Source organism: Petromyzon marinus, chromosome 41 (genome assembly GCF_048934315.1).
Source record: "Petromyzon marinus isolate PM22_M1 ecotype Great Lakes invasive population chromosome 41, UKy_Petmar_22M1.pri1.0, whole genome shotgun sequence".
Lineage (NCBI taxonomy): Eukaryota > Metazoa > Chordata > Hyperoartia > Petromyzontiformes > Petromyzontidae > Petromyzon > Petromyzon marinus.
The window spans coordinates 75837-137675 of NC_133707.1; the positions used below are offsets into that span (position 1 = coordinate 75837).

Here is a 61839-nt window from a genome sequence, read left to right on the forward strand (position 1 = left end):
GCTATTATATAATGCGCCTTTCATATTGAAGTATCTCAAAGCGATGTACGTAAAACTACACTCACAAGAATAGATAAAATGTAAGTGAAATAGAAAGCTGACGATATAATAATATAATTAGCTACACTCGAAACTGCAATAAAATTAAGACATGATAAAAGCGAATAATAATAATAATTACAGAGTAATCTAATCAGACAATACAATTGCACGCGACTGGCACATGTTCTCACGAGCAAAAGGCTCCAAGAATGTAACTGATTAAATGTATATTCTTTTTTTTAACACCTGATGATGAGTGCTTGTGTTGCAATCGAAACGTCGTGAGAATTGTATTGTTTTATTTTTATTATTTTATTATTTCCCTTCTACGTGACTTTACCGAAAGAACTAAGAATATGAATCCCTGCAGTCACGAAATCTGTAAATTTATTAAATGTATCAATACATAAATGAATGCATAAAAAACGTGCCATTTATTAAAATGTACAAAATTAAACGTATTAAAGTCACTAAGGTCCGGCCAAATAAAGATGTGCTAACGGTGCATGATACACTGCGCTATGAGCCCGGTGGCCTGAATATGATTCCTAGCCCCAGTCAACGTTCTTGGCGAGTGAAGCGGTTTCTGAACCGGTTTCTTGGCTCCCACTTAACCAACGCCGTACTGAGCAGCGTTAGTGAAGTAAAGTCAAACAATTCCCCCCCCCCCCACCATGACTGACACAAGGCACATGGGGCCCTTCATCCAGCAGTGGATAAACAAAGATCTGTAAATGCTTGTTTAAGTTGTCTTTTTATTATTGCAAACATTAAAGCTAAATGCAATCCACAAATGCATTCCGTAGTTTTTATCTTGTACTTAACGTACCGAGGCTGTGTCCCGGGGTGTTCAAAACAAATGAGAAGTTTTACTCACGACAAAAGGACCTCAAAGTGTGCCATTATAGCACTCTGGTGACATCACTGTCACATCACTCCCATGCTTTTTACTCGGTCAGTGCAATGATGTCACTGGAGCGCATGGAAGGAGTTCCTGACCCTGAGTCAGAAACTCATTAACAACGTTCCAAGATTATCGCGTTCAGCCCATGGCTGGCACAGGCCTAACACTTGCCTACAAAGCTGTTCTGTTTTTGGGTCATAGCGGCCTTTTTAAAGAGGGGCACTCAAAAACCAGAGGGGACGAGGAGGAGCGGGTCAGCAAGTTAGCAGCAGCTGGATGATGAACAGAATAGCCTCTTGGATGGGGAGGTCAGGGGCAGACTGCGCAGAGGTGGAGAGGGCTGATTGTCAAGGCATCACGAGCGGCTCCACAACGCGTACAGTCAAGAGGCTGATGGCGACACTGACGATGATGACAAAGAATCGAGCTAATGGACTGCACGACAGTGAAGAACGTAGGCAGATGAATGACATCGTTCAAACTGTTAAAAAAAAAAACGTGGGCTTGGGCAGACACATCTCTGGAAGCGACGATGTAACCTGTGGTCAAGGCTAATGACGGAGTGGTAGCCAAGAAACGGAATGCACGGAAAAGCCGTCCGCTGGAGAGATGGAGTGATGAAATCAGCTCGTGTGCAGGTGCTGGGTAGATTTGTACACCTGTAGTGACGCCGACACACGTTCTTGCCTCGGTCATTACACATCGTAGGATTGTGGGAGGTGGCGGCGGTTTAAGAAGGTCTAATCCAGCGGTGATTGACCATGGTTGATGAAAGCCGGGCGGTGGTGGCTATGCACACCTGTAAACCAGCACTGTGGAGGTAGGAAGGTTTGATGGATCACACACAAGTTGTGAAACTCCTTTACCGTGTGCGTTGAGGTGCCATACCCTGGCTCGTCAGGTGAAGGCAGTACAGCAAGTGGACTCAGCGCCATCTGATTCCGTATGTACGTGGATTGAGTGATGCCCCCTCGTGCGCGTTGGTTTTCTCCGGTGCTCCACTTTCCTCTCACTTGTATAATAAACACTAAATTAAACTCAACCATGCTTTTATTTATTTTACCAGGTAAGGCCCACTGAGCCTATATTGCTGCAACCTGGCCACAAATGATAGCTCAAGAAAGTGGCGTATTATGTGGAAATGTACAGCAGCCAAATACTCAAAATGCATGTTGATTGTGAATGTGGAGGGATAAACCGGAGGACCAGGGTAAAAATACAGACGACCACGGGGAGAGATAACATGAAAACTGTAGATATACAACAGGCTTCAGGGTCGGGATCAAACCCACGACCTCTTGCATACCAGGCGAGATAGTTAATATCTCATTTTGGCTGATATCTTAGAAATAAAAACGTGGCAGAACTCATTGCGGCAAAACAAAGCGAGAAAAAAAACGAGCAATGACGCTCACCATGACTCAGATGCGAGCTGACGGATTTGCGCTCGCGTAAGAGGAGGCAGCCCGCACTGCTGCTCCGTCGGCTTCTTGTGAATCACAAGAAATGTACAGCAGCCAAATACTCAAAATGCATGTTGATTGTGAATGTGGAGGGATACACCGGAGGACCAGGGTAAAAATACAGACGACCACGGGGAGAGATAACATGAAAACTGTAGATAATACAACAGGCTTGTGAATCACAAGAAGCCGCCGGAGCAGAACGGGCTACGGAGCCAGCGGAGATCATTAACCGGGCGCTTTCCCCTCTCCGCGCGCCCGCCAGCGCCAGCCGGTCGCCAGCTGCGGGGGGATCGCCCGGGGGATTAGGCCGGGAGAGCAGAATGTCGGCGGCGGCGGTGGTGGCAGGGCACGGGAGGCAGAGCAAAAGGAATTCCAACATTTTTAATCAGATAAGGGGGGGGGGGGGGGGTCTCTCGCTCCGGGGTTACTCCGCCAGTTTGATATATTTCCGAGAAAAACAAATGCGCGCAGTGTTGCGGCCGGCCGGGGGGAACCCGTCAGCGAATGTGAGACGCGCGTCAGTCGTCACCCGTCAGAATCGGCCATCGGTGCAGGGGTTGGTGGATCGCGCAGGATAGGAACGTTTGTCACGGTAGCCTATTGCAGCAAGGGGACTGTGAATGTATGATGAACTTTTTGTTGTTGTTGCACCACCCGTACATCGTCAACCGCGTGCTCATCGAAGGCACTTGGGAATGTGGCAGGCGGTGGGGGAGTGCTTCACAGGTCCTCCGTTGTGCTCCAAAAGTCGACACGCAGTGTGACCGTAAATTCCTTAAATGTGCAATGATCAGTTTAACACGTAGGCTTTCGCGACCAATATAATCCATAATAGAGTTTTGTTTATATCGCGTAAATATAAAAAAAATGTGTCGTTAAACCCGCCACCACCCGACACAACCAACTAGTAAGGGTTGTTACGTAAACAGAACATGCCAATTCGTCAGCACTAGTGTATAGTTAGTGTAGTGTATAGTAGTGTTAAGTGTAGTGTATAGGGTAGTAGTGTATAGTGTAGTATACAAGTACAGGAGAGCCAAGCTGCAACATTTACAATTTGAGTAGATTTGGTTGTCGCCTGATGTAGCTCGTTGTAATTACTGGTGAAACGTCGTACTCAGATTGTAAATGTTGTGGCTTGGCTCTCCAACACACCGGTGTGCTGTACTAGTGACGAATTGGCATGTTTTGCTTACGTGATAACCCTTACTAGTTGGCTGTGTCGTGTTGTATATATGCCTTTTTCAAAAATGTATATTAAGAGTGATATTGCCTGTTTTTAATGTTATAGATTTTCTTATATATGGATTCAGCGAGTTCCAAAAAAAAGTGCAGTGACGCATACCTGTAAACTCCTTCCTCTATGCAACAAAAGCCCCCCCCCCCTGCCTCGCCCACACAAGACATCTGCAGGTTAATTGCTGCGGAAAGTTGTAAAACTGAAATAACGACCCTTAGGGGCAATTGAAAGCATCTGTTTCCACAGGCCATGAGATGGTTGGAGGAAGGGGACAGGAGCCATAGCCTTGCTGTCACTTAGGAAATTACTTCAATAAATTAGAACAGACAGACACACACGTACACCGGACAAACGGTCACAATCACAGGCCTAGGAGCGAAATCAAAGGAATTCCGGTCTTTTGTGATAAGACGAGCCAAAGGTGGGAGATTTTCGGATAAAACGAAGAAGCCGAACCACGCAAATCAGTCTTGCAACGGCAATCTCCGGGGTATGGTCCTCAAAATCAACCATGGATGTCGAGTCTTGCAGAGGAGAGGGTCGATGTGTTGCCGAGTGTTGAATTCGGCGCTGACAGACGAACTATCGCTGAAGGTTTTATAAATTGAGTGACCCAGCCAGCGGACAAGCAGCCCACAGCAGGAGCCCTCCTGGAGGAAGGGCGGGGCAGACGCCCAGGGTGCCCACGCGAAGCAGGCAGCTGCTGACAAGGACCTGAGCGTGTCCACTGAGAGAGCGTGGAGCAGTGAGACAACGGCCGGAGGACTCTCTTGAAGAGGGGGGAGACGACAGGCGCTGTCTCTCCAAGCCGTTCCACAGTCGACAAGGATTAACAGTGTCTAGTGCCAAGCACGGTGAAGCGCTGCAGCCAGCGGACGAGTTGCGAGCGCTATCTGGCGACGGGATCTTTGCGCACATCGACGCAGATGGAGCCGGACCCATCATCCCTGCCAGCACGGGCACCGCCGACAGCGTGAGCATCGTGCCGACTCAACAACCGCCCAGCGGTGGAGAGAGAATGTCGGCGCAGGCGAGAGCGCCGTGTGTTCGACACATACCCACGCCGACCCAGCGGCCTGCTGGGGACCTGAGGTATTTTCGGTACAAGGAACGCTGCACCGCGGAAGTCGCTAACTCAACAGTTGGCAAGAAGACAACACACACACATAACGCGCATATCGGTACTAATAAAATTGTTACAAAAAGTTATCTTTGTGTTTAAAAAAGGGTTGCCATCTCAAGATGGTGCGTTAACTATTATCTGACCGTGAAAAGCATTGTTCTGTCCCTTGAGTTACATGAATACGGTCGTTTAGAAGTATTTTAGTCATCCGTTTTTGTTAATTGCATAATCTTACCAATGAACTCATTGATGACACATTAAACATTTATAAGCATCTATGTTGCGAATCTACACACTCACAGGAATACTGTTGTGTTGAGATGTTTCTTTTAATCACAGAATCTTGCCCGCTAATTCATTGACGTCCCATTTGCCAATTGATAAGCATCTTCTTGGTTCTTTCGGTAAAGTCACGTAGAATGAGAATAAAATAATAAAAATAAAACATAAAAAATAATAAAATTCTCACGACGTTTCGGCCACAACACAAGTAGCCTTCTTCAGGTGAAGAGACAGGACTGTCTAGAAGACAGCGCTCGAGTGAACACTTTAAAGCTGTGTGGGAGGAATTAACATATTAATTAGCATGTTAAAATGAGAGCGCGACGGAGGAGGGGGTGGGTGACATAAAGCAACGCTGCGTTGCTCTGTCCTATGCTATAAGCTGGACTACTATACAATACAATATACCTTCCAATCTAAACTACATAATATCATATCTATGGATAAATTCCACCTTTGAATTATACAATGCGTTACTGTACACTACCCTATACTTTAGACTATAAAATATTAGACTTGTAATATTACACTATGTCTTATTCTATCAACCCTACTGTATACCACACTGCTGTATATTCACTACATATTAACATGCTAATTCATGTTAATTCCTCCCACACAGCCTTGCTTGGCAGTGTTCACTCGAGCGCTGTCTTCTAGATAGTCCTGTCTCTTCACCTGAAGAAGGCCACTTGTGTTGTGGCCGAAACGTCGTGAGATTTTTTTAAATGTTTTTCTTCTTTGGTTCTTTCGGTAAAGTCACGTAGAATGAGAATAAAGTAATAAAATAAAACAATAAAATTCTCACGACGTTTCGGCCACAACACAAGTGGCCTTCTTCAGGTGAAAAGAACAACCTGTCGGGACGACAGAGCTACACGTTCCGACAGGTTGTTCCTTTCACCTGAAGAAGGCCACTTGTGTTGTGGCCGAAACGTCGTGAGAATGTTATTGTTTTATTTTATTATTTTATTCTCATTCTACGTGACTTTACCGAAAGAACCAAAGAAGATGAATCCTTGCAGTCACGAAAGCTTTAAATCGAAATTTTTATGTTTTATTTTTATTTTTTTATTATTTTATTCTCATTCTACGTGACTTTACCGAAAGAACCAAGAAGATTAATCCCTGGAGTCACGAAAGCTTTAAATCGAAAAATGATAAGCATCTGTTAGCCAAACAACAACAACCACCATTCGCCACTAAGTGGCGGTGACGTCACCACGACGCTTGTGCCAGGCTATGTGCACCTTGAGGCCACATGAAGTGTCGAACGCCCGCTGGTAGGAGGTCAAGGGGCAGACCCAGGTGCCACGGGTTGACTGACTGAGACGACTGGCTGATGCACCTCCTGTGCCCTCTACGGTGCCAACTTGCTGTGCTTTAGCTACCCGGCGCTCCGCTTGTTGTTGTGAGCGTCGCTCCTTCACCCTCCGTTGTTGTTGGAAGGCGACTGCCTCCAACTGCCCAGTAGTGTCCTTCACGAGCCTCCTCCACAGAGGCCGATCTTGACACCGCTGGTACCAGTCATCGGCAAGTCCACTCAGCTCCACGTCCTCCTGTACCACATCACTCCATCTCTTCTCTAGCCTGTGCCATGCGCCCGTTTAGCCCCCTCGATCCGGCCGAACAAAAGATGTTTAGGCATGCGGTGGCTGGACATGCGGGCTACATGACCCAGCCAACGCAGCCTTGCCTGCTGGAGGAGCTCACCGATGGGACTTTGTCCACATCTTTCAGACATTTGTGAGCTCCTCACACAATCCAGCCTGGTTAAACCCAGGATGGATCATAGGCAGGCCAGCCTAAATGTTTCTAACCGGCAAAGATGTTTTATTACAGGGGTCCACGTTTTGCAAGCGTAGAGAAGGGAGGGAATGACCATGGCCGAGAAGACCTGAAGTTTCATGCGGAGTGATAGACCAGGTAGCTTCCACACAGCATTACGCAACCGCTGAAAAGATAATGCTGCTCGACTGATTTGGAGTGAGACCTCTGCTGCTAAACCGGAGCTGGTCATGGGCACACTGCCAAGGTATGGGAAACTCTCCACTTTCTCCACAACTGCCCTATCACCAATTGGGAGTTGTGGGGGTGGAGTGTCCGATGGTACAAAATACCCAGGCAGATGCTTAGTTTTGGTGGGGCTGATGGTAAGGCCCCACATCTTGGTGGCAAGCTCCAGTTTCAGCAGCAGCGCTTCCATCTCCTCCTCTGAGTGAGCAGCAATTACCAGACAATCGGCATACATTATGTGGTTGAGCAATAGAGAGCCATCCTTTGACCGCACCCGGGCATTGATCAGCCTCCCATTATATCTGTACCAAATGGAAATTCCTCCGGTACAGCTATTGAAGGCTTCATGAACAACGTGGTCAAAATAGATGTTAAATGATGTGGGAGCCAGAGGACATCCCTGTTGCACCCCAAGGTGTACAGGGAATGGCTCTGACTCCCTGCCACGTATTTTTACCTGGGCCTGCTTCGTTAATTGCATAATCTTACCAATGAATTCATTGATGTCTACTTTTGCCATTGGGCACATGTTTCTTTAGCACGGTTCCGTATGAATATTGTAATATTTTTTAAGGCCTTTTCCTATCGCCGTGTGTGGTCGCGTTCCTCTGAGGAGATTGTTCTATTGTTCAACTTTAACAACGTAACCATTGAGAGTTAATTGTATGGATCGATGAGTAGAACCTCTACAGGAGTACTGTGGTGGCAATTCTGATCATAAGAGTGTTCGCATTTTAGAGTGTTTTTAGATATTAAAGTTGCTTAACACAGAAGAGTCTCAGTGGTTCCTTCCTAAGTTCATGCAAATAATCTTAATTATAAGAACTGTATCCTGCAGTGAGATCTGAATTCTGAGACTGGACATAATTACACTAAAACATAATCAGTAAAACTTCAAGCGAGACTCATTGTATTATCACGATTGGTAATACAACCCTAGACAACGAAGGCGATGATAAATTTGCATAATTTCACAAATTAGCGTAATTCAATAAATGTACACATTTTACATTTTTCATTTAATTTATATATATTTTTATTATTTTTCAAGACACAATATATACAACAGTCGGGTGGTGGCAGGTTTAACAACACATTTATATATTTACACGATCTAGCAATGATCTCTGCACGTGGGATGACATTGCGAGTGAGTTGCACGTGTCATCGCAGCCCTCTCGGTCACGTGTCCATTCACTCGTTGGCGTTAACAATTCGAATGATAATGTTGCGCATATTTGCAGTCATAAATTCACGTTTATCCATAATCTTTGGGTTTTTCGGTAAAAACCCACGTAGATAGGACGAGGTGTGGAGGGCGAGGTCCCAGGCTTCTTGTCTCCGGCTCTTGTCCTCTTCGTTCCTTCAGCTCCAACCAACTCAACTCAACTCTGTGTTCTCTGCACACCCCTTTAAATCCCCCTCCTTATTAAGGGTCCTCAGTTGCCCCCTATTAAGCCGGCGCTTCGGCGGCGCCTCCTGCACGTGCTTTCTCTCCCTTATCATCTCCATCTCCCGTCTCTTCGACGCCTACTCCGTGTTTGCATGCTTGCACCTGCCTGTCCCCAAATGCAGCCACCTCATTACTGCTTCTCCCCTTAACTGCTCTTCTTTGGCGGCTGTTCCATGTCCGAAAGCTTGCACCTGCTCGCCCTGAAATGCACCCACTGTTTGCAAACACCGCACGTGAATGCATCCGCTGTTTTCAACCCTGCGTGCGTTACGCCACTACAGTAGTATAGACTGACTGTAGCAGTATGTATTAACCGTAGTGGTATCTATTGACTGTAGCAGTATCTACCGACTCTATAATAGTAACTACTGACTCTATACTCTTTGGTTCTTTCTGTAAAGTCACGTAGGTAGAAAAAATAATAGATCATGACGTTTCGATCGCAACGCAAGCAATCATCATCAGGCGGAAGAAAGAGGAGGGAAGCTGCTGATGCAGGCTGCTTTTAAAAGTTAGAGATGGGCGTAACCCGAGAGTCATAAACGAAGTGGGGGGGGGGGGGGGATAGTGATGTCAAAGTGAAAAATTTGCATGTAAATGTACTGTGTTAATGTGATTAGCATGTCAATGTAAGCTCGCAGCGCGCCGTCACATCGATGTGTCACATAGTATCTACTGACTCTATAGTAGTATAGACTGACTGTAGCAGTATTTATTGACCGTAGTGGTATCTATCGACTGTAGTAGTATCTGACTCAATAGTATCTGCCAACTCCAGAACAGTATCAACCAACTCTATAATAGAATACTGACTATACAGTAGTATCTAATGACTATATTAGTATCTACGGAATCTATAGTAGTATCTATTGACTCTATAGTAGTATCAACTGACTATATTAGTAAATACTAACTCTATAGTAGTATCTGCTGACTCTATAGTAGTGTCTGCAGACTCTATAGCAGTAACTACTGACTCGATAGTAGTATCCACTGACTATAGTAGTAACTACTAATGCTACAGTAGCGAGGTTAGAGGTGTGAGAGAAGGCTTACAGGCTAGCAGAGTGTTCAGTAACAGGCTAGTGCAGTACTCAGTAACAGGCTAACAGAGTATTAAGTGACAGGCTAGCGGAGTAAGAGAGAGAGTTTGGAACAAGAGTGCGTTGTGGAAAGAGTGAGGAGCATCTGTGCGGGATGCGAAGTAATAAAGTGACACAGGAGAAAAGCTGACAGTGTCCATGTGAATACACCACTACACTGCTATAGAGTCAGTAGATACTACTGTAGGGTCGGTAGATACTACTATAGTCAGTAGATAATACTACAGTTAGAAGATACCACTATAGTCAGTTTCTACTGCTGCAGAGTCGGTAGATACGACTATAGAGTCAGTAGATACTGCTAAGTCAGCATATACTGATATAGAGTCTGCAGATACTGTTATAGAGTCAGCAGATACTTCTATAGAGTCAGCAGATACTACTATGGAGTTAGTAGTTACTACTATAGTCAGTACATCTACTGTTGAGTTAGCAGATACCACTATAAGTTAGTAGTTATTACTATAGGTTTGGTAGATACTACTGTAGGGTCAGTAGATACTACTACGGTCAGTAGTTACTACTGGGCTCAGGAGATACTACTGTAGTGGGTTCTACGGAGGCACACACTTTAACTTGGAGGCAACACGTTTATTACACGACCCCACACTACATAAACGTACACTGGTTAACTAGACCACAACAGGGTAACTACATAACCGGGTCAGTCAGTAACACACTGCCTGACCCACGATGCCAAGCGTAAAGACTGAAGACCGAAGACCGAGGATCGAAGAGACGTAGCACCGACGGGTTCCATTCCAACAGACAGCCATGGTTGCTCTCGGGACCTCCCCTTTATGCTCCCGAGCATGGCCTCGCTCTGCCTTCGGCAACGCCCCATTTTGGATCTCACCAACCGAGCATCGCGTGCCCCTCAAGCCCCTTTTTGGCCCTCCTCGCTACCCTGTCCCGGTCACGTTCCCTCTCGGGTTCACCCACCAGAACCATGGCGCCGAGGGCCTGCTTCCATGCCATACGTACTCTGGTGCCAAAGATAGGCTCAAGACGTACAGTTCTACTCTTGTGACAGTAGATGGCGCTAAACGCCATAGTGACTCCATTTACGTCACTACACTACTATGGTCACTAGATACTCCTCTATTGTATGTAGGGTGTGTAGGTATATATGCCTACGTGGGGGGTAAAACAATTTTTTGAGGGAGGTCGACAATTTTCGGAACACTTTTAGATCAACTATTACCCCCCACTTTCTGTGATTTTTTTGAACTTCTGCAAGCCTCTTCTAATTTTGTTGACGGACAAATGGATAGACAAACGGCATGCCGAGCTTTCACAATAGCTTAGTATTTGTGCAAGTACATGTTATGTTTTTAAGAGAAGTTTTGAAATATATTTTTCCCCCGGGCAACACCGGGTACTTCCCGCTTGTGGGCTATAAAGCTCTTTTTCACAGATGTCCAGTAGGGGCAGGTAAGAACGTTACAACAACAAACAGTATGAAAGACACGGAGCCGTCACTCTCACGATATTCGATCGGCTGTTGGGAAGAACGCAAGAGGGCCTTTAATGATCACTTAGCAAGGTCGAAATGCAAGTAATTGATGCAAATTTCACCACACGATCGCCATAGTTGGCCGGGTGGCACGCAAGGCTCGTGATATAGTATATGTTATGGGCGTATGATGCACTGGCCGTGTAATACTTATGGATGTGTAGCTTAGTGATAGTTTTTTGTATATTTTAATCTTTTATAGTTATTTTCTGAATTGAAATAATTTACGACTGTACATTCTTTGCACTACTTATATCAGTTACAAAAGACACAAAAGACTTTGGCTCGTCATCATCATTATCACCTATTACTTATCTACTGCCGGTTGAAGGCCTATGCAAGATATCCCCATAGCTCGCGTTAAACAAGTCCCACGACTTAAATTTCGATTTAAAGCTTTCGTGACTGCAGAGATTCATATTCTTGGTTCTTTCAGTAAAGTCACATAGAAGCGAAATAATACAATAATAAAAAGAAAACATTATAAAAATTCTCACGACATTTCGATTGCAACACAAGCAATCATCATCAGGTGTGAAAACTACAAGAAAATTTTAGCTGAAGTGGGAGAGATTCTGTGATAAGGGGTTATATAAGTTAGAGAGGGGGAGGAGCAAGGGAGGGGGAGTAGGAGGAGGGTAGCATTGCGTGGAATGCTACCCTCCTAAAAAATCTTTCCAAAATCTTTCCAAATCGAACCAAACATTAAACTAATTTTCAGTGGTGCAGTATATTTATTCAGGTGGTGGCATTCCAAACTTCCAGGGTGGTGTATTATCATCTTGTGCTAATTCCAAGCGTTGTTAGTGGTGTGTTTTATGCTAATTTCCTTTGTCAAGGGGTTTTCTGTTTACCCCCTCAGCTTAAAAGGAGGCGACCTGCGCTTGGCTTTCTTCACTCCAACGCTGTCCCCTGGACAGTTTGCCCCTTCACCTGATGAAGGCCACTTGTGTTGTGGCCGAAACATCGTGATTTTTGTTGTTTTATTTTTTTACCTACGTGACTTTACCGAATAGAACCAAAGAGTATGGATCCTTGCAGTCACGAAAGCTTCAATTCTAGAAAAGTACTGCTACTGTTGCTTTGTTGTCTTACATTGGCTTTGCTGCAGTGGCATTGGTTTACTGCACCGTTCTAGCCCCGCCCACTTCCCCCCCCCTGCCCAGTAGTATTCCACGCAACGCTACCCTCTCCTTACTCCCCCCTCCCTTGCTCCTCCCCCCCCCCCTCTAACTTATGTAACCCCTTACAAAGCATCTCCCCCACTTCAGCTAAAATTTATTGCTGTAGTTTTCACACCTGATGATGATTGCTTGTGTTGCAATCGAAATGTCGTGAGAATTTTGATAATGTTTTATTTGTATTATTTTATTATTTCCCTCCTACGTGACTTTACCGAAAGAACCAAGAATATGGAATCCCACGACCTACGCAGCTTGTGGAAACGTTCATCCAGCAGTGGATTGACAAAGGAGCTGTCCTTAATTTAAAAACACTTGCCTCAGCAGTCGCCACGGTGGCGAGATGCTATCTCTCTTGCCTGGAATGCAGGAGGTCATGGGTTGGGTCCCAACCCTGACGCCTGCTGTATATTTGGAGTTTGCATGTTCTTCCCGTGGTCGCGTGGATTTTTTCTCCCGGTCCTCCGGGGTTTTCCTCCAACTTTATAAACGTGATTTTAGATTATTTGGGTGCAGCTATAAATTCCCACACATGATAAGCCACTTCTTTGAGCTATCATTTGCGGCCGGGTTACTTCTTAAAACAAGAGCGAATAGCTCAGTGGGACCTTGCCTGGTAAATAAAATGTTTTTTTTTTGTTGAGTTTGTTTTGATTGAGGTTAAAGAGGCAATCTTTGTTTCTGTGAGTAAGAGTTCGGCTGGACGGAATTGTGGTGTTCTCGCCACCTAATCTTCTTTTCTTGAGTGGTTGGTAGCGATAGTTCCTGGATTACTAGATTAAAAGTTCGAAAAATTATATTCGCTGGGAGGAAAATGTTTTTGTTTCTCCGGTGTGAACCGAGTTCTGGCAAACGGTGCAAAGGGAACGCGGATCCATTCCCAGCCATCCTACAGTCTGTCCACCTGGCTTCAAATCTGCCATGCCGTAAGTGGGCCTTGATGGAGAGGTTCGGGACAAAGCAAGGTCTCTGTGCAGCCAACCTTCACCGTTGGTGGGGGGAGGGGGTCTTCATTACAAGCTAAGCTGCAGCTGTGACACCTTACGTACGACGTCGCGTATTGTTGATGACTGTCTAAGAAGTTCAGCGGAGCTCTGCAAAAAATACTACACGTGCCCACTGGGGATGCTTATCACGTGGCTCGACAATTACGCACAAACACCGAATGAGTCTTTGCTTGGACGAGACCGTGGTGGAATGATTTGCACACTGGAGGATGTATTTATCGGAAGAGGTCACTGCGCTGATCTCCCGACACGACAATTGAAAGAATCGGCAAGTTTCCTAAATCCCTCTGCCTCTGTCCATCCCCGCAGGAGAAATGGGGAGGGGTACACCAAGGTTAGTCGGTCGACAGGTTTAGTGCGGCGATGTAACTTTTGGCTACTCCCTCCTCTTTCAAGACATTTGGCCAGTGTGGAAGAGTAGGCCAAAATATCTCTAATGGCCTCTCTCTATTTAGCATCGTCAAGTAGAGGCCCCTCTGCCAGAAGTGGCATGGGCAAGATATCAGAATCGTTATGTAGACTGGAGGAATTCGATGAGCTATGAAGCTCTTTTTCACAGATGTCCAGTATGGGCGGGTAGCAAGGCTGCACATTTACTTTTACCATCGACTCGTGTGCGTTTAGTTCGGTCATATTTAAACGAATAAACCTTAATATATTTTTTTTATTTTACCAGGCAAGGCCCACTGAGCTATATATAGCTCTTTTTTAAAAGCGACCTGGCCACATATGATAGCTCAACGAAGCTGCTCACCGTCGTGTGGAAATCTATTGCAGCCAAATACTCTAAACGCGTGTCGTTGATTTTAAATGTGGGAGGTGGGGGGGGGAACCGGAGCACCCGGAGAGAAAAATCTACGCGACCACGGGAAGAGAGAACACGCAAACCCCAAACATGTAGGCGTCGGGGTCTGGATCGAACCCACGCCGTGACCCTGGCTGACCCCCCGGGCGGGATCGCGGGTCGCACAGCGGGCACTCCATGGCTACTCGTCGCCTGACAATGGGGGTGGGCTGTGCTCGCTCGCCCAAGCCGTTCGGCCACCCGCTCGTCCGCTGGCCTTTGTGCGTGGCCCCTGGGGCTGTGGCCAGCGGAGCGGGGTGCTGGAACGGAAAACACCTCCACGTTGCCCTTTGACCCCTGTGGATGGCGTTAAGCAAGCTGTGTACGTTTCAGCCCAGTGCTGTTTAGCAACCTCTGCCATTTTTTGTTTATACAAAACATTTTCATCATTAATTTTTGAAAAGTGTCCAAAGTCCATAGTGCACGGGCAGCCTTTGAGCTCAGCATGCCACTGCTGCTCAGTAATGCCTGTGAAATCCCCGTGTTTCGTATTGTACAATTTGTGTCTCACGTTTACACTACGTGCAGATGCAGTCCTTTTATCAGTTTTCCGCCGGATGAGGAGGCTCTTGAGGCCTCCGTCTGGATCATGAGTTATTTGACCCATACTTCACCACGCTAGTCATCATGGATTTGAGTAAAGCGCGGTTGGCTGTGTACGGTGCGAAAGGAATTCAGCATATGTACATACATGAAGATGGGGGAGCGTAATGGGTGGAATTGGGGGGGGGGGGTACGGGGGGTGGCAACCCATCCTCCCAAATTGGACACCTTTATTAATTTATTTGTAGTAGTTTACAATTCAAATAAAACAAATTATTATATCCACCCGCGATTCTTAATGTGAGGGACAAAGCGAACCCCTGCCTCCCCACGAAACATAGAAGTCAAACTCCGCCTACGGGGGAGCGTACACATGGCTCGGTACAACGATGGGATTGTACTGCGATACTCTCTGCCGCCCAGCGGTGTAGCTGGCGTAGCAACCGAGCGTGCAGGCGGTGCAACTACACCGGGGTCTCACACAGGCCGGAGGGGGGGGGGGCGATGTCCGGGCACCGGGGAGGTTGAAATTAGACCGAGCCCGTGCCAAGCACGCCACGTCCGCTGCGTTTCTTGCCTTCCCCACAATGTCCCCTTCCACCCCTTTTGTGAGCCTTCAATAGTGGCTTGGCTTCATAGCCCCCCCCCCCCCGCCACCAAAATCACGAAAAGTTTTACTTTTCACCAGCGCAACACGATAGCTGCTGACCCACACACACACGCGCCCGCGCGCGCACCACAGCAAGAAGCTCACCGAAGAGGCGCGCATTAGGGATGAAAGAAGGGAAAATGTTTGCAAAGGGGGGGGGGGGTGTGGGCGGCCGGACCGACGGTACAATAACAAGCGCCAAAAAGTATTTGTGCGATTCAGAGCCGCCACTGTTGTGATACATAGTCACGGCCTCATTCTCACGTTCATTGATGGAACCGCGCTGTCGTGGCAGTTGCACGCAATCAGAAAGGTTGAGGCTTGTGGGGAACTTTTCGGGCGATTCAAGGTTTTAGTTGCACTTTATTGCAGCACACTTGTTAGGAGTGTGGTTCGTGTGTGTGTGCGTTTTTTTTTCTCGGGGGGCGGTGATGTAGCAGTTAGCGCACTGCGCTACGAGCCCAGCGACCCGAGTTCGATTCCTGCTCACGGTCAACACTGGTGACGATTATCTGGGACTCCCCTAGGTTGACTCAACATCAAATTAGTACCTGGTGCGGTGTGTAAATATCGTCACTGGGGAGACAAAGGCGGCCGGGCGTGGTGCTGGCCACCCAGCCACTCGTGTGGCATGCCGGCCTTCATAGATGCTCGCTAACAGCACTTGCCCCAGTAGTTTGTGAAGGCTATACTGGGGATCTTTGTCTGTATGGTGGGGGAGAAGCGTGGTGCAACTGGATAGGTCACCAAAACACACGTAGGTTAAAAAATATAGCAAGACAAAAATATATACGATTGTTTTAATGCTTGTTTATTAAAGTTTTTTTATATATCGTTTGCATTTGTCTTTCAGTTCAATATCTTTGGCAGCATTTGTTTTCTCAAAAAAAGACACCCGTCGTAGTAGCAGAATGACTAAAAAAAACCCCAACAAAGTGCTTCAACAGTAACAAAGCATTCCACTGCAAAGGATTGACCCTTGCCACCCCCTGCCCGAGCGATGCGTCTGTTGGCGGAGTCTCACCAGATGGTGCTTCACCGCTTGTCACAATGGGACCCCATTCGCCCGCCTTATATCCTACGTTCCGTACATTACAAACATGTGCTGTTTCTATATATTCACACAGCGTTGTGCACTTTAAGTGTACAACATACACATACATTACGTTGTGGCTATTTAAAAAAACAGATCTTTACAGCCCCGCAATAATTTTCTCGAAGTAGGCCATTGCGTGGCCAATGTCACCAAGCAAAATTGCGTATTTTAACACCCCCCCAAACAATTTATACAAAACGGCACAATTCCTATTCACAATGCCCCCCCCCCCGCCAGTGGGAGCTGTGAATGGTTATCGGCAGTGTCCTTGAAATCACGGCAGCGGATATACCGTACGCAGCATCCTGCCTTCACACCCCACCACCACCACCACACCCCCGCGTCTAATAGAGGTTTATTTGGGGGGGGGAGGGGGGACGAACTCCTAAAAGCTTTCCAAAAGCTGAAGGGCGATGTGAAAGCAATGCCCGTCTCGACGCTGCGAAGAAACGTCACCTGCCAGGCAGTCCCAGCCGAGTACTGCACACTAACAGAATTGACTGATGTCGCAAAAATGGATTGCGAGGTTCCAGGAAATTGGCTTGCGGTTGTTATTTTTTGGTGAGGGTATTTTTCAGCAGTGTAATTTTATCTTAAAAAAATATATATATCAAATAATACTAATTTCCAGATGATTGTTTTCATTACCATACTTGTGAAATAAAAAAAAACTCCACTGGAAAAACTAGAGAGGATCCGATACATTTTTGAATGTATCACATGTCAGAATGAAAGTGGATTCCCATGCAAGCCAACACAGGGCGGTGCTTCATCTCCTACTTACATTCCCGAGCCAGTGGTGGAAATTCCACATTCCCATGGTAAAGGAGATCCACCGTTGAATTTCTACTAAGTGGCACTCTTTTTATCTACCTAGTTGGGTAAAGGATTGAGTCAACCCCCGACATATAAATAGTATGACAAACTGTAAATGGTCTTCATGGAAATAATTGGGATTTGTTAAGAAAATGGATATACCAGGCCACCCCCACCCACGATTAAGCTCAGTATTTTGAGGACACAAGCTGTAGTACAAGATGCGCAGTGGCGCTGTAATTAGCACATTTGGCTACGTACGGCATGAAATAAGTTAAACATACATACATACGTAATTCTGCTTTTCTCCATTTGTGTGTGATATGCCCCCATCTATATTATCCGTTTACAAGTCTCTGGTTTGGTCAAGTGAGAGTTTGAGTGAGAATACTCGCCGTGGGCGTGTGGATGTATGAATACAAAATAAGGGACTAGTGGAGCGCCATAAACCCGGCGGCCTCGGTTCGATTCTTGGTCATATATGTATGGAAGTTGAACTTCTTTCGCACCGTACGTAGCCAACCATGCTAATCGGAGGTGTGGAGTGTTGTTAATGGCAAATGGTATCTGAACATATACTGGCGCTCCCCTAGCTTGACTCAGCCTTAAATAAGTACCTGGTATGGTGTGTCAAAGTCAGCACTGGGGAGACAAAGATGGGCGTTGGTCACACTACCTCCTCTTTTGCAGAAACCGGTCTAAATAGGTGCTCACTAAACAGCCCTTGTCAAGATAGCCAGAAGACCAAACATGGCATCTTTGTCTCTGCTGTAGACTTATGAACCGGGGAAAGGACACATGCCGGTGATGAGCGTGCGTGTAAACAAAGCTCTTGAAATGAATTCACATGCAGTGATTAAATCTCACGAAAATAAACCCATGAAAATGGAGCTCGAGGTTCAATTCCCTCATTACCCACAATTATGACTTCAATACAGATGACATTAAATGCAGTGACGCCGATGTAAACACCAATTGAGATTCGCAATCGCAACGTATCGAGCATGACACAATTCCCAACCGGTAAAAAGCCAGATGACGGCTCGGGGGAGTGTCTCATTACTTTGCGATCTATAAAGAGGCCGCTAGAAAAGTATACAGGGAAGGATGCGTGACAAAATTCCTAACATCTCAAAAGTCAAAATCAAAGTGAATTCCTATTCCAAGCAACATGGGGCAGTGCTCAATCTCCCGGTTACATTCCTGAGCCAGTGGTGGAAATTACACAATCCTATGGACGGGGGGCCATTCTTATTATAGGACAACCACTGTTGAATTCCCACTAAGTGGTATCTATTTTATCGACCTTGATGGATGAAGGACTGAAGTACACCCCCCCCCACCGCCTCAACCTGCATTTGAACCGGTAAACTTGTAATAAAGAGCTGTACACTACTACATTCCTGCTGCTTAAATATATAAAAAATATATATAACTGCATGTCGAAAGTATTTCGTTCAATCCTAAATAATACAACAATAAAATACGTTGTGTTGAATGTACCAAGCAGTTTTTTACGGTCACTTTTGTAACTTTTATTTTATAAAATGTTTAAATGTGGTCAACACGCATTTAATGCATTGGCTGATTTAAAAAGGTACATGTTATATACACAAACTCTTATCGAGATGATGAGTCACGAACATTGACTCCAGAAAGCGAACTTTATAGAAACAAAAAATGACGTTAATGCTGCATTGGCTTTGGGCAAATATTTCATGAATGGATCTCACAGCCCACGCATTTGGGATGTCTTTGCTGAAGTCACATACCGCCGTCGCGAGTCTTCGAGGGAAGACAATGATGACGTAGACAATCCACCGCTCACATCACCGCTCACATCACCGCTCACATCACCGCTCACATCACCGCTGGATACGCATCGTTGTCGAAAGTACAAACAGAATCCGTCTGGCGACCCCAAACGCAGTCGTCAAGCGGATTCTCTAAAATCAACGTACACAACGTATGTATGGGTATAAACTCTCGGTCCGTTACTTAAAAATACAGTACAAGGGAACATTTTAAGGGTGGCTGCATCTTACTCTCACGGGGAAGGGGACGGTTCAAGTTGAGAGGCACTAAGGTGTGGGGCGGGAGGAAAGAACCCTTCAGAATAATCATTCTCCAGACCCCACGTCGGGCAGTGGAATTTCTCAAAAGTTCCTCAGCGAGTTTTCCATAAACTCACGGGCGCATTCACATTTCATTCGCGCCAGTGACCCTGGGGTCGTGGCAGTGGTGTAGTAGTCTGGTTGGCGTGGGCCCTGGTGCCAAGTAGTTAATTGGAGCCCCCTGTCCCAAGTTCACCCCCTTTTCATCGTAGCCTGATGCCTGGAGAACCCCTCTGGTCCGCGGGGGCTCCGGTGCCGTTGAACCCAGCTGGGTTTCAGGGTTGCCTCGGGAAGCAATCCGTGTCTGGCCACCGTGGCTGCAGTTTCTGCGAAGGCAATGACAAGTGGCCCTGGCGCGTCGGGCTGCAGTCCGGCCTAGACATCCCACGCCTTCCACTGGACACAGGCAACAGGCAACAGACAACAGAATGAATTCAAGTGTCGCACTTTTCCATTCATGGTTCGTGCAGTGAAGCAAGTAGGTTGCTGACCAAACTCCGGTATTATACGGATTGAGTGCTCTACTCTCATGTTGGCGGGTTTTCTGGGGGTACTCTGATTTACTCGGACACAAATGTAATTGATACAGGCAGAACCCTTGTAAAAACATTTCTTACAATGCAGTGAAGGTGCATTTTTTTGTTTATCATGAAGATTAACATTCAAATGGTCAAGTCAGAAGTGGCTGGGTTGCTCAGAGCACTGAGCTGGCATCCCGCACCTCAGATTAGCATAGTTGGCTACGTGCGGTGCGAAAGAAGTTCAACATATACGTACGTACATACATGTCAAGGAGATCCTGGTTTAAAATTAGATCAGGTCCTTGAGAGTTTATCCCAGTCACCAATGACTGCACGAACAAATCGTGATCACACTAAGTTTGGGCTTTCACTTAATTCGGATAATTTTCAACTCTGAACGAACAAAGAAAAATGTCTCAAATATCGATTTAAAGCTTTCATGACTGCAATGATTCATCTTCTTTGGTTCTTTCGGTAAAGTCACGTAGAATGATAATAAAATAAAAAATTGATAAAATAAAATAACACAATAATATTCTCACGACGTTTCGGCCACAACACAAGCGGCCTTCATCAGGTGAAGGGGGCGAGACTGTCTGGTAGGACAGCGCTGTCCTACCAGACAGGACAGCGCTGTCCTACCAGACAGGACAGCGCTGTCCTACCAGACAGTCTCGCCCCCTTCACCTGATGAAGGCCGCTTGTGTTGTGGCCGAAACGTCGTGAGAATATTAGTGTTATTTTATTTTATCAATTTATTATTTTATTATCATTCTACGTGACTTTACCGAAAGAACCAAAGAAGATGTCTCAAATATTTTTTGTGTAGAAGGACATTTTGTGGGAAGGTGCATTTGCCTGCTAGTGTGGATTAGAGGTCACTTGAAGTGACCTCAGAAGAATATTTCTGTAAACCCCTTTCCGTAAGGCCTTTCTCTATTATGGGACTATGAGCTAGCCTCCAACAAGAGTGCAGAATGGACCGAGCCTCATGACACAATGCGGACTGTGCAATTGGAATGCAATTGTTTTATTTTATTTTTCTACCTACGTGACTTTACCGAAAGAACCAAAGAGTATAGAAGTATTTACGTAAATATTCAATTAAAAGCAAAATATTGAATTAACGTCTAGATTTTTGGATGAATGGTCCAGGGTTTCCGTGGTGGTGAGATGTTAACTACCTCGCCTGGTATATAGGAAGTCATGGGTTCGATTCCGACCCTGTGCATGTATATTTGGAGTTTGCATGTTCTCCCTTTGGGAACATGGATTTTTCTCTGGGTCCTCAGGTTTTTTCCTCCAAATTTAGAAACATGCATTTAGAGTATTTCGCTGCTATCAATTTCTACATGATAAGCCATTTCATTGGCCTATCATTTGTGATGGTCAGGTCGCCTCTGAATCACAGCTACACAGCTCAGTGAGTCTTACCTGCTAAGATAGAAAAAATAGTTTCATCATTTCGTTTTCAATGGTATGGATGGTGGATTGCAAGTGGAGAAAGCGAATGAAACCCGACTCTGCTCTCCTGGTCATCATGAAAAAAAAGGACTCGGAATCAACGTGGAACGGACCTCACGGAGCCTCTGGGCCTGCAGCTCGGCCTGCAGCTGCTGGCTCTGCTGCTGGAGCTTCTTGTTGGCCTCCTTGAGGTGCCCCATCTTCTCCATGAGGCGGCACAGCTGGTCCAGGTGGCACAGCCCCGAGCCGGGTGTCATCTCTCCTTCACACCGCATCTGGTGGCACGGACAAACACAAACGTCAGAGGGATGCGTACGTATTTCCTGCCGTGGCCGATGAAGCAGCAACGACGGCGACCAAGGCAGGTAAATTCGCGATCTATTCTTTTTTTTTGGATCGCGCAAGTAAAACGCGTTGTCGTTCACCCTCCTCCACCCGACGCAGCCAATTAATAAAATCATCACGTGAACAGACGTGACAACTTTATTACCGTTTCGGCAACACCATGGGTGTTCTGGAGAGCAATCCACAACGTTCAACAATTGGGTACGACCTTTCACTGGTAGTTCCAAGCCAGCATCGTCAGGAAGTTTCCATAATTGTGAAAATATCTTCTGGTCTTAAAAGGGTGGCCAAACCCCAAAAATGTCACACACTGCTCTCCCCAGTTGCCCAGGTATTTTTGAGCCACTTGCTACCAAGGCTAAATTATAAAAATATTACTCCAACTGCGTAGGTTTTCGCGGTTATGCTGTGTAGTTCTCTTGTATGACAGACAACACACGATTGCAACCCAAAAACACGTCGAAGATTGTTACTTGTGATTTAACTCACATCACACTCGGCCTTTAACTGGAATAAATCGTGCCCTTAATCTCCACCAATCGTGCATGCTTCTAATTACGTTAAAACGGTCTAACAGTAGGCTTAGCACGTACGGATATAGATGCAGCAACTTGTCAGGATGCAGGCTTATGAAATAAATATCCGAAAAAAATCCAAAAACACACACGACGCACACACACACGTGGCAGCGGCTCTACGAAGCGACTCTGCCTTGTGGCCCCCACCCCCCTGCACCAGCTCAGAGCCCCTCACGTCGCCCTTCACCTGGTTTAATTGCGTGTGGTTGTTGATGTACTCCTCCCAGCTCTCCACGCTGTTGAGGTCATCGTGACTCGACGCGTTCCCCCTCTCCATACTCCACGCGAGGGACACGTCGGTCGACGACGACATGCCGGACGACCCTCCAGTCTCGTCGGACAGAGATTGGCCACGAGCCCCTCTGTCCAGACGGCCTCCGAGATGGTCCCTCGCGCCGCCGCCCTCGCCGGCGCCCATCGCGACGTCTGGTGACGTCGTGCGTCTCCCGTCGTCATGCAGCGCGGCGCTGCGGGCCGATCGCCGGGACACTCCTGCCGGCGCCGTCGCCGCAGCCACCGCCCGGAACGCCGCGTCCGGCTCGGTTTCCGGCTCCGTCTCGTCGGACACACTGCTGCTGCCGTCGCCACGCCCGCTGCTCCATCCGGCAGACGCGCCGGGCACGAGCGGCGACGGCGGGAGGCTCTCCACGTGCGCCATCTCCACGCCCGAGTCGCACGACCGCCACTTGACCAGGCCACGCATGCCCTTCGACTCCCTGAGATGGGTGGCCACCGCCCCCGCCCGGACGTCCAGGCCGGGAAGCTTTACGGGCGCGGCTCGTCGGGCCGAGATGCCGGGCGCCGGCAAATTGGGCAGCACGGCGCTGAACGCGTCGAGCGAGCGGATCTTCTTCAGCACCACCCCGGAGTTGGATGTGCATCCCACAACGGCATCAGCCTCTGTACGATGGGGGAGATCAAAGGTCCGTCCCACCCTTTAGATGAATACAGATCGGCATCAAAGATTAGGCTAAGCTCTCTCGCGATAAAAGGTGTTAATGTGGCGTTTTGTGTGTGTGGTGTGTTTGTGTGTGTGCTCAGTGGTGTTTACTGAATGCACTTGAGCAAGAGTGCAACTGATGCCTCTCTGACAACAATGGGCATCCTGAAACTTTTCTCGAATGGGACACACTTTGTGAAACGTCGTCGTGCAGCGTTTTAAAAATAAAAAAGCCCCCCATCCATCAGCAACGCTGCCAGATTTAAAATTGTTCAGCCACTCAGGATACGTTCATTATGGTTGGCGTCCAACGCCTGTTGCCAAAAAGTCACACATTTTAGATTTGAGAGCTTACGAGTGGTGGTAATTACGGGCACTTGAATGCGAAAAATTGCATACAGTTCCTCTATTTTTGCTTTAATACGTAAGCTTTTGATCTGCATGTGGACTCGTCTGCAATGGTTTAATTCTGCATCTCTGCTTGCATACTCTTTCCCCCCCCCCCCCCCCCCCGTAAAAGAGCCTCATTGTGCGAGACTGCGCCGAAATGTTGGCCGAATGCAAGGAGCTTAAACGCATAATTAATTTACTTCCCTTTGTAAATCCCCCCCGTCACCCCCAGTGGATGAAGGCCTCCCCCCGCAAAGACGGTGCCGACGGGGTTGTTGGAGCATACTTCACCACCCCAAAAATTAAACACACATCGATTGATGGAGGAGCATTTACATGTGCAGCCCCCACAGTCTGGAAAACTCACCCGCTACACATCCGACAAATCAAATTAATTAACTTATTCAAATCTGAACTCAAGGCATATGTATTTGTCCTGGCATAAGCTCGAAAATAGCCATTTACATTATTGTCCAACTGGCTTGTAACTTTTTGGCCACTCCGCCACCGCTCGAGTGAAGGTTCTCCAAAATCCGGCGAAATTTTGGGATTGTGGTCTGGGTCATGGAGACCAAACGGATTTATTTATTTTCAATCTTGATTTGAAGCTTTCGTGACTGCAGGAATCCATACTCTTTGGTTCTTTCGGTAAAGTCACGTGGGTAGAAAAAAAATAGATCACGACGTTTCGATTGTAACACAAGCAATCGTCCTCAGGTTGGATAGAGAAACAGGCTGCTGAAACAAGTCCTTATATATCGAGCCGAGAGGGGGGGAGGTTGGGTTGCCGCATCGGTCAAGAGGGTGGGGGCTGGAGATTGTGCCTAAGTGAGTGGGAAATCCAAAGATGGGAATCAAGATGTATTTATTTTCATTTCGTTTCTCTGTGATTATTTTTTCTAATTTAGTCTATTTTTTTGTCGTTATTTATGTATTCGTTTTTTTTATTTCCTAAGTAGTGTGGATTTAGTTTTGTATTTTTTTACAGAACTGTATAATTGATGTGCAGCGTTGTGGGATGCAATTGCATGAGTGACGCGATATAAAATGAAATTATTATCATTAAGATGGTCAGTGCATGTCGAGATTAGGAGTGGGGGAGAAACTCGCCCAGTTCAGATATCACTCGCCGCTGATGATGACTGCCATGGTTGGAAATCAAAACTCATGTCGTTGGGTTTTCATGGCACACAGCGAGCCAATCACTGCACCGCTACCCACCCCCCTTAAACATCTGATTACATCAGTTATCACGAGGGATGGTTCCACACGTTAATTAATGAACGCATGTATTCATTATTACATCATCCCTTTGACGACTTAATGTCTATTTTCACAAGAGGATCCCCTGGGAACGTTTTGGCCAGATCACCAACCTCGGGACAAGGGGTGCCACAGTGGGGAGATGTTAACTACCTCACCTGGTATAAAGACGGTCGTGGGTTTGATCCCGACCCTGACGCCTATATATTTGAAGTTTGCATGTCTCTCTCCCCTATGGTTGCGTGGATTTTTCTCCGGGTACTCTGGCTTTTCCTTCCACATTTAGAAACATGCATGCAGAGTATTTGGCTGATATAAATTTGCACGTGATAGGTCACTTCATTGGGCTATCACTTGTGGCCATGTCGCTTCTGAAAATATATATATAGCTCAGTGGGCCTTTCCTGGTAAAATAAAAATGTTTTAGCTTAGTTTTTAGAATCTCCCATGCATGCATGCATTAACCAACAGGAGGAGGCTGTGCTTGGCAATGTCTGACCTCATGGGATCAGCATAATAGCTCTGATTGCCCCATAGTCTCACGCATATTCCTGTCTCCATGCACGAGCATGCACATCTATTTAAGTAGCAAATTACCGTTTGCTCAGTGAGACTGCTTTCACAATTTCTGGCAATTTGGCGAACGGAAAAAAAATCTGTAAAGTGGGATAAGAATATTATGTTTCGGAATCATGCATCTCATACAATTGCGACAACTCGGCTCATCCAAAAGTATAACTTGTGCCCCCATATAGTGTACTGCATGCGTTTTAACAAACATCTTTCATTACATGTCAGCCTATATCTGTTTTTTGTATTTACTTACAAGAAAAGAGCAACATTTTAGAGATCACTCTCCGAACAATATCGTTGTGAAAAAGTTGGCTCAGTTTGGCTTCAGTCTGTTTTACTTTTCACCGTACCATATATTTGGTCCAAACTTTGTATCTCACCCATGTATCCTGCCTCCAACCCTGATCTTTCACCCTCACCCTATCCAACAGTGCAGGTGGGAACAAATATTCATACTATATCTGCTCTACCCATGCGGGGAGCTACCGCAGTGGTGTGGCAGATAGCACGATGCACTCGTAGCCTCGAGGTCGCCAGTTTGGCTCAATCTCCCGGTGCGGCAGTTGAAACAATGGGCAACTTCCCAAAGTCTTCCCCGGCCTGTGTCCACCCAGCAGTACAAATGTGGGTACCATTGCAATTGGTCAATCGGCAGATCACGTGTGGTGGGGTAAAGTGTGGGTAGTTCCACCTCTTCCAAGAGTAGAAGAGTAGGCCAAAATATACCCCTCTACAGTGGCTCTTCTGTCAGCAGTGTGGTGGTGAGCAGGCAATTACAGGCAATTAAATGTAAACAAATATGCTAAGCAGAAAAGTGTTGTTTGTTGTCCTTCCCCGGCACCTACAATTAGCACGGTTGGCTATGTACGGTGCCAAAGAAGTTCAACATACATACGTACATTTAAGAACCTACTCGCACACCACTGGAGTCAAATCCAAATAAATCCCAATAGATCCCTAGATCCCTGGGAAAGTAATTGCAAGGCTGCGCCATTTCCTACACCCCGTGGTCGGGGGGGGGGGGTGAGAGCAGCACGACCCCTACCATTGCGCCGTGCGCTCTGCACTCGGAACGCGTCTCTCCTGCGGCGGAACATGTCCACTCCGTCTCCCAGCGGACTCCCACTGCCGCCTGCCACGCACACATAGACACACGGCGGGGGGGGGGGGGGGGTGCGGCAACGTCAGGGCCAAGGCATCCTAAAGACTCATATTGAAAACTCACTTCTTTAGAAATGCTTTTTGTGTTTAGTTTGTTGTCCTCCCCTGCGCCTCCAATTACTACGTACGGTGTAAAATAAGTTCAACATACATAAATACTTATACCTATGGTCGATACTTCTTAACGGCGGATATTATTACTATTGGAGCCCAGTCGCGCTGGTTTCAATCTCTGGTTGTGCACACCACCTTTGGCAATCAGTAACTGGTGGGTTGTTTTGACTGTACTTCACCACGATCAGAATCTGTATTTATCCTGGAGAAATCCCATGAGATATGAAGCTCTTTTTCACAGATGACCATTAGGGGTGGGTCAGAAAGTCACAACAACAAACAATACGAAAACACGACAGGAGTGCAGAGTACAGGAAAGGTAAGAAAATCACTAAACATACATAAAATAGATGCAGTTATATTGGTTTAAATTGCATAAGAACACCAATTTTCACGCTTGGGTAAGGTAGAAAAACAACAGCAACAACAGTTCCAGACCACACCAATACAACACAGTCCCCGGCCACAGCAAGATTTGTCAGAGTAGACATCTGTGAAAAAGAGCTTCATAGCTCATCGGATTCCTCCAGTACAAATATTCCGACTGCTATTCTGAAGACCCACGGTGTGTCACTGTGGGTTGGTGAAGGTGGAACAAGAACTGGTGCCGCCTATGTTCTAGACGTACGTCAGACCTCGGAACTCGTGAAGTCACCGGAGCGTGCGCGCACTAACCACTGCACCGCTGCTGACACCGTTAACTTTTCGCATACTATTCATCCTACACGCGCAGCTGCTCCTGTTTTTTTGTGTGTGGTGTGCTGCATTCACAGAAAGAAAGAAAAAAAACCTTCCAACTCGGATCTCCCTCCCTGTGTAAGAGACATTCAATTGTGTACTCTAACCTGGCTATGAATAAAGAGGCTCGTTGTGTACCGATGTGTTTTATAACACAGCGAGGAGCGGCGGTGCAGTGGTTAGCGCGCTGCTCTGCGAACTTAGATAAACCGAGTTCAATTCCCACTCACGATCAATAACAGTGGCGAATATTTCAACTGGTCGAGGGGGGGGGCTCCTCTAGGTCAACTTGGCCCCAAACGCTACTGGCCGGCGTGATGCTGGCTACCCACTCCATAGTGTGTCGTTCCGCCCTTTATTATGTGCTCGCTAACTGCAAATTCCCCAAGAGTCTGTTGTGGGCTATACGCGAAATCGTCGACTGTGTATAGAACACACCTGTTGTGTTGCTTTGCGCAACATTGGGAATGCATTACAGTATATTCATGATTGAATAAGTATTGATTATACGACTATGGAACGTACGGCATATGCAGTAATACACACGATAATTAATCATGACCGTTCACATTTCGCTTACCGTTGTATTTGAATTAATCGATGAACGAGTACTATTCATTTACTCTCAAGACAATGCACAGCACACTTAGTTTATATAAACAATATCAAAAATAAATGACTATATTGTGAAAGCAGGCTTTCCCAAAATGTGTTATTACACTGTGTAATGGGAGAAATTCCAGCGAACGAATATTGACGTGTTCAAATATGCTTCCTGTTGCTGTTCGAGTGCCTTGCCAAATATGGAATACGTAATACGTTTTTCACCTGATTACGATTACTTGTGTGGCGATCGAAACGTCGTGATATTTTTTTTTATTTTTCTATCGACGTGGCTTTACCGAAAGACCCAAAGAATATGTAATACTTTTCCAGTGAAAAAATGGTATTTAACTCAAAGTCTGTGTTTATGCGATGCTTCCACTCGCACTGACCTACGGCTCGGGACACAATCGTCTGTCTTCGTATCAGAGGAGAGAAAAAAAACCCCACACACACACTCAACACATTCGTCAATAACACATTGTGGCATTGAAAGGAAAATAAATAAATATATAACATGCGAAGTATCGGGTCATTGTCCTTCATAGCGTGTAGAGAAGACAGATTGATCCAACTATTATCTACTCGCTCTAGGCCTCGATATGTGCAATAAAAGGGCCATTACCCGAAACGTTAACCAAATATTGTTTTTCTTTTTAAGGCCACAGTATAATTGCCGAGTGTGTCGAGTGTTTTGTTAATTGTGTTACTGCCAACCTAGCAGCAGCACCCAATAATGTGCATCGCAGTAGTCAGTCGTAGCGCACGTGTGTGTGGTCTGTGTGCGGTATGTGTCTAAGGTGCTCGCTAACAGCACTTGCCCCAAGATAATGTTTAAAGGCTAATGCGGCGGATCTTTGTTTTGCCTGTCCGTGTCTGCATGCGAAGGAATGCGACTTTTACTTACTCGTTGTTTCGACCATCAAAAGCGGAGACTTCCAAAAGCGCAGCGCCTCTCCGGGTCACCGGACAACCCAAGTCCAAAATAATGCAAGCGCACCGCCTGTAAATACTAAAGCGGGAACGGCGCAGATGATTACAAGGACAAAAAAAACCACACACCAAGCCCTGCCGTCGATATTCTCTCCGCGGGTTCACAACGACCAGCACCGTACTCCGTTGCGCTGATGGATAATGAGTTGGCCACACATCGTGAAATAATATAATTGCGGGTGATGGTGGTGGTGGCACGGGGCACAGAGGTTACACGCGGAGCGCCAACCGTGCGCGGGCTACGCAGCAACTAAAGTGAGTTTGAGCTCCGTGCGGAGCCAATTCAAGCGTCCGTGACGGTGGTGGGGTGGAGGAGGGAGGCACCAGGGAAGGTTGGGGGGTAGGGAATAGTTCTCTTTTGGACTGGGGGATGAAGATGGTGGGGAGGGAGAAGGCGGTGGCGGGTGTGGGGAGGTGGCGGGGGCGTGTAGTGGGGGGAGGAGGAGGCCGCTGTGGGGGGTGGGAGTGTGGGGAATGAGAAAGGCTGTGAAATGCGTGGCTCTATTATCTCGTTTAAACGGGGCAGTTGCGATGAGCGAACGTCGGCCCAAGCTGGCGTGGAGTCGCTGCGGAATGCATAATCGAGACAAAGAGTAACTCTGTCACAATGGCTTTTTCAAAGACATATATGCACACCTTTGCCGATCCACTGGTGGTTGAAGGCCCCCCTCCTCCTCCACTCGGTGTCGATGATTGGGGAGTTGTTTGACTGTTGCTTGCTGTTGCTCGGTGTGATGGCGTTCTCTGTTCGAACAGCACTTACCCCAACAGTCTGTTAAGTGTGAAGGCTATACGGGAATCTTTGTTGTTCCCTGGTCTGAAACTGAAACTGACACTGGTGAGACTAGTCCCTAAAGAAGTCTGCCTCTGGTGTAGGCCAATCAGTTTCAAAGACAATGCCATATATTATTATCAGAGCATGTCTGTTTAACACGTAGGCTTTCGTGACCAATATTATTCATAAAGGTTTTTGGGTTAGATCGCGTTATTTATAAATGTGTCGTAACCCTCCACCACCCGACACGGCCAATCAGCAAAATAAAGTGTCATGTTGACAAAATACAATTAGTTCACTACTTTTCAACAAGGACACTCAATTGATTTTGATAACGTTGGAGTGTTGTGTAAAACTAATTATTACTGGCAAAGACTAATTAGAGAATCCATTGAAATTGAGAGAAACAGAAATAACTTTAATCGTTCTGATAGCTATAGGCTTAGTGCGGCTTGGAAGCGTATTATTAAATAATACATATTACAATTCCTTATAGGGGAAACATTAATTAACGGATTACTAATGTAGCATATAATCACAATAACACACATTACAACTAATTACTAATCTACAACTCATTACTAATCATAACCATTGACTGATTACCAATCGATTATATAATTACAATACCCCCCCTCCGCCTCAAATCACTGCACCTGAAATGAGTTAAATGATGACGTCACCCTGCTGCTCTATTTAAGACCGGGATCAAGTGAGGGCTTTACCATTCTGGCGAATTGCCCGATGATGCTGGATGTAATTACCAGCGAAACGTCGTATTCAAACTGTAAATGTTGTGGATTCACTCTTCAACACACCGGTGGGCTAAAGTAGTGAACTAATTGTCTTTTGTCAACGTGACACTTTATTTTGCTGATTGGCCGTGTCGGGTGGTGGAGGGTTACGACACATTTATAAATAACGCGATCTAACCCAAAAACCTTTATTATGAACAGAGCATGTCTGTTTGCATGTTCACCACAAGTACTGTGTGTGGTTAATGTAGTAATTGATTCCTTGGAAAAGGTTTCTATTTGGTGTTTGACAATATTAACACCTCCTGTTTCATTGCCAGGAAGGGTACAACTTTTTTTTATACGTGGTGGTGGGTATTGGCCACCCCACTTCTTCGTGTGCCATGCCGGCCTTTATAGGTGCTCCCTAATAGCACTTGCCGAAGCCCAAAGCAATTAAAATTATACGGGGGATATTTGTTTTTGTTGGTCAAGAGGTTCCGATATCACTCAACCACTGATGTTAGCCGTAACCGGCAATCGAACTCAGTAGGCCAGGTGCATAGCGTTGTGCGCTAGCCACCACGTCACCTTCTCCTGGCCACATCGCGTTCAAAGCAATATACCACAGCCCCTGGAAAAATCTCAGGCATTCTCCCATCCAAGCATCCCAAACCCGAGGCTCAGCTCTGTGATTTGGGACCAACAAGTACGGCTCATTAACTACGCAGGGAATTCCAGGTGAGGGGTTTACTTGACAACATGGACCTCTTGTGGGTCTGGCCAGTAGACGAACGCGTACGTGCGGAGAAGCACGTGCCGACGAACGTTCGCGTGGAATTTTGCCACGTGCTCCGAGTGTGCTGTTTGTGGGTAAAACTGCCATTGCCTGAGGCCAAATCACTCAGCAGAGTTGAGTATGGATATGTGCTTTGGATGGATGACCAACCATGCACAGCAAACCGGATTGTCGCAGGCGCCGGTGGACCGCAGTGGGCAGTGCAGCATAATATATTGCTGTACCGTAGTTCTATGCACCCACGTCGATGCCGTCACCGACCTACACCGACCAGCATCTGAAGTATGGTCAAATAACCCACACACGGCGAGGGGAGGCCTTCATCCACCAGTGGACTGACACAAGGACCATATATGTTTGTATATGCTTATACCACATATGTTTGCCACTTTGATTATTCTAATCTAAAGGCCTTCCAAGCGCCTATGACAAAACCACACTGCGCCAAATATTTTGAGCCCGGTTGGTACTCAAGTGGGGTTGACCATCAGGGCTTGCCAAATGTTGTAGGCGCGAGGCTGGCGGGTGGCCAGGAAATGGTGTGCTGAGCGCTATCCCCTCGGATGTGTGGGAGTTTCTCCGGGTAACCCGATGTCCTCACACACGCCAAACACCCATTAATGATATTGGCCAAACATCCCAACGCAAGACCCTCTTGAAAGGAGAAAAAACGTCTTGAGGCTGGGTAAGGCTTTCCTCGGTAATTAATTGGTGTTATCGCAGGCAACTAACTGTATTTGCCCATAAAACACGACGGACTAATATCCCTGTATCATCCTGTATCATCCATAATAAAGGTGCGTAACATTTACAATTGTTGTGGATTTCCTCTCAAACACACCGGTGGGCTGAAGTAGTAACTAATTGGCACGTTTTGTTTACGTGACAAACCTTACTGGTTGGCTGTGTCGGGTGGTGGCGGGTTTAACGACACAGTTATACTTAGACGATCTAACCCAACAACCTGTATTATGAATATAATATTGGTCGCGAAAGCCTACGTTTCAAACAAATACCTATATCACCTGCACATGCGGTTGGGGCAAGGGCTATCAGTGGGCACCTATGAAGGGTGGGTACGAGCACACGTGGCGGTGGTGTGGCCACAGACCATGTCGTCCCGCCTTTGTCTCCCCAGAGCACATTTAAGGCCGAGTCTAACTAGGAGGGGAAGTTCAGGACCACGAGCATATACAGTATCAATCGCCACTCATGTCATAGTCGTGGCCGGGAGTCGAACTCAGGTTACATGGGGCTCGTGGCGGCAGTGTGAAAACCATTGCGTCTCACGGCAGTATTTTTTTGTATTATTAACTCACTGCGCCATTTGTAAGGACAGAGTCAGTATATGAGCGGACGGATTCCGCTCAATTATTTTATCAATTGGCGAGCCCTTAGCGTGGACAGTTTATGGTGGAAATATTTGCGTAGGTAGGAAGTGGCAGTATTTAATACTGTTTGCTCAAAGATAGCTGGAATTCCTTCAGCCTACCTTCACCGCCCTCTTCACTCACTCGCGGTTGTAAAATGCCAATAAAATTCCAACGTTTGATCTGTGGGAAGAGGCGATTGAATGTGAGTGTTGCGAGTCATTAGCGCTCCTTATACCTAACCAAGTAGGGTTAGAAGGGGCCGCTTTACTAACAAAGACGTTGGAATTTATCCGGTGATGCATTTTTTTGTGAGCTGCCACAAATGTAGAATGTCTTCAAAGAAGCCTTACGCGTCACAGGCGTCCGCGTGTTGCAATACAATGAATTATAACACGCGTGTTTGGGCACGTGAAACGGACTGGATTTCCTTTTTTTTTGCAGTCGACATAATGACGCATGCTATTTTAATTGGTTTTAATCATGCCGCTTTATTACATTGAATTACCTATGCCGAGCCGTCCGTACAACGAGGCTGCATACGATTATATTATATGACTGACTATTTAAAGCCATGTATATTCATGCTTAATATAGACGTGGGGGGTGGAGCGGTGGCACAATGATTTGCTCAGTGCGCAATGAACCCAAGCGAAAGAATAAAGAGATGGACTGACTTTTTGTATTTTTTTCGTGGGAGTAAAAAAAAAGAACGAATTTAAGTCTACGTTTACAAATCAGCATGCTGAATCATAAGTAGAGTTAACATATCCATTTTCATTAATATCAATTTTCAACAAAAATGCGACCTTTAGTAACACCCTAATGTGCGACTGTGCTTTTATTAGTGAGTTTAGAAAACCAGAGGGACTGCGCACCGAGCAAAACATTACCGACAGTGGCGCACAAAGGTGGGATTCATTGTCGTTTATTCAAGAGCCAGGATAATTAAATACTTTATGAGCGAATCTGCCGTGAGCGGGGCTGCAATCTACTCAAAACAATGCAGCATTAGCTAGTGTCTTGCGTTCGGCTGGGTGTCTGCACAGTCTATATCCATCAGCGGGGGAGTGAACACGAGCATTGTGATTGCTCTTGCAATGGCCCTGAAGGTGCCCGCCCGCGAGGAGCATTGTGTAGAGCACGCATATGAACAGCACCCCCGCAACCCCATTGCTGGGGAAATTAGCATTTATATCTCTCCACTCCCCCACCTCCGCCTTATCCTCCTCCTCATCCTCCTCCTCCTGTGACTTCCTACATCCTGAACTCATCCTTCCCACCACCACCACCGCCGCCAACCCGCACTCACCAGCGTGGCGAAGTATGGTCAAACGATTCCCCCATTTTCGAAACGAGTCGGCGAAGCCTTCATCCGGCAGCATATGTATGATGATCATTATCATCAAACTAATCATCGTAATCAGCCATTGTCTATCCACTGCTGGATGAAGACCTCCCCGAAGCCGTTGCCATCTCAGACGCGGTCTTGCGATGCAACGATCCGTCCAGATCCAGCATCGCTCCATCTCCACGGTGGACGTACCCAGGCGCTCGTGCGTGTTCCCCGGCCTCTGACTGCTACTCCGTCTTTACTATCGACCACCGATTTGGCAGAGTTGTAAACAATAGTACTGCGGTACGATTGATTATAGCTGTACTGTGTAGTACTGACCACCCACCCCCTCGTGTACCGTGCCGGCCTTCATAGGTGCTCACTAACAGCATTTGCCCCATCAGTCTGTTAAGGCTATACAGGGAGATCTTTTTCCGGTCTTTGTTGTTTTCAATGAATTAACGAGATCCACGCAGCCACTAGTGGCCGTTACAACCACGCAATGCATTTTTGTTTACCAGGTAAAGCCGGTTGAGCTATATAGCTCTTTTTCAGAAGCGACCTGGCCACAAATGATAGCACAATGAAGTAGCTTATCATGTGGAAACATTTACAGCAGCCAAATACTCTGACACGCATGTTTCAAAAATGTGGAGGGAAAAATCAGAGGTCCTGGAGAAAAATACATGTGACCAAGGGCGTCAGGGTCGAGATCGAACCCACTATCTTCTGTGTATCAGGAGAGGTAGTTAACACCTCGCCACCACGGCACCACGTGAAAAATAATTGAATCGTGAATCGAATTGCAAACGTTGAATCGTCAAAAGGTGGGAGTCCATTGATGAATTCAAACGCCTCGAGTGGCTCCTGTGGGGATGTGAGCCCATTGGGTACAACACTCGTAATAGAAACAAACGTGTGGTGGCAGCGGTGCACAAGCACATTAACAATGTAACGCAACACATTAATCAACAGCACTGCCTTAAACATATTAGAGGTGACGTTTCGGGCAATGGCCATTCTTCACAGCACATTCATAGAGCGGCCAGATAATACTCTAGCAGCGATGTCATGAACTGCCCTTATTCGGGGTCACGATTCGATACCAGACTAGGATGATTTTGTTCCGTTTTTAATTGTCTCGTTTGTATTGTGCGTGCGGGTGTGTCGTGTTGAATGTGCATCATAATCAGCCATGACCTATCCATCGATGGATGATGACCTCCTGAAACCGTCGCCATCCCTCGCGTAATGCTCCACCTAACACCTGCACACGACCTTGAAATTATCGCTCAATACCAGGGGTCGGCAACCTTTCAAAGAAGAAGAAGAGGCATTTTTTTCCTTTGTTTTCGTCCTTGACCAACATAGTTGGAGAGCCGCATCACTCGCGCAAAGCTGTGTACACAAACAAGGCAGCAGGTATACAGCAAGATGACAAACACATTCTAACACACAGTTAACGCATAGCCTGGTTGATTACGATCTCTAAAGATTGCTAAAATTAGAAGTTAAGTGTGAAATTTGACAGACACACAGAGAGATGTGTGGAAATCCACTATATTATTTAATTTATTTTCTTTCTACGTGACTTTACCAAAAGCACCAAAGAGTAATTCCTGCAGTCACGAAAGCTTCAAATCAAGTTTGAACCACCTTGACGGGGAGGATGTAAGTTGTTTTCTCTCTCTCTCTATGTGTCTCTGTCAAATTTCACACTTAACTTCTAATTTTAGTAATCTTTGGAGATCGTTATCAACCAGGCTATGCGTGAACTGTGTGTTAGCCGACTATCTGTGTTGCATTACATTACATTTCCAAAAGATTTGCTAAATTTTGTTTTCTCAAATATATTTCTCTCTCTAAAAATTAACCAGGCTCTCATAGGGCTATTCGATCTTCTTTCCCTCGGTCGCTTCGGGGTGGATTCATTGACATGCTAATTTCTCTGCTCCAGCAGCTGCCCCAGCAGACCCACCTCTCTCTCTCTCTCTATTTAAGGCCTCGACACAGAGGCATTGGGTTTCTGTGTGTCTATGTTGTGTCTCTCTCTGCTTGTGTTTGTCTGTATGTCTCCGTTTCGCCTCTCTCTCAAATCTAGTTCTACCTGATGACGGTTGCTTGTGTTGCAATCGAAACGTCGTACTCTATTAATTAATTTTCTTTCTACGTGACTTTACCAAAAGAACCAAAGAGTAACACAGTTTGACTGCCGTGCATTTTGTTGTCACCAAGACGTTCCAAAGTGACCCCATTCCCTGCCATATGTAATAAATTATCTTTACGTTAAATCATGTTTAAGATTTAGGCAAGGGCGAGCAGCCGAAGAGCCGCAAGGGAAGAGCAAAAGAGCCACCGCATGGGGCTCCAGAGCCGCAATTTGCTGGCCCACCTTCTTCTATAGCACGGCATTGTAAGCAACGATGTTTGTATAGATGTCATAGTTGAATGTTAAGGTTCTTCAACCAATCCAAGGTGGCAGTAGATGCTGCATGGATTGCAGTGATACCACCAAGATATGCATGGATGGCGCACTCGTCGGTGGCTCCCCGATCAATACCTCCTCGGTATAGAGCAAGGGTCGCATTCCGTTCCTTGGCTCCAATCCGTCATTGGTATTGATCATCTATTGATCATCTTGCCTTCATTCATTATTGAAAAGTAAGCGGGCCTCGTTGGGCAGGACTTGTGGCAAGAATGCATTTCTCGTGGCAACAGTCAATTGCTCGTGGTAATAATTAATTGCTCGTGGAATAAAATGAATTGCTCATGGCAAGAATGAATTGCTCTTGGTAACAATTAACTACTCGTGGTAAGAATAAATTGCTCGTGCTACGAATGAATTGCTAGTGGTAAGAATGAATTGCTCGTGTTAAGAATGAATTGCTCTTGGTAATAATTAACTACTCGTGGTAAGAATAAATTGCTCGTGGTAAGAATGAACTGCTCGTGGTAAGAATGAATTGCTCGTGGTAAGAATAAACTGCTCGTGGTAAGAATGAATTGCTCGTGGCAAGAATAAATTGCTCGTGGTAAGAATGAATTGCTCGTGGTAAGAATGAATTGCTCGTGGTAAGAATGAATTGCTCGTGGTAAGAATGAACTGCTCGTGGTAAGAATGAATTGCTCGTGGTAAGAATGAATTGATCGTGGTAAGAATGAACTGCTCGTGGTAAGAATGAATTGCTCGTGGCAAGAATAAATTGCTCGTGGTAAGAATGAATTGCTCGTGGTAAGAATAAATTGCTCGTGGTAAGAATGAATTTCTCGTGGTAAGAATTAACTGCTCATGGTAAGAATTAACTGCTCGTGGTAAGAATAAATTGCTCGTGGTAAGAATGAATTGCTCGTGGTAAGAATGAATTGCTCGTGGCAAGAATAAATTGCTCGTGGTAAGAATGAATTGCTCGTGGTAAGAATGAATTGCTCGTGGCAAGAATAAATTGCTCGTGGTAAGAATGAATTGCTCGTGGTAAGAATAAATTGCTCGTGGTAAGAATGAATTTCTCGTGGTAAGAATTAACTGCTCATGGTAAGAATTAACTGCTCGTGGTAATCATTAATTGCTCGTGGCGAGAATGAATTGTCCGTGGTAAAAATGAATTGCTCGTTATAATAATGAATTGCTCATGGCAAGAATGCATTTCTGGTGGAAAGAATGAATTGCTCGTGGCAAGAATGAATTGCTCATGATAAGAATTAAGTGCATATTCCGCTTGGCGCTGATAACGCGGAGCAGCCAGCCAGACGGGGTGTGGCTTACTCAATTTGTAGGCTGCGTCACTTCTCATTTGCTAATAGCCCGGCAGGAGCCGACGGGGTGATGGAATGTGAGGGCAGTGTCTGGGATGCTTTTATCTGATTGTGGGCTTTCTTTTGTGAAATTGCGTTGGCAAGTGGGCGAACGAGCACAAATAACAAAACTCCACACTTTCGCCAATAACCCTTGCCCTAAAAGGAACATATACGGTGTGTAGAGCAGGCGATGTTTTCAACGCGGTGATTTGTTACTTATTTTCCTTTTAAGCAAAGCCTTGTGTGTGAATTGTCTTGGGATTTACGGTAGTATTTAGACGCGGTATAAGGACGTCCCGGTGGTGAGATTTTATCTACCTCGTCTGGTATACAAGCGGCCATGGGTTCGATCCCGACCCTGACGGCGCCTGTATATTTAGAGTTTGCGTATTTCTCATTCCGCGTGGTTGGGTGGATTTTTCTCCGGGTCTTCTGGTTTTTCCCTGCACATTTATAATCAACGTTACGCGTTTCAACGTCAGGCGTTGATTCTAAACGTATTTGGCTGCTATACATTTCCAAAAGATAAGTCACTTCTTTGAGCTATCATTTGTGGCCAAAGCTATATAATCTCAGTGGGCCTTACCTGGTAAAATAAAAATAGATTACAGTTTTAGTAGATTGTGTTGTGTCGCTTATCATCAAACTAATCATCGTAATGGAGGTGTTTTGCACTATATGCCCAATTATCATATAGTGCCAAAGTATAGAAATCGCGATTACACTAAAAATAGGGTTCACGTTAATCACGTTAAGCCTACGCGCTCATCACCCATGATTCGCCCAATTTCGTCACATTCTCGTAAGCTAAGCAGGCTGGAGTCTGCATGAAGAACTGTAGGTGATTATAGGCAACTCCGTGGATGCATAGTGGGCTGCAGAGGGCATTACAGCAACATCCTTTTATTGTACTGTACTTCCATGCTCTCTCCCGCCTACACCAACCATTACTGTGATCAGCGCAGCGTAGTCCAGTCAAATACCCCCCAAGACCAGCACGGCGTGTGGAGGCCCTCGTCCTGAGCAGTGGACCGAATGTGCAGGTGAATGTTTGCTAATGCAAATGACTCCACTTTGAACTTTGTCGTGTTGTAGTATCCGCTCTCTTAAACGTCTCTCAACATCAAAGTCTCTGTGAGCTCCGTTAATTTCAAAGAAGCCACCAACGTCCTATCGCCCCCCCCTCCCATCGTCATACATGAATATTCCTATCTTTGATGGACCTCCAGCTCGTGCCCACGGCAGCCCGCGTGTTCAAGGTGTGTCTGCGTCGTCTCAGAGATGCGCGTCTCGGATTGGCCGATCAGAAATCCTTTGAACGAGAAAAAATATCCCCAAATGAATTCGTGGCCCAATCGGAGACCTGCTAAGTGACGTGGCCTGGGCCTTTAAACGACGCCCGGCGAAGGTGGGCCAAGGCAAGAGTTAATTTCCACACGGGCTATGCTGTGTCGCTAGCCGCGGTGAGTAATGTGTAGACAAGAGTTGATAACTAACCTCATTAACAGATAACGGCGTAGAAACATCCACAGGATTATACTTAACCGAGGAGGCAAACCCAGGTATTCGTATTTTTTTCTTAAAGGACGTAATATGTTGTTGTGGTAGTTATGTTTGTTGTTGTGTGCGTCCGCTAAAGCCGAACAATACAGACACGTGTCTTGTAACATGTTTCCGGTGATGTGTGAAAGGTGTGCACGAAAGTGATCTCTTGTAAATGTAAAATAAATGAGGACACATTCCGTGTCGCCCATGCCGTGTTCGGCCACCAACACACCTTCCGCGCATTACAACAACACAACAAAAACACCCATCCCTGTGGACCTGTGCTCGCCTGCTTCCCGACCTCGCACACCACTGCACAACGCCCTCCTCCCATCGCTTCGCCCCTTTCACAAACTTTGCTCACCTCGTTCAATTCCAGAACCGTGTTCAACGCTTGGCCTCTTTTTTAACTTGTGCTCGGCAAGTGTGATTATTTTTCTCTCTCTCATGTACACTGTCGTTGGTATATGTTTTACATTCGTGTGCTTAGTCACAATGGTGCTTGCGTTTGGACTTTGGTAACAGCGGCGTTCGGTTTTGAGTGTTTGTGTGGTGCCGTTATCAATGAGTTCCACCGGTACAATAGTGTCCGTCTCGGAATGTTATACACCTATGTAGCGTTTACTCTTTAATGATGCACGTGTGTTCAGTTAAAAATTATTCGCGCAAAAATGCATTGTACTTCAGTTGATGGGATTGCAACGTGAACCTGTTTCACTTCTTTTTCGTTCGGCGTCGGCACTGGGTCCTCAGGTGCGTATTGTCTGTGGGCTGTACATATTGCGTGGATGTAATTGTATTTTTTTACGTGTATAAATGCCGTCAAGTCGAATTTTAGTCGAATGGAGACCGATGTTAATGAGGGAGATAACGACATAACGACAAGTGTAAATTATGTATACCGGTGTGGAGTGTTTGATTGTATGGCGAAGGCCGTGGAGCAATCGGTTAGCGCACAGTTCCACGGATATCTCGTCACCCAGTTAACAATGACACGTTGGACCCAACATTGGCCATGTGGTTGGAACCGTTGAACCAACGCACGGCACCGATGTTCAATGTATTATTGGTAGAGTTAGAACCCTGGCCACGGCTAACACTAGCCGTTGAAGCGATATCAGAACCGGACCACTTCATTCATCAACCCGCTTTAACTAGCGTGGTAAAAAAAGTATTGTTGAACGGCTCCCGCGGTGGATTTAGAGAGCCATTCGCTTACGGTAATTATATTCCTGCTTAGTTTAAAAATCTATTTTCTGTTACATCTTCAATAGGCGCTTTGTGGGCCGTTGAGCTTGTGGCTCGGCAATCCAAGTTAAAAACTACGTTCAAATTACAGTACGTCCGTAATACAAATATATTTCGCACCTCCAATTAGCACATTTGGCTATGTACGTGTGCGAAAGTTCAACATTCATACATTTCTAATGGCAGTATGTTACATAATGTATTGGTATATAGGAGGGCAATGAGTTTTACACCCATTACGTATGACCGTAATCTTTTCTCTCTGTTGATCACGATAATCGTGGACGGGTTCAGTGCTGGTGCTGGCTTTATCACAGCTACATAGAATGTAATGAATGTGCCGAATGAATGTCTCCACTTGCACCGCGTCTCCAAGCATTGACCACCCCGCTCAATGTCTTCATAACAACGCAGGAATGTGTCCCTCGCTTCGTTTTTGCAGCGATTTTGGAGTTTGCTAACAAACAACCCCCCCTTTTGCCAGACAGCGTTATCGTCGCTCAACCGTCCTCTCTTTCTGGACTCGAAGTGCCACCGCCGAGGATGTTCCGCAAGAGAAAGGACGTGTTCGTCATCCCTGGCCTGAACCACACCGGTGAGAATACGAACAAGTACACAAACCGCACTTCCTGTGAACCCACTGCTGGATGAGGACTTCTTTACACTTTGGGGATGGTGGCAGATTGTCGTGGTTATTGGGGGGGGGGCATCGTAAATGTGGGACCTTAGAAGTCCTCATTATTATCACCATGATCCATGGGCAGATAGCCTGTAGTGTCCACTGCACGTTTCGTCAATTTGTTTCCACTTGCCTTGTGCCAATCTGCTCAAGTAGTGCGCAAATCTTTCTGGCACCGATCTCTTGTGGTTGTCATCAAGGAATTCTCCATTAGGTCTTCCTCTATTTTCGGTTCCTTCCATTTTCCCCAAACAACACACTTTTAAGTATACTGTTGTTGTCCATCCTACATATATGCGTGTCTATATAGTGTGTATACTATATAGGTTGATATTGCTCCACGAATCCTCTGCTGCCCACCACACAGCTCCGTGACGGGTCAAACCTGTGACGACCCTGATTTGCACACACGGTGGTTAACCATAGAAACACTGCCACCCAGGTGCAAACCTCCTGCTTGGCTTCTGAGATTAGGTTAATTGATCATAGAAAAGTATATTTAAGAAATTTAATGTCTGTATATAATAACAAGGACTGATATTTTAAATTGGTCACAAGCAAAAAGTATTTGCATGTTCAATATGAAGGGGAGCGGAGGTGCAGTGTTTGGCATGCTGTGTTATGGACCCGGCAATCCGAGTGAGATTTCCAGCCATGGCTAACATCGGTGGTGAGTGATGAAAGGCCTCGCTATGTCAGTCATCCTGTTTTCTGACCACACTTCACCAACCTCATGGTTAGTGCTGGTTGTGAGAAGTGTGACCCAGGACCGGGTTCAGGTATTAACTCGCCCGCTGATGTGGCCATGGCCAGGAATCAAACTCGAGTTACCCGAGTCACAGTGCACCATGATAGCCACTATGCCACCGTACAGCCCGTGTTGCTAGAACATTCCCCTATCAATTTTGTCCCCATGTCTCAATTTTGTCCATCTGTAATTGTCATTTTGTCACCTCTATACTGCCGCACACGCTTGTGTGTACAGTATTAGCAAGTCGTTAAGGTTGGAATCTTTGGCACCACTCTTAATAGTAGGCTTTAGCACAGTTATAGGAATATTGGTGAACAATGTGACTCCTCAGTGGCCGAGGTCACTGGAGGTTCCGCATTGTCCAGAGGTCGGTGTAAACTCGACACCACTAATATGCGTGTTTTACACTCCGGCGTGTTAATCGCACCAACTGCGTGACGCGTGGCACTTAGCGTTTTTGCAACGTGACAAATTCGCTTCAAAGTGGCAGCCTCTGTTTAATTTTTTTTACTCTAATTGCGCGAATTGCTTTCCCGCGGATACTTCGGCCTAACGTATGACGTGTAGAGAGGTGGACGGACGAGTCCATTGTTTGTGGTGACTCCTGGACATTTGTCTGACCTTGCACAAAAGTAGACTTTGGTGGGAGGTCGTCCACCTGAATCAATGGAGGACACTGGGACGGCAGTAACTTGAGCATAATCACTGCCACCCATGTTGTTGCCCTCCACAGTCCATGCACAAAAGTAGACTTTGGTGGGAGGTCGTCCACCTGAATCAATGGAGGACACTGGGACGGCAGTAACTTGAGCATAATCACTGCCACCCATGTTGTTGCCCTCCACAGTCCATGCCTGCTCATGTTCACCATGCCCATCGCTGTGTTGCATCTGTAGTTTCGCGCAAATGCACGAGGCCAGCTAGGTATCTGCGTCATTTTGTTGTCTTTTCATCCAAAACCTCCGATTAGCATGGTTGGCTACGTAAGGCGCGTAAAAAGTTGAACGCACGTGCGTCATTCCCTTGATTCGTAGTCGTTCAGCTGAATTGAGGTGGCAGGAGTGGCTCGGTGGTAATGCCAGTTCCTCAACAAGGGCCTCGGTTCGATGCAAGAGTCGAGTGCCTTTTGTGTGTGGAGCGTTAATGTTTCTACACATATTCTGCATGTGTTTTCTACCAGGTTTCTTCTATAGCTTAACATAGACAATATAACTGGTACTGGTCAAACATCCTAGTGATTTAAAACTACCTATAAATTACACAATTGCTATTACTTAAAGCAACATCACCTCCACTGTGAAAAACTTGGCAGGAATCTCGTGGAAAAACAAGCATAATGGTTATTATAATGTAATGAGATTTTATTCGTTTTAAAGTTCATTACCTTGGGCACATTGCTTTGTTATTTTAAACTGTCACGTATTTGTCGTGAAATTTTGGAGGTGTTTGACATTCATGCACGTATGTATGTTTAACTTTTTCACCATACGTAGCCAACCGTGCTAATCGGAGGTGCGGGGAAAGGACAACAAACTAAACACAAAAATAAACGAGTTTTTAATTTGGATTGAAAAGTGCATAGCTCCAGTGGCTTCCTTTTATCGGAAGGAAGAGCATTCCAGATGGCCGCAGAAACGCAACTTAAAGCGCGCGATGCGGTGACCGTCTTTGTTCGATGGTTAGCCGAAAGCCGCTGCTGCGAGGATGACCGGAGTTCCGGTGAATGGTTTATGCTCCTTTGACGAGATCAGCGATTGCCATGTAAATCGCCCTGAGATGGCATTTGAAGTGCGCTGTGTAAATAGATATTGATTGATCTCCAGTTCTCGGGACCTCCCCTCCCCACCATGATACAGCTTCCCCATGATTGGCAGTCATCAGGTTCACGCAGCGCTGGCCCAGCGGCTTTATTTTGTGCTGCCCCAAGCTCATCCTTTCAGAAGGGCCCAAGGCAATTGCTGAAATGACGCGTTCTTGTTATCATCGACATTGTTATGATCTCTAAGTTGAGCAGACTTCATCATCGCAGTTATATGTGCCGTATTAATTTCGTACAGTGTAGAACAAGGAGTTGCCGTGTAGCAATGAGGAGTGTTTTATATTCATTACTTAATTGCAATTTACTTTATTATCTATATTGTATGTAGTCCCTCGGAGTTGGTGGCAGTCACTTTGATGTAAGGCTTTCGTCCTCTATTCAGAAACTGCAATAACAAAAAAATATTCGGAGTAACGTAAATAAATCGAATTGTCATGCACTTGAAGACTCTCTCGGATTTAGATTTGATTGATCACGTTTTTTTATGCATTTCTTTAACCACACCATACACTTTCACTAAGGCCTTGTACCAGTGGCATAGCATTGGCTGGCATTTATGTACGTATTTATCTTAAACTTCTTTATCACCGTACGTAGCCATCCGTACTAATTGGAGGTGTGGGGGAAGGACAACAAGCTAAACACAAAAAGCAGTTCTCAAGACATTAGTTTTCAATCTAGATGATTTAAAAGTGCATAGCTCCAGTGGCTTCATAATACCAGAACGGCCGCAGAAGTACATCTGATGGCTGGACTTGGGACTTAGTAGCCAAAGCACCTCAGAATCTTTATTTATACTGGAGGAATCTGATGAGCTATAAAGTTTTTATTCACAGATGTCCAGTAGGGACATGGGGCCAGAAAGTTACAACAACAAACAATACAAAAACACGACAGGAGTGCAAAGTATAGGAAAGGTAAGCAAATCACACAAAAAAACATTTTATTTTACCAACTAAAGCCCACTGAGATTTTAACTTATTTTTTAAAAGCAACCTGCCCAATAAAGATAGCTCAACGAAGTGGCAAATAATTATCAATGTCTAGCAGGCAAATTATCAAAATAATCTCAGTGTATTTTTATAAATGTGGGGGGCAAAATTGGAGGACCTTGGATAAAAAAAATCCACATGACCACGGAGAGAGAGAGATACACAAACTCCAAATATACAGGAGCCAGGATTGGGATCGAACCCCCGATTTCCTGCATACCAGGCAAAGGAGATAATATCTCGCCATTGTGGTATCTTGTCCCCTCTGGCCCCATGGGTCCCAGATCTATTGCACATCTGATATAAAAACAACTGCATTGCCATTAACGCACTCCTACTTTTTTCGATTTAAAGCTTTCGTGACTGCAGGGATTCATCTTCTTGGTTCTTTCGGTAAAGTCACGTAGAATGGAAATAAAATAATAAAATTATGTTTTACTTTTATTATTTTATTTCCATTCTACGTGACTTTACCGAAAGAACCAAGAAGATGCACGCCTACTTATGATGCATGTTTGATTAACCTACTTCCTTGCCTCCTATCCATCAATCATCATGATCTTTATTCATTATCGCACCTCCCATGCAGTGCGATACTTGTCAACCTCTTATCAGACCTCATTGGTCACCCTGTGCCCTTATAAATCTCAACGTTCACCCTACAAAGTCCCATCACAAGAGAGAAACACAAACAATGAGCCAATTATTTTTTTGTTGCCCGTATTTAAATGGCTGTATGCCATATGGATCTGAAAACTTCGTTTCCTGTACAAGAATACGGGGTAACCCATATGGGTTGACACAGTATGCAGTGTACTCGGCACCTAACCCTGACGCTGCCGACCCCGCGCTCTGTCACAGAAAACACCGGCGGCGGCGTCCCCGCCGTGACCCTGCTTAGTGTGGGGCCCGCGCCGGACCGCAGCCCTGTGCGGCGGCCCTGGTATGCGGGCGGCCGCCATGGCATCCCCGGCTTCCCCTTCCACCGAAAAACTTCGCGGGCCGCGTGGAGGATCAGCCGCAGCTTGCGCACCCGCTGCTCGCACGACTCTGGCGTTGAAGTCTCGAGTAGCGCTCCTCCGTCCCCGGGAACAGCCGTGGTAGTCGTCGCTGCCGCCAACGATAACGACGATGCCGATGACAACGACCCGGCCGTGACGACGGCGCCCTTGAGGCATCGGAACGGTGCTCCCGGCAGCGTGTCCGGCTCTGTCGACGGATTGCCGGTCGCGGTGCTCTCAGACCTGCCTGGCGGGCGCCGTCCGTCGGCTCGGCCTCGAAGAGGCAGGAAAGCAGCGGGGAAATATCCACGAGGCCACGAGTCTGGGGAAGCTCAGAGACTCGAGCTCGTGGACGAGGATGGTGTCCGGAAGCCTTCAGTACAGTCTGAAGACGAGGTTGCGAGCGGGGCATCATCGGACAGAAAGCCGACACTGGGTGACTCGCAAGTAGCGGGCAGGAGGCATAGAGAGACGGGCGAGCATCGTATGGGAGTGGAGACGGAGCGACCGCTGAAGGAGAAGAGCGCGGATTGCACTGACGGACCGCATGAGCGCCGTGTTCAGGTGGGCTATTCACGCTTCACCGTGGTCAAAATCGTCATCTTTGTCTCTCCGCATTACCCAACCCACCTGGCTGCCAAATAAACCGTTGCCCCGCACCGATCTATTGAACCTGATCCAAGGTAATCTGCCTGGCTGCGGCCCTATGTACAAGCGTAACAGATTTGTATTGGCGATGTAAGGCGGTCTGATCCGAGTCCCAGGCTTACTGCCACCGTTGAGTAGTTCCGAGCCGTTTTACATGCTTAGTGGCGAGCGGCGGCAGCAGTAGTTGGGATAAGCACTCCGCTTTGAGCCAAAAGGCTGTGAGCCCCTGTCAGGAAGGGGAAGCCTTGGCTTAAGCCTTGTTGACACCAATTGTAGTGTGTAACACCTAAAGGTGGCCCAAGACGAGCTAGTCACCCGCCGTCTGCATTTACATTCAAGAGCAGGTATTCTATAGCTAAGCAGCCAAACCACATTTTTGGTCTTGGTTATTAGAAATAATTTGGTACGCATGCATGTACTCTATGTATGTGTGTATGTCCTGATATGTCCAGTCATCTCCATTAACCCATAACGCTCAGGTCTGTCCCGTGACACCCTGCCAGCAAGCCTTAGACACTTCACGTGACCTCAAAGTGCACCTGGCCTGTTATAAGTGCCGCAGTGAATGGCGGCTGTCATATGGACACATTTGCTTCATGTTTGCGGGTCCTGGTTTTTGATTGCCAGTTTAGTAGGTACACACAGAAAAGAGGTACAAAAAAAGGAATCTTCATCAGCTGTGATCAATCCACTGCTGACTGAAGGCCTCCCCAGCTGTCGGCATATCTCGCTGTCTTGCGAAGTTACAATCGATCTAGTAGCACCTGTGGCTAGGCCTCGGCAAGGTAAGGTAATTTACCCTTTTTACCGGGTAAAAGTGTAAAGGGTAAAGGTGTCGACATGCCAAGGGGTAAGGTAAAGGGTAGGGTAAAGGTAGCTCGGAAGAATTACCTGGTAGGGTAAAGGTAGCGCGAAGTATTACCCGGTAAATACGGTACATTGTTTACTGCTAAAAGCTCCGTGGTGCAGTCCGTGGCTTCCATTTAATGAGTAATATTTTTTTAATAACTTTTTTAAAAACACGCTTTAATGAAATGTACGAGTAATGGCAGAACTCCACGACTCCAGGAAGTGGCCCCGAAGCTTGCCACAATGTAAGGAACCGTGGCCAATTACAGCCAACGTCCGTTGACCGTGGACAATTAGACCCAAGCTGAAACATAACATATAAAAAATAATGTTTAAAAATATATTTTAATGATAGAATATAGTATTGTCATCAGTATGACATAAGTATACCAAGTTTGCAGTCGATAGCACATTGAGAAGTGGGTTAAAATTGAGTTACAAGATTTGAGGATACAACGACAACAACAACAACAGACAGTGAGTTTAAAGAAAGCGTGTAATATTGGAATAATCGAGAGTATTCTATGTGAATAAAGCGCTCTACCTAGCATTTACCTGCTATAAACCTTTTTCATGTGTAGTACCCCAGTAATTACCCTGTAATCGGGTAATTTGTATGGGGTAAGGGTAAAAGGTAGGGTAAAGGTAGGCTCGTTGTTTTTACCTTTTACCTTACGTTGCCGAGGCCTACCTGTGGCACGAGCTGATTTCATTGCTCCGTCTCGGCAGTGGATATATACCTACCAGGGCCTAAATTGAAATAATACACGTGATTAAAGACCATTTACAAAAATGGGAAAACAGGTTACATGTTGAAAGTGGCTCGATCGATAATACCTTCAAATGGGAGTTGGATAGGGAGTGACAGCTCTGCCAAAGTGATTTACAGCGACATTCGAAGATGTTTTCTGAAAACTCGACTGGAGAAACGAAGACATTTAATATAAATGGTCAAAATATTAACAAAGGAATATCGAGGCAATCGTCTCAATAAAATGGTATCCACTTCTAAACCGCCTGCTGAGCTGAGGCAATTCTAATGATAAATGTGGGTGTTGATTTAGGTTATCGCTGCGTATTACATTAATGTGTTCTGCGATGGTAATCATAGTTGATCTGCACAGCAGTTGGGAACGTCAGTGTTCGTGCGTGTGATGCCGAGCTGCAAACCAAACTGTGGTCCAAGGTCATTGCTTTTGAGGCCTAGATCAGTCTGGCTAGAATTGGGTCGTGCATGAACACCATTTCCACTGGTTAATGTTAAATCTTTTGGCCTTGGTGATGAAAAATAACCATAGGGTTAGGTTGCTAAGGCATCTCTGCTACAAGCAACAGGTTACCCAATAGCCATGACAAATGCATGGAGTGTGCAGCACTTTCCAACGTTCCTTTGTCCTCAGACTTATTGAATTTAGCTGTCGGGGGGCAAAACACGTTTGCGTGTTTGCATGCCACAGCACTTTGTGCTATGGCGTGTCTCGCGAGAGCTTGGTAATCCTTTAATCAATGTGGCCAGTTTTCTCTGGTAAGTTCCGAATAGCAATGCTACTTTCGACTAAAGTTCCGTTCACATTGGCTTGTTTTTACGAGAGTCGTCGTCCCCCCCCCCACTTCCCAGCTGCTGCGGCCTTTACAGGCAGACGAACAGAGTTAACGAACACAATTTTTACCTTATTCGGAAAGCGCGAATGCAATTTGTCGCCGTTCACGTCTGTGTAACAGTTGGTGTGTGTTGGCCAGCTTATGTCCAAGACGTTGTGTTTCATGACGCTTTGTTATGTCTGACCGATGCTACTTCTGCATGTGCTATTTCTACTACTGCTGTTGCTGATGCTGTTGATGGTGCTGCCTACTATCGCTGATGCTTTTACTGCTGGTGCTGCTAATGCTATTGCTGATGCTGCTATTGCTGCTTCTGCGATAGCTGTTGCTGCCGCCGCCACTTATTGATCACATGGGCCCAGGTGTGTAATCGACCGTTACTGGCCGGCGTTCAGGTAAAAGCTGCTGCAGCAGTGGGCGTGGGCATGGGACTGTGCCACCTGGACCAGCTGTGCCGCCTCATGGAGAAGATGGGGCACCTCAATGAGGCCAACAGAAGGCTCCAGCAGCAGCTCGTGCATCTACAAAGTGACCTACAGGCCCAGAGGTTCCAACAGGTCAGTCCTGATGCCACAAAAGGCCCCGCACTCCGATTTGCTCGTGCATTTCCTCACGGTCACTTTTGCGTCCAGGAAAAAATAATGTCCGAAGTTATTTCCTGCTCCAAAATGTTCAGCGAGATGGTGCCCATCTCCTTTTAACGGCCGTGAGCCAGTGGTGGAAATTCCACATTCCTCTGGTAGGGGGTGAGTGTATTTATAGGTGAGCCACTGTTGACACCCCTCACAAAGTGTTGACATTGAAACCACAAGGGGAAATACTGATGCAATGTTCAGTGTGTGTGCATAAGCTTGATAATACGGGCATGAAATTATGAAGTATTTCGTTTATTTAAACAAATGTTCACGCGTGTAATACACGTATAAATTTAATGTGTGTGGAGTTTATTAATATAGATTAATCGATTCGAGACTAATTGGAGAGTGAGATGACCTCACTTGTGGAAGTTCCTCCCCAATTCGGCTTTAGAACTTCCCCTCTGGTGCCACTCCAAGGCCCGTGTGGGTAACTTTGCCTCCTTTAATTCCCCTGTCCCCCCCTGCCACCGTCTTCCCTCCACGGCATAATAAACCTTGAATATGTTTCAGTCTCTTGTTGCTCTTAGGCCCCCCGCTCTGGTCCTGCTCTTGTTGTGGGGGGTTGGCTGCACAGAATTTCCTCTCTCCGTTGGCTTCCGTTCTGCGCCTCTTCTCCAGTCGCACCCACCATCGTGTCTCATCTGATCCGCATCCTCCCCTCTCACCCTCTGTCTTCCCTCCTATACTGCTGTCTGCCCTGCACTGGTGGCATCTTCCTCTTAGCCCTTCTCCTAGTGCACCTTTCTCGTCTGCTCTTCGATAATTTTTAGTAACCCGTCGCTCGGGCTCAAACTTCTTCATTCGGCCTCATTTCCCTCTGAGGTGGAGATACTCCCAACATACACGTGCTCCTCAACAGTATCCAAATGATGAAACTTGAATTGCGTTCAAATGGAGTGCAGGGTTCCCTCGTTCTTCGCAAGGGATGCGTTCCGGAGATGCTCGTGAATATTACATTTTGCGGATAATGATATTGGCCTACGAAAATGCATCTTTTGAATGAATTACCTTAAATAAATACATAAATAAGCTGTTAAATACATTTTTTTAAATTGGTTATAATAAACGTAAATTAAATATAAAAATATGAAAGTATTAAATAATAGTTTACAAATGAACCTAACTTAAATTATGATTATGCTCCACAGTAGTAGGATGCAGTAACAATGATGCTGACGCCGATGATAGTGATGATCATCATGATCATTCTGATGTCATTACTGCTCCTACATAAGATACATTTGGATAGACTGGGGATCATCCGGATCCTCCAGAGACGATTTAAGAGCTTCTTGGCTCGCAGCGTATTTCAATATAAACTTAACTGAAGGGCTGGCAGAATTATCTCGTCACTTCATTTCTCTCTCTCGATGCAGTCATGTAGAGGTCCAGATGTGATTCGCAGATAGACAAAATCGCGGATCGCAAGTGAATAACGAAGGAATCCTGCACACAACGAGATGGAGTGACCGCAACAACATTTCCATATGTTCTGAACAAACCTGGTGACATTTTGTCAGAACCACCATGTCGCCTTTATTGGTTGCTCTGCTTTGGAACGGACATGGGGAGACAGCCCTCGTCCTCACTTCTCCCCTCCCACCTCTCACTCAGGGCCTGCTGCTGTCCGCCTGCCAGTGCGGGACACGCGCTTGGGTGCAGCAGCACTGGCTGTCACTAGCGCAGTCTCCAGGCAGCGCTGGCCCAAGGCTCCGCTCGCACTCCGACGTCGCCGCGGAGACGCTCGGTGCTGCTGTGCACAGACAGCGGCCGCCCCCGGGAGCCGCAGGTGCCTGATGCTCGTGACTAAACTAAAACTATTTTTTTTTATTTCACCAGGTAAGGCCCACTGAGCTATGTAGCTCTTTTTTCCAGAAGTAACCTGGCCACAAATGATAGCTCAACGAAGTGGCTTATCACGTGGAAATTCATAGCGGCCAAATACTCTAAATGCACGGTAATTCTAAATGTGGAGGGAAAATCCGGAGGACCCAGAGAAAAATCCACACGACCACGGGGGGAGAGACATGCAAACTCCAAATATACAGGCTTTGGGGTTGGAATCGAACCCAGGACCTCCTGCATACCAGGCGAGGGAGTTAACATCTTGCCACGAGTGGCGTCGCGCGTGAGTGCCTGAGCCCCGCAGGGTCTTGCGGGCGTGGGAAGGATGGGACGTGGCTCTTGGCTCGGCGTCCGGGGTCTCGGGGTTCAATTATCAGTCCCGTCACCATCGGCATCGTCGTCGACATCATCACTGTCAGAAATTAACTTGATCAAATTCTTCTTCGCCATTACCACCACATTCTCAACTTACACAGCAGTTTTCAACCAGTGGGTTGAGCATCCATTTTGGCAGGAGGGGTGTGGGGGGGGGGATGCAGCGTGCAGCATGGATATCGTGCAGGATAAACTTTTTATGGACGCGGGGAACATCAGCGCCACGTTGCGGCGACAGACAGCACAATATGAAGCAAATGCCTTGGTAACGTCACAGTGGCAAGAGTAGTGTTCATGTGATCGCCCTGCGTATTGTGACCTTAACCTGGGAAGGACAAATTGGTACTCGTTGGGTGGGGGGGGCAGCCATACCAAAATATTTAAAACTACTGGCTTAAACCTACGTCATCAACACCACAATTACAATTACCTATATTATCATTATTGTTATCGTCATTATGCTCCTCTTCATTATAGTTTTGATCATTCACAGTGAAGGCTGAGATCTTGCCATGGTTATTAATGAAAATTTACGACCGCCGGCACTGCCTCCAAGGCCCAAAAATCGGCCCTCCTGGATTTGACATTCGTGGATTGAAAAATAAAGACAAGCCACAGTAGTGCAAACGTGGCCATGCAACACAAACTATTAACCATGTTGTAAACCACATAGTCTGCACTCCTTTAGCTTAGGAGTTGGATTAGCAAAACTCCACGAACTCTCTCTTGAAGCCCTCTCATCGTGGCTAGCAACAGACCTCGACATTGGCATTTAGCTCCTGAATATATTGCCATATGCAAAAACAGAATAAGAAATTAGCTAAAAATACAGATCCATATATATTTTATTTCCTGTTTCAGTAAAGGTGGTGCTTCCGTGTTCACTTATGAGCCCATTTTGCAACATTGTACTTTGTACCAGCGCGTCATACAGTGAGGGAAAAAGTATTTTATCCCCTGCTGATTTTGTACGTTTGCCCGCTGACGAAGAAATGATCAGTCTATAATTTTAATGGTAGGTTTATTTGAACAGTGAGAGACAGAATAACAACAAAAAAATCCTGAAAAACGCATGTCAAATTTTATAAATTGACTTGCATTTTAATGAGGGAAATAAGTATTTGACCCCCTCTCAATCAGAAAGATTTATGGCTCGCAGGTGTCTTTTATACAGGTAACGAGCTGAGATTAGGAGCACACTCTTAAAGGGAGTGCTCCTAATCTCAGCTTGTTACCTGTATAAAAGACACCTGTCCACAGAAGCAATCAATCAATCAGATTCCAAACTCTCCACCATGGCCAAGACCAAAGAGCTCTCCAAGGATGTCAGGGACAAGATTGTAGACCTACACAAGTTTGGAATGGGCTACAAGACCATTGCCAAGCAGCTTGGTGAGAAGGTGACAACAGTTGGTGCTATTATTCGCAAATGGAAGAAACACAAAATAACTGTCAATCTCCCTCAGCCTGGGGCTCCATGCAAGATCTTACCTCGTGGAGTTGCAATGATCATGAGAACGGTGAAGAATCAGCCCAGAACTACACGGGAGGATCTTGTCAATGATCTGAAGGCAGCTGGGACCATAGTCACCAAGAAAATAATTGGTAACACACTACGCCGTGAAGGACTGAAATCCTGCAGCGCCCGCAAGGTCCCCCTGCTCAAGAAAGCACATATACATGCCCCTCTGAAGTTTGCCAATGAACATCTGAATGATTCAGAGGACAACTGGGTGAAAGTGTTGTGGTCAGATGAGACCAAATTGGAGCTCTTTGGCATCATCTCAACTCGCCGTGTTTGGAAGAGGAGGAATGCTGCCTATGACCCCAAGAACACCATCCCCACCGTCAAACATGGAGGTGGAAACATTATGATTTGGGGGTGTTTTTCTGCTAAGGGGACAGGACAACTTCACCACACCAAAGGGACGATGGACGGGGGCATGTACCGTCAAATCTTGGGTGACAACCTCCTTCCCTCAGCCAGGGCATTGGAAATGGGTTGGGGATGGGTATTCCAGCATGACAATGACTCAAAACACACGGCCAAGGCAACAAAGGAGTGGCTCAAGAAGAAGCACATTAAGGTCCTGGAGTGGCCTCGCCAGTCTCCAGACCTTAATCCCATACAAAATCTGTGGAGGGAGCTGAAGGTTCGAGTTGCCGAACGTCAGCCTCGAAACCTTAATGACTTGGAGAAGATCTGCAAAGAGGAGTGGGACAAAATCCCTCCTGAGATGTGTGCAAACCTGGTGGCCAACTACAAGAAATGTCTGACCTCTGTGATTGCCAACAAGGGTTTTGCCACCAAGTACTAAGTCATGTTTTGCAGAGGGGTCAAATACTTATTTCCCTCATTAGAATGCAAATCAATTTATAACATTTTTGACATGCGTTTTTCTGGATTTTTTTGTTGTTATTCTGTCTCTCACTGTTCAAATAAACCTACCATTATAATTATAGACTGATCATTTCTTCGTCAGTGGGCAAACGTACAAAATCAGCAGGGGATCAAATACTTTTTTCCGTCACTGTAACTCCACAAGACAATATAATTACTGAGGTCCGGTAAAAAAAGACACGCACATGGAACGATTAACAGGTGTGCATATCTGTGATGAAACGAAAGAGGGGTAGGCGAGTTGGTGTGGTTTTTGAAAGCCGGACTTGATGATGAAACGCACCTTACCAATTTGCCGGAACACAGTAATACCTCTGTTAATGAATTCTCTCGGAACGAAGCTCCTGAATAATCCGATCGCCATGCGTGTTCTGTAAGCGCGACCGAGTGGAGTTCGTCGACTGTATAGAGCTTTGCGAGTCTTCCTCACTTGGCACAATCAGCGGTGTGCTTCCCCAGCCTTCCCTCTTTCCGGCCCTCCATTGCACGAGCTACCTCGTTTTGGTAAAATGTGATTGTGTATTTTTTTTGCAGTGATGAAGTGATTTTTTTTACTACCCCTATTTATGGCATACAACTGATGATCATCTAGTGCTAAGCGGCCTTACTGGGCAAAAAGTGAGGCATGAATCCATCTCTTTTGGGAAAAGGTGGGAGAGATGACAAGTGAGGTGGCGCGGTCGTTCTGGTTGGCGCAGTCCACCTTAAAATGCCACTTTAAACCAATCAGACAGACCAAGTGCAACTGTACAACAATGTTTTTTTTATTGTTACCCCCCTCCCCTCTTCTCTGAAGTCCTGGAAAGCATCCTGATGCCTCCCACGTTATATCTAACTCTGGTAACGAAGTTTCTGATAACGAAGTGAGATCGTGGAACGCATATGCCTTGTTTTTCAGTTTCATTTATTATGTATAACCCTATATATTATTGGTTATTTCGGTAAAGTCACGTAGAAGCGAAACAATATAAATATAAAACAATAAAATTCTCACGACGTTTCGACTGCAACACAAGCAATCATCATCAGGTTTGAAAACCACAGCAAGAAAAACCCTGTGAGCCATGCGGCTCTTGATTCTGGTGCAACCGCAACAAAACAAAAACATGAACAAAAAACATCTTAAAGTGACTACACGCAACAGAAAAATCCAGGAAAAAACAGCAAAAGTCTTCCAGAAAAAAACACCGTATTCAAACGCTGTGTGCAAAAATCCCAGTGGGATGCAAGTCAAACAATAACAACCATAAGACAATGTAGATTACAGTTATCAGGCTAACTCTGTACTACAACAAACAAACATGGCTAAACCAAAACTTTTTCAAAATCACAAAAGCTATAAAAAACAATGTAACATTGATCATAGGAGCTGTGATTCAAATTTAACAATAAACGATATACATAACATGTACAACCAAACTTTGCAGCCATAGCTGGCTGCACGAGGTATTACTTGCACACGTTTTTTAATCGGCGTAAATCGCCTGCCGATCAGAAACATGGAAATTGACTAAGAAAACGGAACAAAAAGTCTGAAAATTGCACAGAGAAACATGGCGAGGGGTGTATGCTTTGACTTGCACTGAGAGGCAGGAAGAGGAACGCGTGGATTTGAGAACTCACTAAGGTTACAATCAGTTATTTTGCCTGTTGAGAAAAAGAAGTGGGTTCGATGGCCGGTGGGTCGAGACGAGCAATGGAGTGGCCGCCATGGAGGGGCACGTTCCTGAGAGGTTTCGTCCACCACGGAGACGGAGCAATGAAATCGGGCGCGAGGTGGATTGCTACATCACGGGTTCGTGAGAGATGGCAGCGGCTTGGGGAGGGAGGCCTTCATCCATGAATTATCAGGCCAGAGGGCACCGTGGTGGCAAGATGTGAACTACCTCGCCTGGTATACAGGAGGTTGTGGGTTCGATCCCAACCCTGCATGCTCTCCCTGTGGTCGCATGGATGTTTCTATGGGTTTTCTGGTTCTTCCCTCCACATTTAGAATCAACATGCATTTCGATTTTTTGGCTGCTATAAATTTCCGCATGATGAGCCACTTAATTGGGCTATCATTTGTGATAGCCAGGTTGCTTCTGAAAAAGATCTATATAGCTCAGTGGGGCTTATCTGGTAAAATATGTTATGATTATATATTTAGTTTGAAATTTAAACTTGATTTTATTTTTGCTATCCCTTGTTCTCACGGCGGGTGCTTGGATTTGTCTTTGTCCCCACCCATCATCCTGCGTAGGCATGCCGAGACGCAGCTGCTCGGTCAACACCCACGGTCACGTCGACGCCGCCCTCATGGAGAAGGACCGGGGGTCCATTGCCCCCAAGAAGCACGTTCTCAACTCGCTACCGTAGACGGTGGAGTCCGTTCGCCGCATTGTGTTGGGACCGGAGGGGGGTGGTGGGAGCAGGCAGCACTAATGGGGGGACGAGAGCCGCCCTCGCCCCGGCGACACTGGCAATAAACACGAACCAACCCAGCCCTATGGCATGGCGATTCCGCCTGCATTTAAAGGTGCTCGAGCTGGCCTCACCGATTATGTAAAAAAGCGATTGGTCGACGAATCAGAAAACACCCAATTGGGGGGTGGGGGTAAGTCTCACCTCTGTTCCCATGTGTGCCGCTGGATAGGAGGTGATGGGCGGGGCTTGTTGACATCATCACCAGCCCCATCACGCTGGTTGAGGCTCGTAGGGGGTTTCCCGCTTTCGGGAGGCAGGATGTCAGGGTGGCCATCAATATTAAGTAGGGCCAGAATAATCGACCAGGAAAAATAATCGATGACAATTTTCCATCAATGTAATCGATTTTGATCCTCAGCTCTGCAAGGTACCCTCGCCATCATCTCTCTTCCCCATCTCAATTGCACCCTCGACCCCACACCCCCTCTGCACTGATGTGTTATTTAAGTGCTCGGCTGATGCTCAGAGCTGCTCGGAGGATTTTTATTGTCAATTTTTTTTTTTACCGAGAGAAAATCAGAATGTGAGATGGCGTTGGGTTCAGTGCACCCGGTGGTGTATTTGTAATGTGCAATTACTGCAAGCGGGGTTGAGCCGAGGTCGTGCTTGTATGAAGGATTGCCATGCATGACAGGCGTTCTAGGCTGCTGCCAGCAGAGTGCATCGCAGCAAAATCTATTATTGTACGGTACACATTCCCGCATCTATGCTGCCCACTTTCGCCAAACCCACACTGGCCAAATAACTGCCCCACCCCCCCCCCCCCCCCCGTGACTCGCATGGCGTCCTGAGGCCCTCATCCGGCAGTGGCTTGACACGGGCTCCATAATAACCGCCATGACCAGTATGGGGGTTACTATACACATGTACAACAACGTGTACATCACAAGGAGCGTTCGTTGGACTGTCTCCATGCAGAGAGTTATTTTGTTCTTTTAAATCTGCCAGCTTTCTGGAATGCAGAGGGCTGAGGGCACCGGTGCCTTTGCCTGCGAGGTGCCCACCTACAGGTAAAGCTGACTGGTGTGCGCATGTCAATGAAACGAGCAGCGCTGCACCATCTGGACTTTTTTATCCTTGCATCAAGAAATCCCCAAATCCCCCTCTCTCTTAGCCTTGCCGAACTCTGAAATCCCCACTTCCTACTTCTCAACGTCACCTATTTACGCTTTTGGATTGTATTGCCAAAAGGGCAGTTAAACATCAGAATTCATGCTTGTGCCCTCTTTGTAGTTAAATTCAGGGAGTTTCTGCACTTGATTTGCACGATCAAAACAAGACGTGTAAGTATTTTTCTGGTTAAAAGACTGTCTCGGAGGACACTGCATGAATTGTATGGAACAGCATACTTGCAAACTCTACGGCAGACTGGCAATGTTTAAATCAATTTATCGCATAACGTTAAGTTGAAAAACGAAAATTGTCAAAATATTTTCTCAAAGTGGTAAATGTACCAAACAAATGGCAGCTTGGCGCTTAACATCTTTTAGGGTTGGCAGTTGTGGTATTTGTGATGTGCACTGGTCAAAGGGGAGAAAAAGCTGAGAATTTGAGTTGAACATTTTAATTAGTAAAATAAAGTTAATTGTATACAGGTTTACAAAACTATATTGGTTAGTACGGAATAAATTGCTGTCTTTACGCAGCGCTGCTCCGTAAGAATTAGCATCCTTCCACAAGTACAGTGATTAGGAGAGACCAGGTAATGTCACGAATGCATGCCCAACGCTGCATTCGCGCTGTGGATTGCTATTGTTTTTAGCCAATTGCGATGATTCTCTCTTAAACAACTACGTAACATTTGAAAAAAAATTGCCGTTTTCGACTCTGTCGCTAACAGTAATCGCCTTGCCGATTATCAGCTGCCTTATCCATTTTTAATGAGCGTATCCCTTTAACAAACATGTAGTTCATATTCATGGTTCTTTCGGTAAAGTCACGTAGAAGGGAAATAATAAAAATAAAATTCTCACGTTTCGATTTCAACACAAGCAATCCTCATCAGGTGTGAAAACCACAGCAAGAAATTTTTGAAAAAAGTGGCGATTTTTTTGTTTTATTTTTATCATTTTATTATTTCCCTTTACGTGACTTTACCGAAAGAACCAAGAATATTAATCCCTGCAGTCACGAAAGCTTTAAATCGAAATTCAACATGCAGTTCTGTATATATTTTAGCACTGGTTTTATCATGTTGAAAACTATTGGTTAATGACTGGACGATGAAATTATTGCAGGTTTGGAATGTTGAGGGTTTTTTTGCTTGTAGTTAAAATTTTACTGACAAAAACACTTTTTTTAAGAAATGCGCGCCAACGTGTAATGTTCCTTCATAATGATTGTATGTTCCTTACGGACCCAGGTCATAGCCGTTTTTGCAGGAACACCTGTTTGAGCAAAAAATAGACATTGGGCCTTTGTTAGGTTTTGCGTAGCTATTCCGGAACACCTGAGCAGCTGCACAGCATTTTTAATCGGACGGAGTACGGGGAACTTTTTTTTTACATTGCGGACATTCCTACAACGTCAATGTGCAATCAGCATGCCTGTTGTGATTGAGGCGGTGGGTTTCACCTCTGCGGTTTTAAAGTCCATATTTCAAGGTGACCTTTCCACTTCGTCAGCACCTTCATTCAGTGGTAATTTAAAAGCCATTTTTTATTTCAACTGCGGATTTTTCTGGCTTAAAAAAATTCTAAAGTAACTTTGTGTAGGAATTCATGGAATGTCCAAATTGCTTGCTGTTTTATGCATTTGGCCCAGATTTGTTCAAGATTTAATATCACCCACCTCTCTCTTTTGAACATAATTGCACATTCCATATGATCACATCTCATAAGCCAAGAGTCGTGGATTACACTAATGTACAGCCGTACAAATTATCATGTCCAGTTAAGCTGTTTCACACACTGGAATTTTAGTCAAAGTATCTGAAATTGATCCGTTTATTGGTTTGTACATCCAGCAAATATATCAATCTTGTTTGGAAAATTTGTTTTATTCCGAAATTATTGTAAGATTAATTGCTAAATTAAATGTGAAAGTCCCTTATTAATACACTACTCACTCCAACACGGTTTTGTGGGTCGTAAGCCATAAGGTTCTGGTAACTATTTTATTAGCATTATTTTGGAAATTGAATTTTAACAGTGGCATGTGCTGATTTTTAAATACAACTCGTTCCCATAAATGATCCGTACTGAAAGCTGTTCGATTTGTTGTCCAAGTTCTTGTGACTGCGAGTGGCCATGTTGATAAGTCGTTTTCGTATCCGATTGCAGGTGGTGGGCGCACACATTTTAGAGACAAAGGCGGTCGGGCGTGGTCTTTGCCGCACCACCGGCTGGTGTGCCGTGTCGGGCTTTACAGCTGCTCACTAACAGCCCCAACAGTCTATGAATGCTACACAAAGGGCATTTGTTCTGCACACTCGCACAAAGGTGGAGCGGTAGGCGTATTGGTTAACACACTGCGCTACTAATCTGGTGACCTGAGTTTAATTCCTGGTCATAGATAATATCAGTGGCAATTGTATAGACCGGTCCTGGACCTCCCCTTGGCCAACTGATCCTTCAATGAGGACTGGGTGTGGTGGATTTTCAACGGCGCTTGGGCAACAAAAGCAGATGGGCTGTGATGCTGGCTACACAACCCTTTGTGTGCCATGCCAGCCTAAATAGGTACCCGCTAACAGCACATGACCCAACATGGTTATATTGCTATAGGGGGTTGTGTTATGGGCCGACAAGTAGCTTACTCAGTTTTGTGCTTTCAAATTCCCACGTGTGTAGTTGCTTGTGACCTTTGCCCACTTTACTGCCATCGAAGTAGATTATTAAGCATTTCATACCTGTATGGGGTAGCGCAATTTGCAAAAGTACACCACCCGACTGCACATCCATTTTTAGGTGTGTGTAGTACCTATATTACTACAGGGGTTATCGCGCTGGGCTACGAACCTGGAGACTTGAGTTCATTTCCCGCTCACGACCAACACCAGTGACGATTATGTGAACCGGTCCTGGGCCTCCCCGAGGTCGACTCGGCATCAAATGAGTACCTGGTACTGTGTAAACATCACCACTCGGGAGACCAAGACGGCCAGGCGTGGTGCTGGCCACCCACCACCTCATGTGCGGTACCAGCCTTCATAGGTGCTAGCTAACAGCACTTGGCCCAACAGTCTGTTAAAGGCTAAACGATAGGTGTTTGTCTTGTAGTAGTTATAGCGTGGGGAGCGGTAGTGCAATGGTTAGTGCACTGTGCTACAAATCCGGCAACCCGATGTCAATTCCCGCTCATGGCCAACACCGGTGAATTGGTTCTGGGCCTCCCCTCGGTCGACTCCGCCTTAAATGAGTACCTGGTGTGGTGTGTGAACATCGCCACTTTTTTTTTTTACCAGACAAGGTCCACTAAGCTATATGGCTTTTTTTCAGAAGCGACCTGGCCTCAAATAATAGCTCAACGAAGTGGCTTATCATGTGGAAATCTATAGCAGCCAAATAATCAAAATGCATGTTGATTCTAAATGTGGGGGGGGGGGGGGGGGAACCGAAGGACCTGGATAAAAATCCACACGACCACGGGGAGAGACACGCAAACTCCAAATATACAAGCATCAGGGTTGGGATCTAACACACGACCTCCTGCATACCAGGTGAGGGAGATAACATCTCGTCACCGTGGTGCTGGCTACCCACCCCCTCGTCTGCCGTGCTAGCCTTGCCGGGCTATCCAGGGGGTCTATTTTTTATAATAGCACACCGTGTTACAGTCCCCTTGCATCCTGATCTTGAATGATTGTACATAACACCTGTGGAAATATCTATCGGATGCTGGCCTAGGTCTCCCTGAAGTTGACTGACAAAAAAACACTGCAATTTGTGTAGTGTGGTCAACATCCGTGCTCAGGGTGCCAAAGGGGCAGCCTGGTGTATTGGGGCGGGTCAGAACCCCCCTCCCCCCCACTGTGTGTCATGCCAGCCCTGGTGGTGTTCACCAACAGCACTTGCCCCACACATTCTCTGGGGCAAAAGCGGAGATCTGTCTTTTGTATCTGGTCCCAGTTACATCAACTTTCCCATGTCTGC

At 46.1% G+C, this 61839-nt stretch overlaps 2 protein-coding genes across 7 annotated transcripts; one reads left to right on the top strand and one right to left on the bottom strand.

Moving 5' to 3' along the window:
- Positions 1-16159: 16159 nt before the first annotated feature.
- LOC116950928 (uncharacterized) lies at positions 16160-29448 on the bottom strand. Its single transcript, XM_032969108.2, has 5 exons — positions 28993-29448; positions 26515-26601; positions 22491-23203; positions 21494-21655; positions 16160-19791 (listed from the first exon to the last, which is right to left on the bottom strand). The coding sequence occupies exons 1-5, from the start codon at positions 29006-29008 to the stop codon at positions 19771-19773; spliced, it is 999 nt and encodes a 332-aa protein (XP_032824999.1). The 5' UTR covers positions 29009-29448; the 3' UTR covers positions 16160-19770.
- A 9680-nt stretch (positions 29449-39128) lies between these two features.
- LOC116950954 (uncharacterized) lies at positions 39129-59955 on the top strand. 6 transcript variants are annotated; one of them, XM_032969158.2, is made up of 6 exons: positions 39129-39449; positions 41165-41275; positions 45783-46486; positions 49384-49578; positions 51274-51448; positions 56523-59955. In XM_032969158.2, exons 2-6 carry the CDS (start codon positions 41224-41226, stop codon positions 56636-56638), a joined length of 1242 nt encoding a protein of 413 aa, XP_032825049.1. In that variant the 5' UTR covers positions 39129-39449; positions 41165-41223; the 3' UTR covers positions 56639-59955. The 6 variants fall into 6 exon arrangements, with proteins under 6 accessions (XP_032825049.1, XP_032825050.1, XP_032825048.1 ...); XM_032969159.2 differs by having other exon boundaries at positions 39129-39350; XM_032969157.2 differs by having other exon boundaries at positions 39130-39449; positions 41169-41275.
- Positions 59956-61839: the final 1884 nt, after the last annotated feature.

Bases quoted from the DNA above. Each gene is read 5' to 3' on its own strand.
- LOC116950928 (XM_032969108.2), bottom strand. The intron at 21,656-22,490 runs GTGAAGGGCGAC...CCGTGCCACCAG, and splicing joins ACCACACGCAATTAAACCAG to ATGCGGTGTGAAGGAGAGAT. The intron at 19,792-21,493 runs GTCCGTTCCACG...GCCTGTGTCCAG, and splicing joins AGGCCCAGAGGCTCCGTGAG to TGGAAGGCGTGGGATGTCTA.
- LOC116950954 (XM_032969158.2), top strand. From the start codon at position 41,224: ATGTTCCGCAAGAGAAAGGACGTGTTCGTCATCCCTGGCCTGAACCAC. The intron at 41,276-45,782 runs GTGAGAATACGA...GCTCTGTCACAG, and splicing joins CCCTGGCCTGAACCACACCG to AAAACACCGGCGGCGGCGTC. The intron at 46,487-49,383 runs GTGGGCTATTCA...ACATGGGCCCAG, and splicing joins CGCATGAGCGCCGTGTTCAG to GTGTGTAATCGACCGTTACT.